The 72,089-nt window shown below is 40.0% G+C and overlaps 2 protein-coding genes and 1 pseudogene across 3 annotated transcripts; 1 reads left to right on the top strand and 2 right to left on the bottom strand.

Annotated features, from left to right (window-relative positions):
• Positions 1-12,989: 12,989 nt before the first annotated feature.
• Positions 12,990-26,379, bottom strand: tmem81 (transmembrane protein 81). 2 transcript variants are annotated; one of them, XM_088329863.1, is made up of 6 exons: positions 26,280-26,379; positions 18,868-19,099; positions 18,653-18,798; positions 15,876-15,991; positions 15,635-15,807; positions 12,990-13,277 (listed from the first exon to the last, which is right to left on the bottom strand). In XM_088329863.1, the coding sequence occupies exons 2-6, from the start codon at positions 19,081-19,083 to the stop codon at positions 13,149-13,151; spliced, it is 780 nt and encodes a 259-aa protein (XP_088185989.1). In that variant the 5' UTR covers positions 19,084-19,099; positions 26,280-26,379; the 3' UTR covers positions 12,990-13,148. The 2 variants fall into 2 exon arrangements, with proteins under 2 accessions (XP_088185989.1, XP_088185988.1); XM_088329862.1 differs by lacking the exon at positions 26,280-26,379 and adding an exon at positions 26,122-26,268.
• Positions 26,380-36,413: 10,034 nt separating this feature from the next.
• Positions 36,414-65,995, top strand: LOC148369006 (cryptochrome-1-like). The gene is made up of 15 exons (XM_088330931.1): positions 36,414-36,583; positions 38,023-38,186; positions 48,651-48,759; positions 48,850-48,992; positions 49,419-49,603; positions 53,761-53,849; positions 57,263-57,403; positions 59,942-60,253; positions 61,496-61,647; positions 63,217-63,419; positions 63,555-63,665; positions 63,756-63,863; positions 64,736-64,816; positions 65,061-65,182; positions 65,614-65,995. Exons 2-15 carry the CDS (start codon positions 38,029-38,031, stop codon positions 65,620-65,622), a joined length of 1,923 nt encoding a protein of 640 aa, XP_088187057.1. The 5' UTR covers positions 36,414-36,583; positions 38,023-38,028; the 3' UTR covers positions 65,623-65,995.
• On the bottom strand, positions 54,575-54,698 carry LOC148369007 (U2 spliceosomal RNA; annotated as a pseudogene).
• Positions 65,996-72,089: the final 6,094 nt, after the last annotated feature.

The following is a 72,089-nucleotide window of genomic DNA, read 5'->3' as shown; positions in this document are numbered from 1 at the left end:
TGTCAATTGTGTACTCCTAGAACCCTCTTAGGTCATTGTCAATGTGTCAATTTTTAGAACCAAACTGTAAAGTAATGGGTGATCCATACCCTGAGATTTCCCACACTCTTTAAGACGGATCTGCGTTCCTAACGTAGGATTTGTAATAAAAAGAGAGGGCTCAAGGCAGGACCTCTAGAACAGGTGGGAACTCCTTATCTGTAGGCCTCTCTCCCTCTCCTCTTGGCAAGTTCAAAATTCATTCATGTCTTTTCTTTTTTTTTGAGTGTCCCCTAAAGTTTTAACTTTTCGGCTTTAAGGTTCAAAAAATAAAGAGTACTGAGTGAGCGTTGATCTCTACAGTGGAACCTCGGTTCTCGACCATAATCCGTTCCAGAACCCTGTTCGAAAACCAAAAATCGTTTTCCCCATTAAAAGTAATGTAAAATCCTTTTAATCCGTTCCTACACCCTAAATGTTTACCATGACCGTAAACATGAAGCTAACCCAGGCTAATCGTACGTTCGCTTTAGCATAATCTTCCGTACGAAAGATTCCCCTAACATGAACGTGTAAAAATAAAAAAAAAACAGGTTGTTTACACGTCACTTAGCACCGGGGTCTCCACAACAAGTGGTGAGCGGTTAAAGGATAAAGAAAAGATTTATGAATAGGATTTCATACCTTTGTGGTGGTCTGCTGAAGCCATGCTCTATTCCCTCGAAAGAAGGGAAACTTGCACATCTTCTTCATATTTTGCTATTATCTCATTATCTCATCTCATTAGCTGCACCGCTTATCCTCAGTAGGGTCGCGGGGGTGCTGGAGCCCATCCCAGCAATCATCGGGCAGTGGGCAGGGGACACCCTGAACTGGTTGCCAGCCAATCGCAGGGCACACAGGGACAGACAACTCACTCGCTCATTCACACCTAGGGACAATTTGGACCGGCCAATTCACCTGAAATGCATGTTTTTGGAACGTGGGAGGAAACCGGAGTGCCCGGAGGAAACCGACGCAAGCACGGGGAGAACATACAAACTCCGCACAGGAAGTCTGGAGCTGGATTTGAACCCTCGACAGGTTCCCATGACATGAACTGTGCCGCACAAGCGCTAACCACTGCGCCGCCGTGCTGCCCTATTTTGCTATTATTTCTTTCTTAAATGCAATAGTTGTACGCACTACTCTTCTTTTTTCACCTGTAGCAACTTTGCTGCTTACACCGACCTTCTTCCGAGGCATAATTAGGGGTTAAAACACTCCGTTCACCGATATTAAAAACAAAAGCAAAAAGAAGTGCGCGGTCACGTGACAACAGTTCTTCACGAGGGGTGGGGCCAACTACACCCGTACGCCGCTCAGCATCGCCCCTAGCGTACCGGCGTTCGAATTTCGATTTTTTGAACGAAAAGCTAAGCAAGAATTTCTCGAAATTTTTGGTCGAGAACCGATTTGTTCGGACTGAGAGGCGTTCGAAAACCGAGGTTCCACTGTACAATCATGTGTGCTGAAGTTCTGTCTTAATTTGACACCGGAAAAAAAGATGCCATTTAGCCATTTGAAGTACAGTGGTACCTCCACTTACGGATTGAATTCATTCTGTGAGTAGCTTCATTACCTGAACATTTCCGAAATAGAGAAGTATTTTGTATGTTAATGTGTTAATCCGTTCCAGGCCCCGCAATAGCACAGTATGATTTTTTTTTTAATGAAGCATAAAAGAGCATCAGAACATGAAAAAAATACATGTTAAAATTAGATTACCACACACTTAACATTGAACGAAAGGCACATAACGTAAAAATAGAATAATAGAATAATGTTTTGAAAAAAGAAAAAATATAGATTAAAGTAAATAATAAAATATGTGTGCCTCTCATTAATGGAAAAACTGATCCAATTACGTCTGCTTTTTACACAATCTGTCAGAAATGTGCGAGGCAGGCATAGTGATAGCCCGACTTGTCAACACTTTTTCCGGTTGATTCCTATTCACAAATTCCAAGACTTAGTGGAATTTTGCAAAAAAGTCTCTGATTTGGCCTGATTGGATGATGGCTGCGTCCTCCCCCCCGCTATCTTCCCGGAACCACTCCTTTTTCTTGTCTCCGAAATCTGAACTGTGACAGTGACACGAAGAGCATGCTGGGAGCACGCATGCACACTGGGTTGCCAGGCAGATTTTAAGCGATAAGCTTGTTTGTTAACATTCAGGAATCCCTAGGAGTAGCTAATAGCAGCAGTACTGTACTGTATTTTTGCTTAGTAACTAGAGCATATCCTCATAATTAGAGGCAATATTTTGCTGTTCAGGTACTTTGTAACCTGAAACTTTTATATGTAGAGAAATTCAGAAACAGAGTTACCTCGGTATTATGTTGTTGTTTTTTTTTAACTTTTTTTGTTTAACTAACAAAAATAGAATAACCCTTAAAACAAGCATTACAGCCTAAAAAATAAATTAAATATGTAAAATGATCTGTTTACGGCAGATATTTATTTTCTTGTTTTAAAAACGATTTTTTTCTACTACATAGGCAGACAAAATTGGTTACTTTGAGGATTTTTTTCCTACTTTTTATTTCACCAAAAACAATTCTGGTCTTGCTGTTTTTAAGTAAAATCGTATTTCAGTAAAAGAAAAAATACTAAATAATAGATGCATTAGTAGAAAAATATACAACTGAAAATGGAAATATTGCTAATAAGTGAAAATAACAAAGAGTAAAATTTTAAAAAATAATAAGAAGAAAACCAACCAGTGGAGCTAGATTGTTGTATGCCGTTCGTGTCATCCTCCTATAGGCCTTACAGTACCTCCTTTAATACTGACAGGTACGGGTGCCTGTAAGGTACATTCACGTGACCGTGCTCACTACACAAAACATCCATCCGTCCATCCATTATCTGCAGCGCTTAGCCTCAGTAGGGTCACGGGGGTGCTGGAGCTCATCCCAACCATCTTCGGGCAGTGGGCCAGCCAATTGATTGCCAGCCAGTTGCAGGGCACACGGAGAGAGAAACCCACGCAAGCACTGGGAGAACATGAAAACTCCACACGGGAAGGTTTGATCTCATGACCTCAGAACTGTGTCGCTAACCACTTCTCTACCGTGCCGCCCAATAAACAAAACATTTGGTATATAAATTAAATACAAATATATAACACATTCCTTTCCCACTTTTTGATGTGCGTTAAAAGCATTTCATTTGTTATAAAATTGATTGCAGTGTGTGGACTGGAACATACACACCTCGTTGTTCAACAAAAATGCAAGGAGTAATAATTTTAGGACTTTTTTTACAAGATGTGTATATCTAGTAAACAAAACAACAACTAAATATGATGTTTTTAGTTCAAATAGTGGAACAATAATCCACCACAGCACGTGAGATGTATCAAGAGATTCAGATTCAGATTCAGATCTACTTTATTGTCATTCTAGTACACGTGTATACAGAACGAAATGTCGATGCATCTGACCCCCACAGTTTCCTTGAATGTACAGATATAAATAAAGTTGTATTGTATTTTGGCTACGTATAGTATTTTACCATAGTGCCGATAGTGCAAGAAGAGTAGCTAACCAGATGTGCAAAATGGGCAGTCAGGTTAACAAGTCAGGTACACAGTAACATTAACACTGTAACAATAACGCTGTAATTACCATAGTGCAGAGAGCAATGTGCAATGAGTGGCAAGCTATAAAAACTGCCAGTAGTGCAAAAAGTCAGATTAGCAGCCGTTTAGATTTAAGTTAACTATATGTTAGATTGACCATTTAACAGTCTAATGGCCAGGGGGACTAGACTATTGCGGAGCCTGGTGGTCCTGCACCGCACACTGCAGAACCTCTTCCCAGAGGCTAGCAGAGTGAACAGTCCATGATGGGGGTGAGAGGGGTCCCCGGTAATGTTCTTAGCATGGGATAGGCAGCGCTTCTGGCCAATGTCCTGAATGGAGGGAAGTGTAGTCCCGATTATTTTCTCTGCTGTCCTCGTTACCCTCCTCACACTACCCCAGTCGGTAGCGCTGCAGCCTCCACACCACACAGAGATACAGCTGGTCAGGATATCAAGAAAACTCAATCAGGTTTATATTTAATAATAGTCCTAATGCTCTATATTAGCATATGGCTTTCATTTTTAATGATATCCCAATTATCATCCCAAATAAAAAAGACATAATAGCACCGTACATTTTGGATTATTGAGCGCACCTAAATATAAGCCGCACCCACCACGTTTTAAGAGGAGAAACCGATTTTGTACTTACACAAGCCGCACCTGTTTATAAGCCGCATGCGCCCACATCAAAACATGTAACACAATCACAAATTCAGCCCAAACCCGACTTTGAGTCCCACAATTGTAACTGAATAAAGAGTACACAGTCCAAAAACCACAGCAGGCAAAATGAACAGAAAATGATACTAGTACTTAACGTTTGATGCAGACCTGCAGAGTCCGGGTACCCGTTGAAACTAATCCAAGGTAAAAAAGTCTATATTTCCAAAGGTAAGGGTGGGAAAAATATATATCCACTATTGTCCGCCGCGACAACAGGTCTCATTCACCTTTACCCTACTTCCCGTCAGCCCGCGTTTGCTCCGCCCCTCTTTTTTTAATTCGCAAAACAAATCAGAATAAGTGTCTCAAATAAATACATTACAAAAATATACAGGTGCAAATACATATTATACATAGGTTACACATATTTACAAAGAAAGACGGTACACCGAGAGAGTTTTTAAAGCTTTAATTATAATATTATAACTTTCATCCCAAACCGTGCCTGTGAAGGGTAGCAAAACGCTACTAGCAACACGCTCGCAATACAGTAAAAAAGGAAAAATAGAAAAATAGGGGAAATGAAAAATTAAAAGTAAAAAGAAAAAAGAAAGGAGAAATAAGGAAACATAACAAATCAATGAGACCATTACAGCCGTAATTGACCAAACAGTACATTAGCCCAATTGTAGCATTAGTATCTCATCTCATCTCATCTCATCTCATCTCATCTCATCTCATTAGCTGCACCGCTTATCCTCAGTAGGGTCGCGGGGGTGCTGGAGCCCATCCCAGCAATCATCAGGAAGTGGGCAGGGGACACCCTGAACTGGTTGCCAGCCAATCGCAGGGCACACAGGGACGGACAACTCGCTCGCTCATTCACACCTAGGGACAATTTGGACCGGCCAATCCACCTGAAATGCATGTCTTTGGAATGTGGGAGGAAACCGGAGTGCCCAGAGAAAAACCACGCAAGCACGGGGAGAACATACAAACTGCGCACAGGAAGTCCAGTAGCTGGATTTGAACCCACACAGGAGGTTCCCAAGACCTTAGAACTGTGCCGCACACGCGCTAACTATTGTGCTGCCGTGCTGCGTAGCATTAGTTTGTTTTCATTTATTTCCGCGACAAATATGTACAGGTAAGATAATGCCACTTTATAAGAATGAGTCGTCTGATCTATTAGCACGGGTGAAAAACAACACTAACCAGATGATGAAGGCGCTGTTTCTTAGTCAGATCGGGAGGCTTCTTGTGCTACCAGTAACCATGGAAACCAGTACTGTTTCATGTGGGCGAGCAAACCCCTAGCCAAGTACGCAACCCTGAGAGAGATGGGCACTGCCAGGCTGTACTTGCCAACCACAAGAATTAATGCCCCTAAAACCCAGATGGTTAAGGGGTCCTGAACAGTGAACCGTGAAATGATACATGATTACAAGAGGTCTTTGAGGAAACAATATGCACTTTAAGACACCTAAGGGCTTAATAAATAATTATAAAGCACTTCATTCAATAAGAAAATTATCTCATGGCCTAATAAATGAAAATGCAGCAGAATGGGACATTTTGATATGTGCTATATTAAACTCTAAAAGCTATTGAGTGTAGGGAGAGTCCTCGAGTGCCGAGGTAACAGATGTGATACTTAGAGATGTTCTCATGCAGGAGGCTGCAGGCCTCATGTGTTTATTTACGTGGGACAAAGAGAAGGACTTTGGCCAGCGTTTTGCGTCACCGTACGGAAGAATCGAGAGTGGCCAGGCAGCTGCTGCCTACACTCGTAGCTTGTATTAATTGTGGAAAAGTTGACATTTCGCTATGATTTATTTCAGGGGTTTAAACTCATTTTAGCTCAGGGGCCACAAGGTAGGAAAAAAACATCTTCACTTGGGCCGGAAGAGTAAATTCTATCTATCTATCTATCATATTCCTCAAGAGGTGTGAACGACAGCAAGACAAACACGTATACAAAAACAAAGAAAAGAAAAAAGGAAAAAGTAGCAAACATGGGCAACCCAAATGCCCAAACCCCCAAACTAGTTAAACACCTTGGCACCCAACTTGGTCATGCTTTCGTCCCTCTGGATGAAACAGGACACAAGAAAGTGGCCGTGTCACTCGGGTCAGGGTGACACAACACACTCTTCTCTTCAACAACAGAGCCCGACAGCTTTCACTGGTTTACCCCTGCCGCATCATAAAGATGCCCTGCCCATCCTTTGGAACACGTCTAAACATCCCACTACCCTTTTACAACACCTCTCCACTCATTCCTATCACCAAGAAGATCTCTAGCTTCCACTACATTTAGACCTCTTTTCTGCAGTGCATTCACAACACCATCCATCCACGTCAATCGCGGCCTTCGTCTTGGTCTCCTTCCATTTACTTCTGCTCTTTAGATCCTCTTCAACATTCGCTCCTCATCCATCCTCTCCATCTGTCCAAAGTAGTACTCTCTTATCCACTTGCTTGCTCAGTTCCGCTACTACTCCAGTTCTGGCTCTCATAATTTCATTTCTTAATCTATCCAATCTTGTCACTCCTAGCATACTCCTTAAACACTTCATCTAAAAATCATTTAATTTTTTTCTCTAACAGTACAAAATGAAATTAATGGCATTTAAACTGTGCCTTAGCTGGAGGGATGTGGCATTTTTGGAGGCTAACAATTAAATTATGACTCAAGGATGTAGGATTTAGTCTATAAAATAATTATTCAGGAGGGGGTATGCTCATTTATTTCCTTCACTAAGATTTACTCTCTTTTAGTGTTTATCAAGTGTACATTTGGGAAAGGAAAAAATTCGTTTCCACTACAGTTTATTTAACTCATGCAGACTGGAAAGTGACAAAAAATACCACACAGCTCTCAGGACCAGAACGGAGACAAGACCCACTTGCGTTACGTTTCTCTCAGTTTTATTGGGAAGAAAGGAAGGGATTGCACACACGATCCGGTGATCGCTAGTCGTGGGAAGCAGGTCGCTCTGAACGCAGAAGTGGCACTTCCGTGGCGAGCAATGGCGGTGTCGGGAACGGAAAAAATGCGTTAGTAGCCGGGACAGGAGAGCAAAAACGTGGTCAAGATCAAACAACGGGTCGAAGCCGGGAAACAGACGGGAGCAAAAACAGGAGTGAGTCAGGGTAAAAAAGCTTGCCTAGAGTCAACTGAGGTTCGCAGACGGACTGACCACAGGTGACAGAAAGGAGTGGGTTTGAATAGTGACAGAGAGCCAATCAGAGTCCGAGGCAGTTGGCGCAAAGGAGCGGGCACAGGTGCATCACATCAGTAATCATGACAACAGCACCAATTTTAATAATTAATTTAATTATTTAAACTATTTCTGTGTTCTCTCTTATTTTTTAAATGAAAATGTTTATGGGAACCTCGGTGTTAGATGTATCAGTTATAGAAAGTCAAGTCAAGTTAAGTAATTTTTATTTGTATAGCCCTTAATCACAAAGAGTCTCAAAGGGCTGCACAGGTTATTGCACAGACTATAATTTCAGACTATTATTACACCATCCCCTGATCTGGAAACAACATGAGGGCAAGGAAAAACTCAAAAACCTCAACATGAGGAAAATGAAGAAAGGAGCTCAAGTGTCTTTTGACTTTAGCAAAGATACTCAGGTGCTATTTTTTTTAACTTAGTATTTTTTGTATTGTCTTGAACAGCGCGTCCGTGACTTGTATTTTGGGTAAAATGATATTGGAATGGGATTTTTTTAATGTTTTCTGGGTGATTAACTGTATTCAGCAAATACAACTACAGTGGGTGCTTTGCAAGTAGTGTCTAACTTTGGCGACATCCGATGGACATGTTTAAACTACAAGTCCTTGTGTGACATGTTCTCCTTTTTTGCTTGTGGTTCTTTCAAAATTCAGGCGCATAAAATGATGTGGCGGGCCACATTTGGAAAACAACACACTATTGAGGCTGAAAACCCATGGAGGGAATGTGAGGTTTTGGATTGAATTCATATTTGGGGGAAAACTCTGTTCCGCGTCTGGTAGCACAATAACTTTAAAATTGCTAAATACGCTACGGTGTTGGCATCCATGAGAACTTCCGTTAACAATGACGTCACACCTTCTCTTCCACTCAAGCGGGCTATCATGAGAATCAAACAAGAGAGACTTAAGAGTCACTCTAGACGCATTGAGTTGGAAATGTGAACGATCTCACAGAAACATTGGATTTCATCCAGAAAATCAAAATTCAGCATTAAGCTCTGCAGTGTGGACGGCAGCTGCTTTACATGCATCATTGGACAATAGGGTGCGCCGCACAATTTGTAGAAAATCTATTGGGGTCCTCATGGTCACGAAAACACGTTAACAGCGGCTGGTTGGAAAAGTCAAGAGCAAATAAGCCTTATGCAAGCAGGAAACGGTTTTGTCTGCCACTTTCAGCCTTAAGGTAAGATCTAAAGCCCAAATCGATGGGCACGAAATGTCAATCATTTCGTTCTGGTCTGGCTGAGCTTCTGTCTCAACTTTTTTTATTTTTTTATTTTACCACAAGTCATTGTTCCTGTGTCTATACAGTCTTGTTTAACTTGGATTTTATTACAAAGGACAGGTTTTGGCGTTCGTTTCACCCGGCCTCCCACGATGCCTCGTCTCACGTCGTCGAGCCGGCAAGCGGACTGTGTGATTGTGTGAGAGCGGCGCTGTCAGAGACAGAGAACCAGGCCTGCGGTGACGGCCGGGGTCACTTCTACTCGAAACAGAGTCCTCACAAATAAACAAATAAACAAGAAAAGAGAGCCAGTTCGTTTGCGAACGATACACCACTAATTCAGACTGGAGTGAAGGCGTAGGTGTAAATTCCACGGCACGCCGACAGACTTACTTCACTTTAAGATACTTAAGGGCTTAAAAAATAAGAATAAAGCACTTCATTTTGATTGTAGCCACATGTAGTTTTGATACGCTTAACCAGGCCGGTTTTGGGGTGTGCTAAAGTACCCCAAAAATTCAACCCAAGCAACCCCAAAACTTAAAACATCATTAAAATATATTTTTTAGGACAGTGTAGTTTAAAATATGATCAAATGCAAGATTACAAAAAAGTAAAACCAAACTAAAATGTGGACAATGCATCGACCGAAATACTCCAATGCCTTGAAATGGTCAGTCCCCGTCTCCGCTCCTCTTTCGCTCAGCTAGTGTCACTTGCGGCACAGCGGCAGAGTCTGGGGAGGCACCAATGTATTACGTAGAGAGTATGTTATAAAGCTGAACCTCGGTTCTCGACCATAATCCGTTCCAGAACCCTGTTCGAAAACCGATTTGTTCATTCACCGAAATCGTTATTCCCATTAAAAGTAATGTAAAATCGTTTTAATCCGTTCCAACACCCTGAATGTTTACCATGAACGTAAACATGAAGCTAACCCAGGCTAGTCGTACGTTCGCGTTAGCGTAATCTTCCGTACGAAAGATTATGCTAACATGAATGTGTAAAAATTAAAAAATCAGGTTGTTTACATGTCATTTAGCACCCGGGTCCCCACAACAAGTGGCTAGCGCTTCATTGGAAAGGGAGCTCTGTTCCAACACCCTGAATGTTTTACGTAAACAAAGCTAACCCAGGCTAATCGTACGTTCGCGTTATCCTAATCTTCCGTACGAAAGATTACGCCAACATGAACGTGTAAAAAAAAAAAAAAGGATTATGAATAGGATTTCTTACCTTTGTGGTGGACAGTAGGGAGAGAAAAATCATCAAAAGTTTTTCAACCTCTTCCAGAACTTGCGGCAGTTGCTTGCTTATAGCGCTAACTTCCTTAGCCGCATCACTCGATTTCACAGCCTCCTTATTCTTTACTATCGTACTGACAGTAGATTTAGCCATGCTGTATTCAATAACAAGATCGAAAATTCGTACACCTCTTTCATATTTAGCTATTATGTCTTTCTTAAAGGCAATAGTTGAGGTCATGAGATCGAACCTCCTGTGCGGAGTTTGCATGTTCTCCCTATGCTTACGTGGGTTTCCTCTGGGCACTTCGGTTTCCTCCCACATTCCAAAAATATGCATGGCACGTTAATTGTCCCTAGGTATAAATAAGCGAACGAATTGTCTGTCTCTGTGTTCCCTGCAACCAGGGTTGGGTAGGGTTACTTTGACTTGATTACTTTCAATTACTTTTGGATTACACCAATACCAAATATGCTAATAAAAGACAAAAGAAATTAAATATGAATAAAATCACAAAATTTTGTGCAGGCTTGGGGAGTAACGGAATACATGGAACGGCAAAAATGATGTCGGCAAGCTGTTTGGATTTATTTTCATTTTGTTTCTGTCGCATTTTATGTTAGTTTTGCCGAAAATCAAAGAGATCAAAGCCAGGACAGAAAGTTTACCACGTGTTGTGAGTCAAAATTGTATTCATATTTAGTTTCTTTTGTCTTTTATTAGCATATTTGGTATTGGAGTAATCCAAAAGTAATTGAAAGTAATCCAGTTAAAGAAACCCTACCCAACCCTGTCTGCGACTGGCTGGCAAGCAGTTCAGGGTGTCCCCTGCCCACTGCCCGAAGATAACTGGGATGGGCTCCAGCACCCCTGCGACCCTACTGAGGATAAGCGGTGCAGATAATGGATGGATGGATTTATATCACCACCAATACCATGACTCTTCTCAAGAGATAATATTCCTCATTTCAGCTGCATTTAATTTAATGCAACCAACAATGATCATCTTAACTTAATTGAGTGTAAGCTATGAGTGTGGTCATCCTCCAAGCACCAGCATGGACATTTCTAATGTGAAAAAAAAGCGCCATATTCAGGTGAGAGTCCATTACACACACTTACGGAGAAGCAAAATAATAATAATAATAATAATAATTTCCTTGTATTGTCATTCTGTGTAACAATGTACACAGAACGAAATGTCGATTGCACCTGACCCGTTGTAGCGAGCCGAAAATATGATCAGTGGCTGAAGTTAACACATCCCATCGGGAATAAAAGGTAAAATGTATTCTGATCATTTTGGATATTCTCTTCAGGTGACGACATTATCATCACATTTCGATGGATTATCTTTATACTATTAAAAACAAGTCATGAATTGATCCTGAAATCTTGTCTTCTTGGTAATAAAACAGCTGGTTTGAGAACACAAAGGTAGGCATTAATTTATTATTTCATTATTTATTACTTATTTAAATGACTGAATTAATATGTTCAATGAGTGAAAGATTTTTGTATGTGGGTTGTTAGTGGAAGTGGGGATAAAGAAAAGGGAAAGGTCTAAGAACAGAAAAAGCCAGGTGAGAAAATGGACTGATCTGTGGACTTTATATTTAGCATCACATCCTCATTACATTGTCCTTATATTCCATTTCATTTTGTACTGTTAGAGAAGAGAGAGTGGCATTTGGAGAGAATCGGCCTGGTCATCAAGCCCAAGACTTAGGGCACAGGTGTCAAACGGGCGGCCCGCGGGCCACATCAGGCCCGCTAAGGGATTGAATCCCGCCCGCAAGACCACACTCAGAGAAGCGCAAGAGAAAAACAAGCTGCAGGTTGAAATATGTCAACTTGTGTTGCCAAAGCCAGGTGCCTCTCACAAAGACACTGTACTTGTATTTATTTCTCTCTCTCTCTCTTTCTTTTCCACCCCTTTTCTCCCACTCTGTCTCTGTCTCTTTCACTCTCTGTGTCTCTCTTTTTCTCTTGCTTTGTTGGTCTTTGTCTCTCTGTCTGTGTCTTTTAACCTTTTTTGCTCTAACTTCCTTTTTTCCTTTTCTTTTTCTTTTCTCTCTTCCTACCCTTCACGCTTTCTTGTGGGGCGGCAGTAGCTCAGGAGGTAGAGCGCTCGTCTTGGGATCAAAGGATCCCAGTTCGAATCCCGGCTTGTCCGTGTTACGGGTCGAAGTGTCCTTGGGTAAGACACTGAACCCCTAATACCTCCAATAAGCAGGTTAGCGTCTTACATGGCTGCAATACAAGGCTGCTATTGGGAAATGTAAAGCACACTGTAAAGCGCTTTGGGAAGTCATTGACTTGAAAAGCGCTATATAAATGCAGATCATTACATTTCTTTTCTCTTTTCTCTCCTTCTGTCTTTCTATTTCTCTTTGGATTTCTTTCTTCCTCTCCCTTTCTTTTCCCCCTCTCTCACGACTTTTTATCTTTTGTTTCTCACGCTCTCTCCCTCACCCTCTCTCTCTTTCTTTGTCCCGCCCTCTCTCCTTTCCTCTCCCTCTTTCTCTTATTTCTTTATCTCTTTTTCTTTCTCTTTAATCTACTAGTCCGGCCTCCGACAGAATGTTTGTTCTAGCATGTGGCCCGCGAGTCAAAATGAGTTTGACACCCCTGACTTAGGGGATATGAATACTAACCACAATGTGTAATGTGATGTTCACTAATGGAAAGTGACACTCCTGAACAGTGTTGAATGATCCTAAATCACTTTAAGTGAAATGAAATTTAGGAAAATATTAATAATCAGCCAGACACTCTGGGTGCTCAGAATCCCCAACGCTCTGAACATAAAATCGCCCCTGGTAGTAATATGTGTGTGACCTGATAACATTTGAGAGAACACTGCCACCTATTGGTTCTTTAATGGATGGAGGGAATGTTTTTCTTGCTGCTGTTAATGTTCAGTTCAGATTTATAATATGGGAGATTATAAGGCATAATCAGTCACAGTGTAAACAGTTGACAGCTCAGGTCTTAAGTGAAGTCAAGTGGAATTGATTTAATCTTTCCATTCAAAAGGAAAAAAGATTGAGATAGATCAGTACTATCTTGACACGTCAAAAGGTTTTGTCCATGTTTTTCGACAAAAACATGGTGTTACAATACATACAGTTCATTCATTAAAATGATCTTTCAAAGTTGACTCAGAGCTTCAGGGCTGTTTCCATCCTCATCGACTTTGTAGGTTCCTCTGCTCTTCATATATTTCACCGCCAGGTAGAGCAGTAGCCCCACGTTGAGCAAGGTCAGAAAAACCAGCGCCTGTGTTTCCACACAGAAGAAACAAAAAGTCACTCTGCCAAAACACTGAAAGCTTTGCTAAAATATCTGCACATACATTTCAGGCTTGCATGTTTCCAATAAAAGTTTGTAAAACACCCCATTGTGTTTTTAGATTGCTCCTAATTTTAAAAGAAGGCCCACACTCCATAAAGATGATTTAGGTTCAATGTTCCCTGTAATTTTCCACGGGTCTGAGCGTTCACACAAAGTCGGTGCGCAGGGCTTGAAACAACAGCGAGCAACCATAATCAATGCAAAATTATTTTTCTTCTTTTGAATGAATTGACTCATGTACTAATGCAAAGGTTGTACGGCCTACAAACGTCGTTTGTTCTTACAATTCTTTCACAAGATATCCATTTCTTTTTATTTCCTGATATATTTTGTCGCGTAATATTAACATTTTTGGGGGCTTATTTAATGTCGGTTGTAAGATACAGAACTGTACTTAATCACATTTTTTTAGTGGAAGTACAATGTTGGCAACAAGATTCACTTGATATAATTGGAAATTATTTGAATGCAACACAATCCAGCAACTTTTTCTTCTTTTTTCCATGTTTTTTTTCTACTTTTTTTTTAATTCCTTTAAAAAAAAAATCTCATTGTGTTTATTTTTTCCGAGCTGTTACTTTTTTCTTTTTGTCCTCTAATTACTTTTTTCCTACATTTATTTCTTCTCTTTTTTTCTGGCTTTTTTCTAAATTTTTCCTTCTTTTTTCTCTTCCTTTTGTTTCTTTTTTTTCTCAGCTTTTCACTACTTTTTCATTTTGGTATTTTTTTCTTTTTTGTTCTATTCCCCCCTTCCTTTAAGTCATTTTGTGCATAATTTTACATTATATTTGGTCATGTTGGGATTAAAGAAGCAAAAACAACCCGAAAAGCCGTTTAGGACCCGAAAGAGCCGGTTCCTTTTATTGAGCCGAGCCGAAGAAGCCAGTTCCCCGACAAACTCTACTAACTTTACTCAACTTCGTTCTCCTTCGACTCAACTTCAAAATACCGCATTCAGGACACAACGTCAGGGGAACCCGTGTATTTTTACCTTCATGCACTGTAACTTTGACTTGAGTCGCTTCTTAATTAGTAATTTTGAGCCCTCATTTTTGTGCGCTGGCTAGATTTTCTTGTGCGCTGAGAATGTGCGAGCAGTGCGCAATTGCGCACGCGTGCAGCTTAGAGGGAACACTGTTTAGGTTTTTGACACACTTTTAATCCTTTTGTCAGTAAAGTGTGGAAAAAGAACATTGTCTTAACACAACTGGATTGATCAATTTGTTCACAGGAAAGATAGTTTAGGGAGTAGCATACTTGCTAAGCTTTTGGCATTAAAACGCAGATTTAAACACAAAAGTTAAACACAATTTGTCTCAAGAACGTTAAAAGAAACAAACAACATATGCTTGTTTAAAATCGGAAGTGGCAAACCTCTAACATTCAACTATCGTCAGGTTGCAAATGGCCTGCCATGACCACCCATCCATCTATTATTATTCTTACTGTTTATTTATTTTAGAACTAGTACGTTTTAAATCAGAGGATGGTGGAATAAATAATCTGTGGTCTGTGCAGCCCTTTGAGACCTCTTGTGATTAAGTACTATACAAATAAACACGACTTCACTTGACTACTAACAAATTCAACGCCGACCTTGGGCCGTGAAAATATTGTCAGACATTATACTGGCCGTGGTACAGAAAGGGTTGGGTACCACAGAGTACAACCTTTGAGCTATAAAACTAAATTTATGTAAAAATAATTAAGAATCATACTAATAATGTCATGATGACTGATTAATTTCACCTGTAGCCAGCTGCTGCTATCTTCCTGATTGGTTCCCCGTCCTACTTACGCTCTGTCAGTTCACTCGCCTGTTGTCGGTCCGTCAGCGAACCCTGTTTCTACAAGGCAAGCATTTTGACTGACTCCCGTCGGTCCCGCTTTTTCACACGTTTTCCATCCGTCCGTTCCTGATTTCCCGGTTTGTCTGCGGCTACGACCTGTTTTTTGACCCCAACCACGTTTTGCTCTCCTGTCCCGGCTATCGACCCGTTTTTCCGTCTACTACACTTCAATCGCCCTCTCGGGGGGGGATCCACTTCCGCATACAGAACACATTTCGATTCTGTGAGCGGCTTGCTTCCCGCATCAAGCGAGCACCGGATCGCGGGCGCTGCCTTTTCTTTATATCTCAATAAACCTCTGGTTAACGTTACGCCTCTGGGTCCTAATTCAGTTCTGGTCGTGACAAATAGCACTAAAAATCGTAAATATAATAATAATGGGGTAAAATAATCAGTGTTCTTTCTTATCCTAAGTGCTGAATTAAACCTTACTATGTAAACCCAGAAGATGTGGTGAGGAAAGCTTGAGTCAATTTCTGTGTCCCACACATTCTGAGCGTGTTCATAGTCCATATTCATGAACCCTTTTGGTACCACTCGGACACCCCAGTAAACAATTTTCAACATTTCGTGACTGGCACTCTCCACTTCGCAGCGGTAAGATCCTGAAGGAAGTAAAAGCAACTTGTCAGCACTTCTGCACGGGTTCTCAATCACGAGGTGTGGGGATCACCTGCATCTTCCTCCCTGACGGGATCAAAAATGGCCTTGTCCTTCCAAGGATTGTGCCAGCGGGTGAAAAACTGGTCTTTATCTGTAATTATTCCTGAGGCACGGAACCATGACAACCTACAGTGGATAGAAAAAATATGAATCAAATATTTTAGTTTTTTTAAACATTTTTAACTCTTTTGACTATGTTACGAACAATTCCTGAGTACTCCTGTTGTGCTATCCAAACCGGCCCAATTCCATTTTCCCTCAATGTTTATGAAGGAATAAATTTGAACAGTTTAAAAGGCTATTTGTGTTAAAATTGTGTGTTTGGTAATTCCATACTCTATCGCTGTTTACTTATTGCGGTTTAGATAGATAGATAGATAGATAGATAGATACTTTATTCATCCCCTAAGGGAAATTCACATTTCCAGCAGCATCCCTGAGCTGAGAACAATACAATAATAAAGCCAAAAGAAAACAATATACAAATACCCAGTGTGACGTGCAAATGCCCACTTTAGCATGTTATATAGATTAACTAAAAAGTGCTACACAGAACACATAATGCAGTAAGATCCAATGTAGGTGGTGTGGTTTAATGTGGGCCTTTACTCTGCCGGGTGGAGTTAAAGAGCCTCATGGCATGAGGAAGAAAAGATCTCTTCAGTCTGTCCGTAGTACAAGACAGTGACAGCAGTCTGTCACTGAAACTGCTCTTCTGTCCGGAGATAATGCTGTGAAGCGGATGCGATGGATTGTCCATGATTGACCTCAGCTTTTTCAGTGCCTGTCTCTCAGCTGCTGTTGTTAGGCTGTCCAGCTCTTTGCCCACAACAGAGCTCGCTTTCCTAGCCAGTTTATTGAGACGAGAGGCATCCTTCTTCTTGACGCTGCCTCCCCAACACGCTGCCGCATAGAAGAGGGCGCTTGCCACTACTGTCTCATAGAATATTTTCAGGAGCTTTTTGCAGATGTTGAAGGAGGCCAGCCTTCTGAGGAAGTAAAGTCGGCTTTGCCCTTTCCTACATAGAGCTTCTGTGTTGGCAGTCCAGTCCAGTTTGTTGTCCAGCTGCACACCCAGGTATTTGTAGGTCTGGAGATTTTCATAGTTCACAAAAGCAGCAAAAGGCAGAGGAACATGTTTTCTATCGCCACCAAACATGGACCGGCTAAACTTGTCAGGAACCTATGGCTCATGAGCCATATATGGCTCTTTTCATGAGTCAATTTAAGCTCATGTCATTTGTCTTTGTGCCATCCTGATGACTGAATGCACAAAACAAATGTTAGTGCCTATAAAGCTGAAACTGCAATCAAACATAGGTGATTTGGTCCAGTATATACGGGGCATACACTTAACTACAACGTACAGTCAGTGTGTCACACCAACAATTTTGGCCGTACATCAATAAGGAATCCTTTAAATGAAAGCTAATTAAACATTGTATGTTTGCTGTGGGGCACCTTATGATGAAAACCCACCGAAAACACCCAAAACACCAGCAAAGCACCCAGAGCAATTTGAATGGGTGGGCAGTTGGATGGGCGAAGCTATGCATACACAGCTCACTCAAAGACAATAAAACCATTCAACTGTAATTATGTGTTGTGTGCTATTATTTGCAGATTTATAGTTGTTATGTTACAGTCGTATACTCTCGGTCGGTAATAGATTACTGTCCCCAAGAGGGGAAATTTGTTTTTACAGACTTACCAGGTAAACATAAAACAAGGACAAATATGAAAAATACACAGGACATCACACATGCAGACGACTGGAAAAGATTATTACAGACAGTGAAGTGCAGCAGTAGCAGAAGGGACGCAGCTTTTACTGAAGTGTAGCAACGTCATATCAAGGTAAGTTTGCCATTTTGGGGCTTTTATACAAGTGTGACGATACTTTGTGGATTTTTACTTTTCGGGGGTAGTTCTGAACCCCATTAACCGCGGAAATTGAGAGTATAATGACAATGAAAACTTTTAATTCATCTGCAATTCTGTGTTCTTGTCAGACACAGGACCCAATAGCGCTCATTTTCTCAGTTTTTATTAACAAAGAGGGAGAGCAGGGCTTGCTTCCACGATCCGATGGTTGACGGACAAGGGGGGCAGGAGTGGCACTTCCGTGTCTAGCGAGGGGGGTCAAAGACAGGCAGGAATTACAAGTCGTTAGCCGGGACTGGAGAGCAAGGGCGGTGTCAAATTCGGAAACGATGTCGGCTACAGGAGGCAGGCAGGTAGCGGGGCAAAACAAATCGGATAACGGGCAGGCAGAACGGGGCAGAGTCACGTCCAGGAAACAGGTTGGCAACGAGGATCATGCAGAGAAAAACAGGGCAGGAACAGAGTCTGACGTAAGAGCTTGCCGAGCTGGGAGCAACGGTTCGCATAACGATCTGACAGGGATCTCTTGGAAGTCGGGGGTTTAAAAGAAGTACATCAGCCAATCAGCTGTCCTGGCTGTTGGTGGCAATTAAGCAGTCGCAGGTGCTCTGAATCGGCAATCATGACAGTTCTGTCTTTTTATTTTTAGATATATAGTTGTTAGTGTTACAGTCATATACTCTTGGTCGGAATGGAGGTCATCCCTAGATAACTCTGGGATTTTATGACGGGACGTCGCTACTTCACGTATTTAAACATGCCGCAGGTGGTTCTGGACACCATTAAATGCAATAAAAAAGGGATAACTGCTTTTCTCATTGTATGCCATAAATCAATTCAGGAGCTGGATGGTAAATTTCCCCATCAATTACAAAAATGTTTTAGCCTGTTTTCACTGCTCACCCGAATGACTTCTTTTTCAGATGCTTCGTCACTTCCTCGAAACAGTCCAATTCCAACCTTTGACCTGAGATCTTTGTGAAGGTCTTGATTTCACATTCTGTCGACATTTCACACTTGACTTCCACTTCATGGCAATCTTCCACATCCTAAAATGTAAAACAGATAATTATTCCCTGCAAACTCGCATTGTAATCTGACGTGCCGTGGTGCAGTACCAGGTCTTCTCCAGAAATTGCTGTTTTTACTTCTGTCAAGGCTTTTTGGTTATCTTTGACCAAGCAAACTGTTTCCAACTTGAATCCCATCCCACAGGTGACACTGCAGGGATTACTCTTGGTGACCACCCGCACATGCATGCCCTGATATGCTTTGTAAGCGGAGTTAAAGTGGAGACTGAGGATGACAAAGAGGAAAAGCAGCATTCCGTCCATTTTGCTGAGGCATCTCCTAAAATGACATTTAAATTGCATCAATTGGAGCAGTTTTGTATTTAGATATCGGTGGAATATACCCAGGGTTTGGTAGAGTAACTTTTACTTGATTATTTTCAATTACTTTTAGATTACTCCAATACCAAATATGCTAATAAAAGACAAAAGAAACTAAATATGAATACAATTACTAAATTTTGTGCAGGCTCATTGTTTCTGTCGCATTTTATGTTAGTTTTTTTATCAAAGAGATCAAAGCCAGGAGAGAAAGCTTACCACGTGTTGTGAGTCATAATTTTATTCATATTTAGTTTCTTTTGTCTTTTATTAGCATGTTGGTATTGGAGTAATCCAAAAGTAATTGAAAGTAATTAAGTTAAAGTAACCCTACCCAACCCTGAATATACCTGTCAACCAATAGTTTTATTGTATTTTGTAGAAGGAAGGTAATTTGCATTGATTGAAAACAATGATGGATATATTGGTGTCAAAAATAGTTGACATAGCTGAATGATCAGAGATTATTTCGTCGCGAGTTTGAATAAATGTATGCCCAGAGCACCAACAAAAAGGCAGCTTGTGCAATTATTTTGTTACCTTGGGGAGTGTTTGAAAACATTGCTTCTCTTTTGTAAACTCATCTTCTCGAGCAGAGAGAGAGGGTGGGAAAGGTAGCTGGATTGCCCCATGGCAGCCCTGCCTCGGGTTACATTTTTTTCCTTGTCCAGGGGCAAAGGCCAGCCATAGTGCTCCAATTTAGCTCGAACCCCCCTTAGGCTCCCAGTCCCAGAAGAAAAGAGTGAGCACGCTCATTTTAAACTCCCATTGATGTCATAGACCACCAAGGGGTGTCGTGTGACACCTGTTATGGATGTCCCTGTTAAGGGTTAGAGGTTTTACCAAAATAAAGTTAGCAAGATGCCCAATTGATTGATTAATTGAATAATAGGCAATTTCATTGGGACAAGCAATTAAATACCGTAAATTCCGGACTATAAGCCGCTACTTTTTTACCTAACTTTCAACCCTGCGGCTTATTCAGTGATGCGGACAATTTATGTAATTTTTCTAACGGCCGCTAGCAGCGCTCAAGTGTTGCTACCGTTAACTGCCCTGTCAAAGCTATATTATTATTATTAAAGCTGGGGGGGCGGCAGTAGCTCAGGAGGTAGAGCGCTCGTCTTGGGATCAAGGGATCCCAGTTTGAATCCCCGCTTGTCCGTGTTACATGTCGAAGTGTCCTTGGGTAAGACACTGAACCCCCAATACCCCCAATAAGCAGGTTAGCGCCTGACATGGCTGCACAGATCACAGCCGCTATTGGGAAATGTGAAGCACACTGTAAAGCGCTTTGGGAAGTCACTGACTTGAAAAGCGCTATATAAATGCAGATCATTTCATTTCATTTCATGTATAATATTTATTTGCAACTGTATATTTTTTTAATGTATTTATTTGTATTTATTTTAGACACTTATTCTGATATGTTTTGCACGGGTGAACGAAAAATGAGGGGCGAAACAAACACGGGGTGCCGAGTTTAAATGGGGACCGCTAAAGGTGAGGGACAGACAAGGAAAGAAGAGGGGGTAAAAATTTGGTTAAAGAAAAAGGAGCTGCGTGAGTAAATGTGTTCATCTGATATTTTTTTTCCCACCCTTACCTTTGGAAATATACACTTTTTTCCTTGGATTACTTTCAATGGGACTTGGACTCTGCAGGTGTGCATCAAACCTTAAGTACCGGTATCATTTTCTGTTCATTTTGCCGGCTGTGATTTTTGGACTGTGGACTTTAATGAAGGACATTTGGTTTCAATCGCGGGACTTGAAGTCGGGTTTGGGTTAATTTTGTGTTTGTGTTACATGTCTAAATGTGGGCGCATGCGGCTTATATACAGGTCCGGCTTGTGTATTTACAAAATCGTTTTTCCTCTTAAAATGTGGTGGGTGCGGCTTATAATCAGGTGCGCTCCACAAATATACGGTAGATATCTAGCATTGAAACTACTATACTATTGTAGTCTGATCACTTCCTGTAAACGAAAAAAAAACGTCATTCTCTGTGGGGACACTGGCAGTTCAGTTTAGCAGGCAGTGTAGATAATCCACTATTCCAAGAAGAAACAGAAATAAGAAAATGGAAAAGAAAAGGTCTTGTGTGATGAGTTTGTGGCTGGAAAATGGCCGGGGGATTGTATTTGTAGCAAGAGGTTCCCCTTAACAATTTTGTACAATTGTTTGCTAAAATATTTCCATAAGATCACATTTTGAAACAAAAATATTACTGAAGTGAAAACTATTATTTTTCATTTAAAGCCATGCATCCCGATCTTTTCATGCTATCCTTCCTTTTGTTTAAAGCGTTCTTTTTCAGTTGCTCTACACCAGGGGTCTCCAACCGTTTTCAAGCTGAGAGGTACTTTTTGTTATTAATTAGAGCAAAGAGCACCCAGTTGGATATCCATTTCTAAAATAACAAATGGTCATGTTATTATTATGTTGTTACTATGCCATTACCAGGTTAATTGTTGGAATTTAAAGTTAAATTGACCTGAAATAAATTATTTTACTAGAAAATCACAATCACCCAGCACAAGTCCACGGGCACATTACAAGTCCTTGGGGGCACCACTTTAGAGACCCCTACTCTGTCACGGTTGCCTTGGCGCCCAATTGGCGCCGCCCGTGTTTCACCAGCTGCGGATCATTATCAGATTGGCTTTCCGTCTTTTTAAGCTCAGTGCGCTCTCTCTTACATTGTCCGTCCATCAACGAACCTCTGCCCAGCAAGACATGGGTTTCGAATCGGTCCTGTTCCTGTTGGTATTTCCTGTCCGGTATTGTTCCTGTTTATTTTGTCCTGTTTAGTTTCGGTTTCCAGTTTTGTTTCTGTCTAATTTGTCCTGTTTATTGTTTTCTCTAGTTTTTGTTCCCGTCTAGTTTCACCTGTTTATTTTTGATATCCTGATTCATTATCTGTCCTGTCTGTCCCGTTCTGTCCGGTATCGACCCCATCTGTCTGTTATTAACTCGGGCAATTGGAATCGATCTTGTCGGTCTCTGGCTTCCTGTCTTTCCACGCCAGACCGCTGCCTACCGTGCATGACTCCCCATTTCCCGTAAAATAAAAGTTTTGTGTGAGAACGTCACACGTTTGGGTCCTGGTCCCCTTCTGTTTCCTGGCATACTATACACAATACAAAAACATATAGTGGTCAAATATGACACCCTGTCCCTTTAAAGATAACACCTTTTTTTCTACACTTTTGTGTAAAAATAAAACATGTAAAAAATACAGTTTTGGAGAAGAACATGTTCTAGCTTGACCTATACTGTCACTTCAAATACGTGTCCCTACATAAGTCCAATGAGCTTGCAAAAGTAAGACAAATGCGTGCTAATGTGAAATGATTACAATCTTGATGTTGAAAAATCCTGAAAGTATTCCAATCCTGGAAAATATTTTTTTTTGTGGGATACAAAAGAAGTGGCCAATTCCATCTGTTACTGATTTTCAGAGGGACAAGAGTGGCTGTTATTTTTCTCGCTGTCAACTGTCAACTGAAATGAATTCCAGTTGCCCAGGAAACGGTCACAATAGTCACAAGTACAGGCTTGAAAGGTTTTTTTTCTAGAGTGTTTTACAATATTCATATAAAATATAAAGGCCAGGTGTTTTCCCTACAATGAAAATTCCTTCCTTCCTTGGACAATTGGAAATATCAGTAACCAGAGTGGCAAACTACCCTGACCAGGAATCCAACAAGAATGTGATTCATCATAGAGCTCCACATCAAGGTGGCGGTAGGAATTGGATTATTCCTTTGTCTTGACTGAGGATTGCTGAACTTTGAGGACCAGCGTGTGCTTATAGCTTGTACCCTAAGATTCTGGATTCCATGAACTGGAGAATCAATGTTGTGTGTCTTTCCTATTTTGATGAATGCTCTTGTCTTCTATTTGAATTGTCATTGAAATTTGGAGTGAACTGTTGTATGGCTTTCAACTCAACGAAAATAGATTAAGGTTAGTTCTAAGATCCCATCGGCACGTTTAAAAGTAAATTTTTCGAATAATAATAGGTCCATTAATCGAAATTAGAGTAGTCATCGAACTGAAATCGAAATAAAACAGGGTTTGTAAACAATGTTCCCTCTAATTTTCCACGGGTCTGAGCGTTCACACAAAGTCGGCCTACAAACGTCGTTTGTTCTTACAATTCTCTCACAAGATCTCCATTTCTTTTTATTTCCTGATATATTTTGTCGCATAATATTAACATTTTGGGGGGCTTATTTAGTCGGTTGTAAGATACAGAACTGTACTTAATCACAGTTTTTAGTGGAAGTACAATGTTGGCAACAAGATTCACTTGATATAATTGGAAATTATTTAAATGCAACACAAACTTTTTCATCGTTTTTCTGTGTTTTTTTCTACTTTTTTTTAAAATTATTTTAAAAAAATCACATTGTGTTTATTTTTTCCGAGCTGTTACTTTTTTCTTTTTGTTCTCTATTTACTTTTTTCCTGCATTTATTTCCTTTCTTTTTTTTCTGGCTTTTTTATAAATTTTTGCTTCTTTTTTTCTCTTCCTTTTTGTTTCTTTTTTTCTCAGCTTTTCACTACTTTTTCATTTTGGTATTTTTTTCTTTTTTGTTCCATCCCCCCCTTCCTTTAAGTCATTTTGTGCATACTTTTATATAATATTTGGTCATGTTGGGATGAAAGAAGCAAAAACAACCCGAAGAACCGTTTAGGACCCGAAAGAGCCGGTTCCTTTTAGTGAGCCGAGCCGAAGAAGCCTGTTCTCGACATACTCTACTAACTTTACTCAACTTCGTTCGACTTCAAAATACCGCATTTAGGACACAACGTCAGGGGAACCCGTGTATTTTTACCTTCACGCACTGTAACTTTGACTTAAGTCGCTTCTTAATATGTAATTTTGAGCCCTCATTTTTGTGCGCTGGCTAGATTTTCTTGTGCTCTGAGAATGTGCGAGCAGTGCGCAATTGCGCACGCGCGCAGTTTAGAGGGAACACTGTTTGTAAACCAAGATTAACCAAATTATGGATTTCTCATCGAGCACCTTAAACCAAAAAAGAGTGTCCTTTTAATGTAATTGATGTTAAGTGTTGACTATTGCCTTATCCATTCTTCATTAAATTTGAAGTTGTTGTCCTACATGCCGTCATTTCTTTGTGTAAATATTGTGTAAATTATAGGTACTACCTTATCCTCCTTGTTTTATAACCTTATGTTCTCTGTTCCTTATCTTGCTGGTTTCTTTACCTCACTGTGAATGTGTGAAACTGGAGTGTGCCCAATTTCATTGTCACAATATGTTAACCCATTTTGTAACAATGACAATAAAGGTATATTCTATTCTATTCTATTTTATTCTAAAAGTTTATTGGGATATTGAGAAAGTCAGGTGCGGGGAGACAAATGCCAGCGATCTGGTGCTCGCTGGATAGAAGGACCCAGCAGCTCTCTGGATCGTAGCGTGATCGGAATGTGGAAGTCAGGGGAGTTGTTGGGACAGGAAATCGGAGCGTGGTCAATAGGCAAAAGGGGTTAATAGCCGGAGCAGGAGATCAGAGCGTGATCGGTGGGCAACAACGGGTCAATAGCCAGAGCGGGAGATCAGAGCATGTCGAGGGAAGGAAAAATCAGGGAGCCAGAGACGATCAGGAAATCAGGAGTAGACGGGCAGGATACGGATGAGGATGGGACAGACGGGAGCCAGAGTCAAAGTGCTTGCCTTGCGTATGCGAAGGTTCTTCGACAGACTGACAAGAGTACTGAGTTTAAATAGGAGGGGAATCAATCAGGCAACGAGCACCAGCTGGCACCAAACGAGCGGGCACTGGTGAGGGCAATGAGTAATCATGACAAAATCATCATTTTTCTTCAATATTTTACCCAGCCTTTCTTAAATAAAGGCAAAAAATGGGAAAATATGTATTTCTAAAAGGAATAAAAAACAGGTAAGAAGAAATAAGAAAAAGAAGCAAAAAATAAACAGCAATTAAAAGAAAAAAGAGGGAATGAAAATTGGGGAAAATGGAGAATAACAAAGCAAAAGGAAAGAAAGGAATTAAAGAGAAAACCACAAAAACAAAATGAATGCCTTTTCCTCTTCTTCTTTCTCTTTTTATTTTGTTTTCCTTTGTTTCCTTGATATTTAATTTTTTTCCTGTTTTTTTAATTATCTTTTTTATTTTTTTCTATTTTGTCCTTTTAATTTGATTTTTTTAGTCATTTTTTCCTTTTTTTAATTGTCTTATTTATCTTTTTTTCAAGCGTTTGTCATGATAACTGATGTGAAGCACCTGTGCCCACTCCTTTGGCGCCTACTGCCTTGGACTCTGATTGGCTCCCGGTCACTATTCAAACCCTCTCTTTCTGTCACCTGTTTTCAGTCCGTCTGCGAACCTCAGTTTACTCTACGCAAGCTTTTTTTGACCCTGACTCACAGACCCTGACTCACACCTGTTTTTGCCCCCGTCTGTTCCCCGGCTTCGACCCGTTTTTGATCCTGACCACGTCTACTCTCCTCTCCTGGCTTTCGACTCGTTTCTGATCCCGACCACGTTTTTTGCTCTCCTGTCCTGGCTACTAACGCGTTTTTTCCGTTCCGACACCGCCATCGCTCGCCACGGAAGTCCCACTTCTGCGTTCACAGTGACCAGCGATCACCGGATCGTGGGTGCAACCCTCTCCTTTCTTCCAATAAAACTGAGAGAAAGGTAACACGAGTGGGTCCTGTCTCCGTTCTGGTCCTGACACTTGTTTTCGGTGGCACGACAGAATACAGCGACATCTAATGAATAATGAATACACAGTGTCCCTTTAACTTTCATATAAAGGCGGAGGCACTAAACTCTCATCCCAGGGGCCGCATTTGGATTGAGACCCCTGGCCTGGAGCAGTATATCGTATCTTATTACCTATAAAAAATAATACAAGTACAAAAAAATGCATCTGCACAACCATGGCATCACTGTAAGAGTTAATTTTCCATAGTTACCTTATCTTCATCGACACACGTTAATTACTATAACGCAAAATCAAGGCAAACTTTCTCTAACAGACAGATCGACTTTTTACCGAACCCCGTCTTCTTGAAAGCGTGACATCATTAGCAGAGATTTGTAAAAACGTACATTTTAACTGCTTTTAACTTACTTGTGTCAAATACGTCGTTGCCCTTTGAAAGTTCCTGCGCACCCGTTGTAGGCACGCAGGTTGCAACACAAAATTGATGCATGTGATGCTCACCTTTATATTTGCTGGACAATAATCGTGTCACTAAAGAGATGCGAGAATCGGAAACGTCATAATAGACGTCATAAACCATTGGTTTATGCCAAGAACTTGTTTTTTGACGCACTTACATGCCTGATAATGTGTAATCAGGGTTGGATATGGTTACTTTAACTTGATTTCTTTCAATTACTTTTGGATTACTCCTATTGACACTAACAAAGATGTTATATAATGAAATTGTGAATATGCTTGATTACTATTAAGTTTTTCGAGAAGGGTTGTTCAAACCTCACATTGTGTTTGCTGTTAAAAACGTCATATTGGAATATAATATTGTGAATGTGCTTAATTGCTGTTGAGATTGTCATGATTGTTTTCTGTTATTAGTGTCAATAAATTTGTTCAAACCAAACTTTTGGATTACTCCAATACCAAATATGCTAATAAAAGACAAAAGAAACTAAATATGAATAAAATTATGACTCACAACACGTGGTAGGCTTTCTCTCCTGGCGTTGATCTCTTTGATTTGATTGAAATATAAAATGCGACAAAAACAAAATGAAAATAAATCCAAACAGCTTGCCAACATCATTTTTGCCGTTCCATGTATTCTGTTACTCCCCAAGCCTGCACAAAATTGAGTAGTTTTATTCATATTTAGTTTCTTTTGTCTTTTATTAGCATATTTGGTATTGGAGTTATCCAAAAGTAATTGAAAGTAATCAAGTTAAAGTAACCCTACCCAACCCTGGTCGTGTAACATTGAACAAACTTCACATTGCAAGATTCTTCTTCAAAGACATTTTCATATTTTGTATTTTAAGTCAATACTTTACGCGTAGGTTAACTAATTGTGTTTAGTTACAGTACTCAGCGTGCAGTTCTTTGTTTGTCCAGACGGTGTCAGACAAACGCAAGAAAAGAACTTGCTGTTAAACGTGTTGATAAAAACTCATATTGTTGGGATATGATATAATGAAATTGTGTCAAAAATGTCGGAAAAAAATATTAAAACGTCATATTGTCAGATATAACGAAATTGTGAATATGCTTAAGTGCTGTTAAAATTGTTGAGAAAAAATGTTCAAACCTCACATTGTTTGCTGGTAATAGTGTCAATAAAATTGTTCAAACCAAAAAAAGAGAAGAACTCGCAGTCGTTGCATTATTGTATAAACACAATGGCTCAAGTGATATTAGCAGTGAAGTGCGGTGAAGTTTGTGTCCGGTGAGGCACGGTCGGATTTAAGGAATAAAATAACTTAAATTTGACTCATCATTTGATTGGCAGAGCAAAATAACATTCTATAAATTGTATCAACGTTGTATTGTATTAAGTCTATGCACTGCTCCTTTTGAATAAAACCATGCCACGAGGCGTGCCTCCAGGGCCGTAGCCCCGCAAACGCACTGCGTAGGGCACATGTGTCAAACTCCCGGCCCGCGGGCCACATACTGCCCGGCGTGTAATCAAATCCAGCCAGCAAGACCATTTTACATTATTATTAATGGCCCGCCAATATGAACAACGCTGTCTCATCCCTAGACATCATATTCTGACGTTTTAGTCACTGTACCTATTCCTTCATATATGACGTATACTATACTATATACCAGGGGTCGGAAACCTATGGCTCCCGAGCCAGATATGGCACTTTCTATGAGTACCTATGGCTCAGAGACAAATTTAATTGCATGCAAATTTTCTCAATCTCGTTCAAAACCTGAGCCATTGATCCTGTTCAGTTACACGCAAAGCCAAACCGAAGCAGAATTATTGAGCAGTACTTTTCAGAATATATAGGGCACGTTTTCATTACGATTTACAGTCAAGGTTTCACACAAAAAAAAACTCGTTTTGGCTGTACAACGCTAAAAAATCCTTTATAATAATAATAATAATAATAATTTCCTTGTATTGTCATTCTGTGTAACAATGTACACAGAACGAAATGTCGATTGCACCTGACCCGTTGTAGCGAGCCAATGCAGCCGCAGCCAACAGAGGGCGCCGCCGACCATTTTTTAAGTCTTAGGAATGACTCGGCCGGGCCGTGAACCAGCTCACTATATAATCTGCGTTCAGTGTTCAGATACTTTTTGATGAATCCACGGAACAAATTGTAAATACGCCAAAACACCGGAAGAGAACTTATTTGATTGGGTGAGTGGGAGCACTCGCTCCCATCTCTCGCCCTACTATATATATATATATATATATATATATATATATATATATATATATATATATATATATATATATATATATATATATATCTCATCTCATCAGCTGCACCGCTTATCCTCAGTAGGGTCGCTGGGGTGCTGAAGCCCATCCCAGCAATCATCGGGCAGTGGGCAGGGGACACACACGTGCTAACCACTGCGCCGCCGTGCTGCCCATATATATATATATATATATATATATATATATATATATATATATATATATATATATATATATATATATATATATATATATATACAGTATATATATATATATATATATATATATAAAATATGGGTATTTGTACATTTAAATATGTGTATGTTAATATCTATGCACGTATATATTTATCCAAGTGAAATTATACATATGGGATAGTATCAGTTTTTACACATGTAGGATTGTATACGTTTATATGCATGTATGTGTCAGGACCAGAACGGAAACAGAACCCAATTGCGTTACGTCTCTCAAATTTTTTCTTAAAGGAAAGAGGACGGGCTGCGCCCACGATCCAGTTTTCGCTAGGCACGGGAAGCAGGACGCTCTGAACGCAGATATTCCGTGGCAAGTGATGGCGCTGTCGGGGACGGAAAAACGGGTCAGTAGCCGGGACAGGAGAGCAAAAACGTGGTCGGAAGCGACCACGGGGACAAAAACGGGTCAAAGCCGAGGGACAGACGGGAGCAAAAAACAGGTGGGAATCAGGGTCGAAAAAAGTCTCGCCTAGTGTTAACTGAGGTTCGTAGATGGACTGACAACAAGAGACAGATAGGAGTGGGTTTGAATAGGGACATAGAGCCAATCAGAGTCCGAAGGAGCGGGCACAGTTGAAGCATATCGGTAATCATGACAGTGTGTCAGTATATATATATGCACTTATATTTCTATTTGTTTTGTTTTTGTGAAGGGATTAGAGCTAAAAAGCTATCCTTCTTCTCACTTTCTGAATATGTCTTTTGTTTCTATTACTTTGTTTTGTGGTTTATGCAGCTTCCTCATTTTTCTTTTCTTCCATTTTTACATAGTTTCATTCCCCGAACATTTTTGACCATGATCAGGAAGCCCTGCACTGCTTGTGATGCATATTCGGAATAAATAAATGACAACAACAACGACAATAATACTCATTAATTGTGTTTAGGACTAATATCTACTATTGAGTAGGTGATGGCTTACAGACTGTTGGAGATACTTCCTGAGGCAAAGGCATTAAAAAAAGGTGCGTAGCCACAAATCTGAAACGGATATTTCCCATTTGAGGATCTTTGAAATCCAATTCCATGCTTAAATGTATCTCTAATGTGTCAGATCAGACACATCCGTGTGTCTGTGCGTTTTTTCTAAGAATGATAGTGTCAGAACGTGGCATGGAGCATGCACATTGCTGTCAACAGCTCGCTTCCTGCGCATATGTCAGTCAGACGTGCTGCAGCCCCGTGCTTGCAATCAGTTACAGATCAGTGCACGTGGATTTGCAGGCGGCTTTCAAGAAAAACCCGCCACTATGCCTGTCCTTTGTCAACATTATGCCATAACGCTATGAGACAAATTACTCTCGACATTTTCGTGATTTCCACATGAAAGCACTACTGCTGCTAATTTAATCAGTAATCCGGTTAGATCAGGGGTCTCAAACTCAATTTACTTGGACTGCTGGAGCTATGATCCAGGTAAAGTGGGGCAGCAGTAAATAATAATAGTAGGAAACATAGGACTTGGGAAAACAAATAAGATACAGGAAGTGAGGAGGAAAAGAGGATTAGTCAGAAGTACATCCTGGTCCATCTCTCACACTACTATACTCTCTCTCTCTCTCTCTCTCTCTCTCTCTCTCTCTCTCTCTCTCTCTCTCTCTCTCTCTCTCTCTCTCTCTCTCTCTCTCTCTCTCTCTCTCTCTCTCTCTCTCTGTCTTAACCTTTCAATGGGAACACCAGTCTAGTGCACTGACTTTCAAATACCATGTTTACCATACCATAAAATACCATAACACTGGTGTTATGTGGCGGGCAGCATGGCTGCGCAGTGGTTAGCCCGTGTGCAGCACAATTCTGAGGTCATGAGTTCAAACCTCCTTTGTGGAGTTTGCATGTTCTCCCCATGCTTGTTTCAGTTGAATAACAATAGTTTACTCGTAACACGTTACAGCACTCATTACCGAAAAAACTAATTGTATTCTGGGAACGCGTTACAAAGGAACACGTAAGTCCAAACATTGCACACTACAGACGTAAGTCATGTTTTGCAGGCTAATGTGTTTTATTTTTCATCCCGCATGTGCTGTAATTGTTAAGTGCATTTCAGAGTGTATAGTTCCCAATTTTGAGACCTGCCTAGCAAATAAGCATGGAGGTAGCATTCAAATCAAACTCGCAAGGACTGTACCGACATTAAACTTTCATATTAAGGCGAGACCTCAAATTATAGTCATACAGGCCGCAAATGGCCCGCAGGCCGCAACTTGAGTAACCCTGATTCATACTATTAAAGCAAAAAAGAGTATGTTTTTGACTGGTGTATTGCCTATTTATTCATTTATTAGTCTCCCTACTTAGTTGTAAGGAAACTAGATGCTGCTTATGTAGCAAATATAATCGATAAGCAGTTTGAATGGCACATCACTGAAGTTTCAGGTTGACAAGCAAACACAAAAGTATTGAAACCGTTCTTTAACATATTTTATCACAATACCAAAAATGACGTTGGACCACATGGATGTCTTGTCCCTTAGTGTAACGCTGTTTAGTTCTCCAATGATCCTAACTGGTATGAAAAACAAATACGACCTCGCGTCAAACTAGCTGAGGGCCTTGAGAAAAGACGTCAGCAAGTGGATTGACGCAACCTTCACATAAAACCCTATCACTGGCAACACTTGTGCTTGTTGAAGGATGACAAAGTCTTCAACGTGTCAATCTGTGATTGTTTTCAAGTGTGGAATTGCTGTTATTAAAAATTAGAGATGATTATGGATTAAAACCCCTATGCAATCATGTAATAACACAAAAGATATAATTATTGGATGGTATCAGTTTATAGTATATAGTATCAGATTGTTATCAGTTTACATATCTGTCTACCTCAGCCAACTCTTGGCCTTACTAATGATTGCAATTCCTCATAGTAAGTGATAATGTCTGTTTAGAGCCCTCTACTGTTCTCCTTGTATACCTCAGACTGTTCACCAACCCGTCACGCGTACACGTTGTGAAATTTGCTGACAACACCACCTTGTTTGAACTTGTCTCAATCAAAGAGATTTTCTTAAGCGTAAATTTGGACTTGTGAACTGTTGGAATTTCTTGTTAAATCAACACAAACTTCAATTAATCATCTGACTCCAATTTGTGACCTTTCCCAATCACCACTCATCCAAACAATTTGCGCGCTCTTTTCTGCATAGAGAGTTCTCAGAAGCCGTCATTGTCACTCACAAGTGGATTTATTTCTAACACACAAATCAATACAGCTCTGCACGCCTCTCCTTCCAAAAGCCGACTTTTCTCCTTCTTCCGAGTTGCTCAGCAAAGCATCTCCTCCGCCACTTGGCTGGGTCCAATTGGTCTCCCGTTCCCGGAAAAATGGCGCGTCAACTCCGCCTGGTCGCGACGCAGCCCGCTCCCGTTGGTCTCCCGTTCCCGGAAGAATGGCGCATCGACTCCGCCTCGGCCCCTAGATAGCTGGTCACCTCCCACTGCCTGAGAGCTGCCCCACGTGATCTCCTCCACAAAACTTTTGCACAAAACACAGAGAGTCTAACAGACATAACCCAAATTCAAACTTTCATATTCCTTTAGAACGTAGAATGGATAATAGTATTCACAATGAATGTTACTTTTAGCTTTGTTTCCGAGTCAAATATTCAATGTACAGTATGTTTCCAAAAGATTCTGAACCCATTGTCAAACGTATCAGCGCAGGAGGCACAGGGACCACTAGAGAGCAGTTTTCAGCTAAGCTGCAGGACAGGCAGTATGACTGCCATTTTAGGGTTTTAGTCAAGTCGGGCGGGAAGAACTTGCTTAGCAGAGCAGTATCCACCAAGTTAGGCCTGATCAAACGCCTGAACATAGTAAGTGTCTTTGGTAAAATGGGAACATTGAAGAGAGATCCTGTTAAAATGGTGATGAAAGAAAGAGCCAAGCCCTTCAGTGTACCTTGGAGTGTCTTCATCCCGCTTCTGCCTTAAGTGGAGAAAAAACTGAGACAAATAGAATCACTTAATATCATTGAAAAAGTGACAAAGCCAACACAATGGTGTGCATTCATGGTGCCAGTTATCAAGAAGAATAACAAACCCAGAAAATGTGTCAACAAAGTGAGGCTGCAATGCAAATTAAAGAGGAACTCAAAAAGTTCATATTGCCCACGATGGATGCCCTTCTCCCCAAGCTAGCAGGGAGCAAGGTCTCCCCAGCCTGGACGCTGCCAGTGGCTTCTGGCAAATCCAACTAGAAGAGGACAGTGCCCTATTAAACACATTCCTCACCGTACTAGGTAGATACTGCTTTTAAAGGCTGCTTTTCGTCATCACGTCGGCACCCAGAAATATTCAAGGGAAAGATGACTGAGCTGCTTCAGAGACATGAAGGTGTGGTCATTTACATGGACGACATCCTAGTTTTTGTAGAAACCCTACAGGTGCACAAAAAGAGGCTCAGTCGGGTTAAGGAGACCAAAGAAGAAATATTCCTCAACCTCAACAAAAATAAATCCAACCTATCTCAATCGCAGTTAGACCTTTTATGCCAGGTAGTAAGCAAAGACGGCATTAAGCCCAACCTAGCAAGAGTTGCTGCTATCAGATAGATAAGTTTACCCACAAACGTCACAGAACTCAACATGGTTTGGGGAATGGTAACCTACATAGGCCGCTACCTGACAAACCTGTCCACTTGTCTCCAGCCATAGAATGACCTGCTAGAAGTAGGACAGGGAGTGGGTCTGTGGTCCTCAACAAAACCAAGCATCTGCTGACGTTATATACACGGATCTCATCGGCTACAGCTTTGGCCTACTTCGATCCCCAGAGCAAAACCGTCATCAGTGCGGATGCAAGCAGTTATGGCCTGGGAGGACTACTGATGCTGGAGCATGATGGGATACTGAAGCCAGTGAAATTCTGTTCTCCTACCCTCACTAATGCTGAAAAGTGATATGCACAGATCGATAAGGAATGCCTGAAAGTGTGTGGGCAACAGGACCTTTCTACCAGTACGTATGTGGCCTAGAGTAATACCTGCTCCAAACGTACCAATATCCATTGATCTTATTGATAAACTCTACAATGCTGTCTGGTGTCCAGGGATAGGAACTCATTTAAAATAACTCATATAGTCATTTCGTCACTGCAACATCAACGTACACAGCCAGTGACAAAAAACATTTTTCACCACACCAGAACTACCTTGGCAGACGTTGCTTCTGACTTCTGCGAGTACAAAGACTACCTTGTGATAATCGACTTCTGCTCCAGGTGGTTGGAGATTCTGCCAAAGTAGAACTGCAAAACAGTCATTTCAAGGATTAAAAGAACCTTCAGTTGCTGAGGAGTTCCTTCAGAGGTCAGAATGAACAATGAGCCCTAGTTCTCTGAGGACCAGTTCTAGAAGTTTGCTGCAGAGTTGGGTTTTCAACATTTCACACTCTGACTGTTCCATCCCAGTCCAACAGAATGTCAGAGAGAGAGATTCAATTGGCCAAAGCCATTCTCAGGAACTAAAACCCACTGTTGGAACCTCTGTGTTATCGGTGGACAACAACTGTGCCGAAAAAAAAAAGCCCCGCCAAGGTCATGATGGACCCAAACATGCGTGCGACTTTGCCAACCCTCAGAGAAAACCTAAAACCCGCCTGGTTTGACTTGGAGAACATAGGGACAATTGACCAACATGCCAAGCAAAACTTTGAGAAGTACTACAACCACAGGCACCCAGTGAGGCCTCTTCCACGTCTCACCAGTGGGGATCAAGTTCGTCTCAAGATCGACGGAGAGAAGTCGTGGGCTACAATGGCTTTAGTAAAGCATGACAAAGCAGCACCCGGGTCGTACACAGATTTGACTGGCCGAGGTGGAATGCCCAGACAGAACTGGAGGAATATCTTGCTAGTCAATAAAGAGACCTCAGCAGAGCTGCCAGCAGGGCCGCCAGCGTAGCGCAGCCGCCAAAACCAGCGCACCCTGGTCCGGTGTTCGCAAAACCAACTACTGAAGAGCTGCTCAGCAGCAACCAAACAGCCGGGCCTGTTGTCACCAAATTTGGAAGAGTAGCAAAGCCTATTAAACGCTATTTTAGTTAGATATTAGGGATGGATGGCTTTGGAGGGCAGAATACTCCCTGCCTCCTCTCTCAAGCGGTTGGGGTAGTCTACACACTCCCCTTTGTCAGCTTTTACACTGTTTAATGTTGTTTACAGCTGCTATAATGCATGTTTTATTTTTGTGTTATTGCATTTGTGGTATTGATTTCCAAGTTCAAGAAAGATACTGTTGAAATGCATATGGTTAATTGGACTTGGAATGTTGAACAATGCAGAAGTTATTGATTAAACTTTATTTGACCTATTACCAGGGTTGGGTAGGGTTACTTTAACTTGATTACTTTCAATTACTTTTGGATTACTCCAATACCAAATATGCTAATAAAATACAAAAGAAACTAAATATGAATAAAATGATGACTCACAACACGTGGTAAGCGTTCTCTCCTGGCTTTCATCTCTTTGATCTCCGGCAAAACTAAAATAAAATGCGACAGAAACAAAATGAAAATAAATCCAAACAGCTTGCCAACATCATTTTTGCCGTTCCATGTATTCCGTTACTCCCCAAGCCTGCACAAAATTTAGTCATTTTATTCATATTTAGTTTCTTTTGTCTTTTATTAGCATATTTGGTATTGGAGTCATCCAAAAGTAATTGAAAGTAATGAAGTTAAAGTAACCCTACCCAACCCTGCCTATTACTATCAAAGTAAGTAAGTACTAGTTTTGGATGTATTTTTCGGGTTTTTGCATATTTAAAAAAATGGAGGTTGGGTTTTCCTTGCCCAATGGAAAGGAATGTTTCCTTCTCAGCGCCTTGTTTGATCTGCGCATGCGCGCGCCTGTTGGGTATATCAAAAGGTAAACAAACTAGTTACGATCCGAGAAAATTGCGTTTTTATGTGCATCTAAAATCAGTCCAATGTTTATGAAAACACCACAGAAGAATAAATTGAAATAGCCATCAAAGAAGAAGACCTGGGCGTTATATAGTCACGGTGTTTCCGGATTCCCATGCTAAACAAATGTGTCTCAGTGAGTGACGAAAATCGGCAAACTGACCAATAGAAAGGGATAATTATGAATTGTTGCTGCCTTCGCCATTGGGATTATTTTGTGATGCATTCAAAGGTGTCAAGTCAAGTCAAGTCATTTTTATTTGTATAGCCCTAAATCACGAAGAGTCTCAAAGGGCTTCACAGATTGTTACACTGTATTACACAAACTATTTTCAAGCGACAAGAGGAGTAGGTTATTCGTATGCAATGGAGTAGAAGTGAGGTGTCGAAAATGATTATATCGCATTCCGAAAGCAAGTATCTTTCTGCAAATTCTTGATTACACTGTAACACTTTGTAGTTTCAAGCTTTCTTATTGACCAATGTACAGCTTTATCCAACGTCCATCACGAACGTTTTGACAGGCTTGCAATTTTCTAATGCCATTGTGATCGTAATTTAACAATTGAGCATTGTTTTTCAGGTTGTCAAAAGGGGGGACAGGCACTTGAACGCCTCAAGAAATGAGGCTGCACGGAGTCGGCGCATGCGCACTAAGCCCAGCTGTTATGAAACCAAGCAAGTAGTTCGGGCAGTTTAATCGGTGGCCAGCGATCGCGCTTGTATACCTTCACACACCAAGCGGCTGACTGAACTTCCACCTACGGGTGGGAAGAATGCGCCTATCTTCGGGGCTGACTTAAATATTATATTCAGGGCACTACTCGAAGGTAAGGCGGATGTTTTTCCGGATGAATGTAATTTCTTTTCAGCAGCAAATGCCTTCTACTTTTAGAAACAGCGCCACTGCTTATGTAAGGTGCGCTCCCCTGACCCGGTTTCTTGTATTGGTGCGGATACGTCAAATTGAGTTTATATTATTGTTGATTTATTTTATATTTTAGAAAACGAACCATTGGGCCTTGTATTGACTTCATGACATTCGTTTGTGGTGTAAATTGTGAATGAAATCTGGGCCAGGTTCAAATGCCAAGACGCATGACCTAGTTTCGAGCTGAGGGACATTTCATATGTATGCGTTTACAGTACAGTTCTTTACATAAAATCACGGGGTATGTTCAAAATATATACAAAATATGCCATTGTCAATTTCATATTTACAACCCACTTTGTAATGATCTCTAGATTTTGAGCCATTAATGCTATAACCTAATAAACAACAACTTCAAGGTCCAATTTCTTGCACATCGTTGAAAAGCCATTCTATTCTGTCATTCAAAAAGGTACTAATTTATGGAATGATTTAGATACTTACCTTAATAATGTCCCTGATTTGCATCAATTAAAATAATTATGCACTTTTCTTATCAATATACTAAGGAAGTTTGAGATATCAATAGTTTATTCGGGTATTATATGTTATAGGAGTCACTAGTGATACAATTATAAGTTTCAAATGTCCTTTCCTTGTTTTGTATTTTGTTGTTTTGATTCTGAACATGTTTTCCCTGCTATGACTAAAATTGAATAGGGGTACGCACTTAAAAGCTTTGTTTTCAGCCTACTCTCCTTGGGCACAGTTTTATTAATGTGTTATTGTATTGTACAGCTTTATTTGTGCAAATAGTTTATAGTTTCCTTTTTTTAATTCATGATTGATGTTAAATTTTGTTGTGCCTAAATTAAAAAGTGTCAAACAACAGCTAAAGAAGGTTTATGATGCTTTGAAAAGCTGTACAATCGATAATTGTGTCGCGTCTCAGGCTTCATTCATTAAAATGCTGCACGCCGAGAAACACGTGAAAGAAACAGTATTCGGATGCTGAGGCATTGGTGTTATTTTGCACCTCAACAGACTGTTGCGGTATCAGGTTTCATGCCAAATGATGGGTGAAAACATGAAAAACACCCCTGTAAAAAATAGCCCAAGGGTTGGCATCCCTGAGAAATCCGGCAATGAAAATCAGCATCCCGGAGGAAGTGTGATTAAGATTTTTATTTTATATTTGCCACTTTTATCAAAGAGATGAATAAAACATATCATCAAAAAAATAAAAATCTCTCAAAATACTTACCTAGCCTGTTGCCTACATCGTCTATTTTCTGTTGGGTGGTTTTGTTTTCCTCGTAATAATGACAACTCCTTAAGGCTAGTTACATTACATATGTCAAAAACAATCAAGTAATCTTTTTCTCATTCCCCTTTCAGACAGAAATGGCCCCCAATTCTATCCATTGGTTTCGAAAGGGTCTCCGTCTTCATGACAATCCAGCTCTCAGGGAGGCAGTCCAGGGAGCGGGCACGGTTCGCTGCATCTACTTCTTGGACCCTTGGTTTGCAGGATCCTCTAATGTCGGGGTCAACAGGTGGAGGTAAGCCTTGGTTTCTGTTGTAGAATTAATGCATCCTTGGTACACCATCCAGATGACCCCATAGTCATGTCTGGGAACCAGCAGTAGCACCATGTGTGTTTGATATAACACAATGTCTTGCTGGATACAGGAACATATTGTAGTGTCTTGTATAGTTGACAGAAGAATTGGTCTACAATCACATGTTTGTTAAACGCTAATCATGTTTTGGATGCCTGTGTTGACATCGAAGGGAGTCAAAACCACTGCCAGTGTTGCGTCCATTAACTCAACAACCAAATCTAGTGAAAGCTCATGAAACATTCGTTCGCAAGCACTACACTTGAACAGAAAATTGAGTTGGTTACAATAGACTGGGCATTTTATAAATGCTAATTCAAAAAATATAGGGTTCATTTTTTTCCATGTTATGATCATCTGGCTACTTTTACAAGGGATGCTTATCAATATCTCATCTCATTAGCTGCACCGCTTATCCTCAGTAGGGTCGCGGGGGTGCTGGAGCCCATCCCAGCAATCATCAGGCAGTGGGCAGGGGACACCCTGAACTGGTTGCCAGCCAATCGCAGGCTTATCAATATTGATTGCCTAAATTAAATGAGGACTAGGTCACTTCAATTTAGGTTTTCTTTTCAATTCGATGAAGTTCCGACAATCCGATAGGAATCAATATACATATATTCAAAATAAAAAGTCATACTCGATTACAGTTCTTTTAGGATTTTCTTATTAATTTAGCAAATTTATTACATATCTTCTGTTATGCGACACACAAACAAATGGAGGTGTGATTGATTCCACAAGATGAGACCTCCAACATCCGCCACCTCATCCGAGATGTTACTCGGGTGTTCCGCACGTTATGTATACACAATCTGTGACCTGATGATGTTGCACTGATAGCAAGTCAAATAATTGGCCCCTAAGCAGGAAGTGCACAGGGGTGGTGCTTGTATGTTATAGATGGCATAATTGTGTTTTAGGAAGCAGTAGGGGAAATCAAATAAAGAAGATAAATCATGATACTGAAGGCACTTTAGGGGAAGATTATTTTTTCTTCATGGGGGTCCCTACCAGATTCAGATTCAGATTCAGATTCAGATTCAGATCTACTTTATTGTCATTCTAGTACACGTGTATACAGAACGAAATGTCGATGCATCTGGCCCCCACAGTTTCCTTGAATGTACAGGTATAAATAATGTTGAATTGTATTTTGGCTACGTATAGTATTTTACCATAGTGCCGATGGTACCAGTGTTCCCTCTGAGCTGCGCGCGTGCACAATTGCGCACTGCCCACACATTCTCAGAGCACAAGAAAATCTAGCCAGCGCACAAAAATGAGGCCTCAAAATTACTAATTAAGAAGCGACTTAAGTCAAAGTTACAGTGCATGAAGGTAAAAATACACGGGTTCCCTTGACGTTGTGTCCTAAATGCGGTATTTTGAAGTCGAGTCGAAGTGGAACGAAGTTGAGTAAAGTTAGTAGAGAACTGGCTTCTTCGGCTCAGCTCACTCAAAGGACCTGGCTCTTTCGGGTCCTAAACGGCTCTTCAGGTTGTTTTTGCTTCTTTAATCCCAACATGACCAAATATTATGTAAAATTATGCACAACATGACTTAAAGGAAGGGGGGAATAGAACAAAAAAGAAAAAAATACTAAAATGAAAAAGTAGTGAAAAGCTGAGAAAAAATAAACAAATGGAAGAGAAAAAAAGAAGCCAGAAAAAAAGAAAAGGAAGAAATATAGGACAAAAGTAAATAGAGAACAAAAAGAAAAAAGTTGAAAAAAACACGGAAAAAATAAGAAAAAGTTTGTGTTGCATTCAAATAATTTCCAATTATATCAAGTGAATCTTGTTCCCAACATTGTACTTCCACTAAAAAATGTGATTAAGTACAGTTTTGTATCTTAAAACCGACTAAATAAGCCCCCCAAAATGTTAATATTATGCGACAAAATATATCAGGAAATAAAAAGAAATGGATATCTTGTGAAAGAATTGTAAGAAGAAACGACGTTTGTAGGCCGTACAACCTTTGCAATAGTACATGTGTCAATTCATTCAAAAGAGAAAAATAATTTTGCATTGCCGGAAACTCGGCAAAATGTAACTTGATGTCAAGTTTTGGGCATGTTTGATAATTAATTATCTTGGGATTGCTGTTGCTCACTGTTGTTTCAAGCGTTGCTCACCGACTATGTGTGAACGCTCAGACCCGTGGAAAATTAGAGGGAACGTTGGTCCCTACACACTTTCCACGTGGGGTACGTAGTTCGAGGTGTCCTTCAAATGAAATGAAATGAAATTAAAATGAAATGAAATGATCTGCATTTATATAGCGCTTATCAAGTCAATGACTTCCCAAAGCGCTTTACAATGTGCTCCACATTTCCCAATAGTGGCCTTGCAGCCATGTAAGGCGCTAACCTGCTTATTGGGGGGTATTAGGAGTTCAGTGTCTTACCCAAGGACACTTCGACATGTAACACGGACGAGCCGGGATTCGAACTGGGATCCCTTGATCCCAAGACGAGCACTCTACCTCCTGAGCTACTGCCGCCCCAAACTTTGAAAGTAAATATTTGTATATGTTAACAATGCCCAGCTGAGTTCAAAGAGCCTTCATATATATTTTTTCACCACACCTGACTGCTTTTATCCCACTTTTATCATCGGTGTTCCGGCCACGGAACGCATTATGCTGGAAGAAATGAGACCTGGCGAGGTGGGTGGGAGAAGTGTTATTTCATGCGCGTGCCCAAAGTTTGCTGTTTTTCTAAGATAAAAATGGGGAAAGTAAGAAAATGACTGTTTCTAATACAAACCAAATGTCTACCCAAACCCCCCAAAAGATGAAAAAGAACAATTTACTCGATCGCATCTTTGAGAGACTCATGCACCATACAAGCAGTTTGACAGATGCTGTAATTGTGATTTCAGCCAGAAGATGGCCTCAGCAAGTAAAATATTTTAGAGTAACAGACACTAGCTTTAACTATCTCATGACATGCCAGGTGGCACTATCAAACAACATATGAGATCCTTAACCTCCTTTTAGCTATGGAAGATTCCACATAAATTTCATTTGAGCACAGCTTTTGTAGTCACCCTCAAGCTTTCAACTTGTTCCAACAGTTTTTGCAAGCATTACAAAACTTTTGATTCTTACGTTTTGATAAATGCTAAATTTTACGGATGGTTCCATTAACCACTAGGGTTGTAGGGGCACCGTTTTCTTTGGTGTGCCTTTCTTGTGTCCCGTTTCATCTGGAGGGATGAAAGCATGACCAACTTGGGTTCCCAGGTGCTTAACCTGTTTGGGTGTTTGGGCATTTGTGTTGGCCAACCTAATTTTTTTTGTGATTTTTGCTACTTCTTTTTTATTTTATTTTGTTTTTGTGTATGTGATTGTCTTGCTGTCGGTCACCCCTCTTGAGGGATATGACCAGGGTAGATAGTATATAGATAGTGCCTTTGGCAAGTACAGCCTGGTGGCTCCCATCCCGCTCCCAGTTAATAGATATGTATTTAAAAAATATCAGCCACTTTTAGCTTTATAATTGATGTTCAAAAAGTCAAATCAAAATTATTTGTATAGCCCTTAATCACAAAAAGTGTCAAAGGGCTGGACAGACCACTATTACATTAGGGTTAGTGACACACATTTGAATTCTTAGTTTCAATGTCGTCATGTGATATGTCAATTGCTGGGTTTAACAATTGATTGCTTGTTACGTTCTTCTGTGAAAACACATGTGTTTTATAAGACACATTGTAATCCGTGTTCTAATTAGAACACAACACATTATATTACAATGTCAAATTTGGTTTCAAACAATGTGCTGTTGCTCAGCTTGCTTTATCATTACTACCCATAGCCCGCAGTGCAATGATCCTAAATAATCATCAACTATTTTTATATTCTATGAATTATTTACTTTACTTTGGAATTAGAAATTCTGTTCATTTCAATGCCTCCACACATTTAAAAATTTTGATCCACCTCCTATATAGTAGACCGATTGTTTTGAGTCAAAATACCGGTACTTATTTTTATATTTGAATGAAACAAGTATGCATTTAATGTTTTTATTTAACTTATATATATATATACATATTGTATAGTACTGTATACATTTGTTGATGTTTTTTTTTACCTGCTATTAAAGAATCTTAAGTATGAAGATGCAAAGTTCATAGTTGGAAATTATTAGTTTTATACTTTTGGGGTCAACACACTAAATCCAAACTCAATTTGTGTTTTCTACAATATCTACAAAAATAATTCCCATAAAACAAGCTAAAATCTTATCGTTTCACAGGTATGTGTCCATTTCACAAAGACTGACAAGTACCAACAATGATAGAGAACAGCATGAGGATCCTTTCATTTTCATTCATTTTCCCATTTCTTCTCACACATTTGTAACTTTTCAACAATTCTTCCTCAATTGTACAACTACATATACCAAATTTTCAGATAGCCTTAATTAAATCCATCCCATGTCCAAGTATGTGTGTATTTTTTTTAAATTTGGATATAACCTACTAATACTGCAGTAACATGACAGAATGCAGAAGCAACAGATCATTATAAGATATTTACTTTTCGTCTCTCGTATGAGTGAGTAAACAGATGTAGGTTTGTGTGCCAGGCAGTGGTGCTCAACTTGAGAGCGGTTACATGATCGTGACCTACTTGTGGCGAGTCGCTCTCTATGCTAACTGGAAAACGCTGCTGGCGGAAGTGTGCTCGCTCAACTCTCTCTGTTATCCGCCGAAATATGCCGTGTGTGAATTCATTTACAGGTAACTGCTACTGTTTTCCCGGCAGTGAATTCCTTTGAGTCTTCACAATGTATCATATGGATTTAAAAAACATGTTTAGATGTGAAATATAATATAACTTTGTTATTTAATGTATTAATGTAAGTTATGTGTCAATGTTGTGAAGAGTAAGGTGATGAAGTGTTCACGTGATGGAGTGGGCATGGCGTTTTGGGTGATCTGATGAGAGTGATGAACAACAAGAGTATGAGTATGGATGTTAAGAGGGGACTGTATGAGAGTGTGATTGTGCCGACTGTGTTGTATGGTGCAGAGACTTGGAGCCTGAATGCAGATTTAAGAAGGAAATTGAATGTTTTTGAGATGAAGTGTTTGAGGAGTATGTTAGGAGTGACAAGATTGGATAGATTGAGAAATGAAACTGTGAGAGACAAAACTAGAGTAGTAGTGGAACTGAGCAAGCAAGTGGATAAGAGAGTACTCGGTTGGTTTGGACACATGGAGAGGATGGATGAGGAGCGAATGTTAAAGAGGATCTACAGAGCAGAAGTCAATGGAAGGAGACCAAGAAGAAGGCCGCGATTGACGTGGATGGATGGTGTAATAAGTACACTGCAGGAAAGAGGTCTAAATATAATGGAAGCTAGAGCTCTTGTTGGTGATAGGAAGGAGTGGAGAGGTGTTGTGAAAGGATAGAGGGATTGTGGACGCGTTCTTAAAGATGGGCTGGGCACCCGTATGATGCGGCAAGGGTAAACCAGTGAAAGCTGTCGGGGCCTGCTGTTGAACAAAAGAGTGTGTTGTGTCACCCTGACCCGAGTGACATGGCCGCTTTCTGGTGTCCCATTTCATCTGGAGGGACGAAAGCATGACCAACTTAGGTGCCGAGGTGCCTAACTTGTTTGGGTGTTTGGGCATTTGGGTTGGCCATGGTCCAAAAAGTTTTGTGTGTGTTTTTTTTTCTTTTTTTTTTTCCCTTTTATTTTCTTTGTTATTGTATGTGTTTGTCTTTCTGTCGGTCACCCCTCTTGAGGGATATGACCAAGGTAGATGGTTAGATAGGTTTAATGTATTTAGATGAACTGCAATGTTCTATAAGAGTAGTAGTTTAGTGTAGTACTGGAAAAAAGCACTGTGCTCTCAAAGATCAGATACTGATATAGAACTGAATCAATTTCTTGCATTTCTCTGTTGTTGTTTTGTTGCAAAACAGTCTCAATCTATTAAAAAAAACAATCACTCCCATGCACCCAATTGTGGTAACATTCGATTTATTATACAGTTTTTAGGAAACAAAATTTATAACAGAACAAAATCAGGAGCTTGAGAATATCGACTAAAGCGGGATTCAGAAACCAGTGACTGGAGTCGGATGTGGCTCTTTGGCTCTTCTCCATCCGGGCACCGGTGCTGTGGAATGCTCTTCCCCCTGAGATCCGATCTGCAACCTCAGTGGAAATGTTTAAATCTAAACTTAAAACTCACTTCTACTCCATAGCATATGAATAACCTACTCTTCTCGTCGGCTGAAAAATAGTCTGTGTAATATAGTGTAATAATCTGTGAAGCCCTTTGAGACTCTTCGTGATTTAGGGCTATACAAATAAAAATGACTTGACTTGACTCTTTGACGCTCCCTAGTATGTTTGATAATAGAAAATGATATTGTTTCGGTGGGAGGGCACACATGACACAAAACGTCTTAACATTTTTCCAATGAAATGGGTTATTGATGGCTTCCGACCCAAACCATCCACCTTAAAATAAGTCAATTTAAATGAGACCCCTATAACAACATGATATTTGAAAATAATGTTTGGAACAATGTGTTGGTTGACTAAATCTAAGCATTCTTGGAGAGTATCAATTTAACAATTTAGTAAAAAATGACCTTTAATAGACAATACCTACCAGTTCATTTGATAATAGGTTTACAAGTTGTTGTACCTCTAAAGATGACGAGCGGCTTGTCATCCAAACCTCGCTAAGATGTTACCAACTTGTCCCCCAGCTTGTTAATGATGTTTTAAGGCAAAGTATTTCAGTTTTGAAATTGTATGTGTGTGTGTGGATTCAACAAGAATGAGGTTACTAGGTTAGAGGATCATTTTTCGGTCTGATGGAAATAGGGTACTGTATTTGCACCAGCAGATGTAGGACAGAACAGTTATATAAGGTCTGAGTTTAGGTGATGCGGTTAAAATACTCACAGAGGTGTGTGGGCACGTGTACTCACACACAAACGCACAAATAATAAAAACGTGTGGGGAGTTTCTCTTATGGCACAATGCATTAGAGATTTTTCTGGAGAATTCCCCAGCAAGATTTGTGACTTTCACAATCACAAAATCCCGAGTGGTCGCTCCCACAGGCAGGACACACGCATAGTCTAATGCGATGATGCAATTTGTTTGCTTTGTTATTTTATTGTTTGCCGTTGAAATGCTCTCAAAAGATTTGGCGGACTAGTTTGAGTGAATTGCTAGTTAGAATAGTCGCCACCAAGCCTGAGCTACTTTGTTAAAAAATATTTTAAAGAATAATGTTGTAAAGGTATTCGTCTGGAATCTCTGGTTCATGATAGACATTTAAAACCCTTTGATTTGGACTTGAGTTCAGAAAACAGTGTGACAACCCTAATGTCAAGTGTTTGGGAGGAAGGATTGTCAGGGGGACGTGTCAACAATGTCTGGTTAACTACAAAACCACTCAATTTAACCTATGTCCATTTAAGCTTTGCTAATAATATCATCAGTTTTTCTCGTTTGTTATTTATAAGCAGGGTTTGAAATGAGCACCTGATTCACCACTGACAACTCAGGCTCTGTCAATTGTTGTTGTCAATAAGTTAAGTTGTAATCTGTAAATTGGATGCTAAACAAAATAATGAAAAAATAAATACATAATTTGTGTTAAAACTTTATCTCTTACCTGTTGCTACCGCAATCGCAGGTCTTGCACAGCTAATTCTAATGCCTCTATAGTTCAATAATGAGGTTGTTGGTGTTGGTGCTATAGTTGCTAAAGCCAGATGCTAGTATCACTAATCCAACTGTTAGTATCAATGTTGTAGTCACTGATAATACCAGTCATTGCCTGTGTCGCAGCTGCTAGAATTAGAAGGCTCATTCCTAATGGTAGAGCAAAATACCGTTTGATTCAACTCGAACTTCGTTAGGCAGCATTTTACTATTGTTTCGTAATAAAGGTAGTGAATCATTAAAATAAATTAATAACATAAGTAGCAAATAATTACAGATATTGTTAAATACATTCATAAAAGTCTAAAACAATACTGAGTAATATTAAATATACAGATAGTTGATGTGTATTTAAAAGGGGTCAGGGACAAGCTGACGGACATTGAGAAAATGCCCTGCGAGGCAACTGCTTGATCCTCATGCAGCTCAGACACAGTCTAGACAAGTGGTGCTTAGTTGTTTATGTTTGTAGGTCAAACATGCTGTTGTAACTGTGTACAGAACCAATTTCAACAACTTGTCTTTTATTATAATCAAGCGCTTAAGTCATGCTGTCCAACAATTTACCTGTAGTCATATTTTCGAGTTGTAGAAACCTGAGGTGTCAGATCACCACATCATTGTAAATACCATCCTGACACAGTGTATGGTAATAATCTTTTATTTTATAACCCCTTCAATGCCATAACATATTAAAACGTTTTCAGAAGCATTGTCCCTGAGTGCCAAAACATAAAAAATATGTATTCTGTTTTATTTAAAAGAATGTATAGACGGTTAGGCGCAGCTCATCAGTAAGTACCAAGCCTCTGGGAATGATTTCAGTACGATAAATAAGCATTAGATGACAGGAGTGACTTTGATCAGATCTTTGTCCACATATTGAGGTAAGCCCACTTCCAAAAGTGTAGCTTCCTTTATCCAGTGATTGATAGTGTGTGGGTGGCACGATATTCTAAGTGTAGGTATAATAGTGAAGCAGTGTGGTTGGAGCAGCAAATATATTGATCAGTAAACAGTTAACACTTTAAGCTTTTTTTCTTCCTTAAAAAGATGACTAAGTCCCTTTCTCATCGTTGGAGAGCCCATCCCAGCTATTGTCAGGCAGTGAGTAGGGGACACATTGAACTGGTTCCCAGCCAGTCGCAGAGCACACAGTCACATACAACTCACTTACATTCACACCTTGGGACAATTTGGACCAGCCAATTAACCTGAAATGCATGTTTTTGGAATGTGGGAAATAACTGGAGTGCCCGGAGGAAACCCACACAAGCACGAGAAGAACATGCAATCCCGCACAGGAAGGCTGGTAGCTGGATTGAACCCATGACCACAGGGTTGCCTGGTAGAACTCTGGGAACGGCGAACGGCAGCTTGTACTGTACTGTATGTTTGACTCTGTATCCTGAAACGTCTTGGTAACTTGACGCAATTTAATTCCGTTCAGGTACTATGTAACCTGAAACATTTGTATGTAGAGAATTTTTAAGTAGAGGTACCACTGTATTATGGTTCGTTCTAAACCAGCCCAACAGATTTAATTGATCAACATCATGTGAAACAATGTCCACTAGATGCCAGGCGCCATTTCCTGGGAAAACTACCTAATGCAGCCGAGTATGGGTAAAGGAGCTGTTTCAATTGAAACAATGTAGTTTGGCTGGTTGAGTGTCAAAGTCCATGGGGTGGCACGACTAGTGTGTCTGAAGCATGAAGAGACCTGGACCATCCATTATCTGCAGAGCTTATCCTAAGTAGGGTCGCGGTGGTGCTGGAGCCCATCCCAGCTATCTTCGGGCAGTGGGCAGGGGACACCCTGAACTGGTTGCCAGCCAATCGCAGGGCACACAGAGACAGACAACCATTCCCTCGCTCATTCACACCAAGGGACAATTTGGACCGGCCACTTAACCTGACATGCATGTTTTTTGGAATGTGGGAAGAAACCAGAGTGCCTGGAGGAAACCCACGCAAGCACGGGGAGAACATGCAAACTCCACACAGGAGGTACGATCTCACAAACTCAGAACTGTGCCGAACACACGTGCTAACCAATGCGCCGTGTGCTACCGCAGACTTGGACCAATAAACTTTTTTTTGCATGTGTGTATGCCACAGAAAACCAACTATTTGCCACAGAAAATTGCGATTGCCACCCAACCGCATCACAATACACAAACGCATGGGTGTATGACAAAAAAAGTGTAGCAATGGACGGACTGATCATTAAGGTTTGTGGACATTTGAAGTTGCATGCCACAGAGAGTCCTGTGCACTGACACAAAGTAAATATAAAAAGTACACAAATACAATAAAATATCGTATAAATCAAAAAAATGCTTCACGTTTGTTTGTTTTTTTGGAGAACATATTAACATGAATTGCATCATGAAAGTCTGTTCAGACAAGAAGGCATACTTAAGTGCTTGCAGAGAGAGATTTTGAAAATGTGATAATGGTGATACTTTTTTTAGTTTGTCTCTTTGTTCTATTTGACTCAATCTCATGAAAGTGTTCAAAAATGTGAAACTTATAATTTAATGTTTGTAATTTTACTTTGAAAAAATGTTCTGTAACAAACATTTTAGATTTTAGATGAACATTGAGCTGTGATTATAATTTGACAATTTCCCCGTTGGATCAGGATTACGTGCAACCCGTTCAATTTTGTCCTCGTCCATCAGGTTTCTTCTTCAGTGCTTGGAGGATCTGGATGCCAACCTTCGAAAACTCAACTCTCGCCTTTTTGTCATAAGGGGCCAACCTGCCAATGTATTCCCGCGACTCTTCAAGGTCAGCTTTTGCTCAATTTATCCCTCCTGGAGTCTTAAATTTTATTTGACTACCTTCAAGCAGTTTATATGATTTATGTTTCTGCATCAGGAGTGGAAGATCTCTCGGTTGACCTTTGAGTACGACTCTGAGCCTTTTGGAAAGGAAAGAGATGCTGCCATCAAGAAGCTTGCTATGGAGGCAGGGGTGGAGGTCATAGTCAAGATCTCACACACTCTGTATGACTTGGACAAGTAAGTCTGTCTACTTGGAACTAGTAGACCATAATTTAAATTTAAGTGCCATTGGTAACAGTATCTGTGCCATTCGAGCTACATTCAATTTAAAATGCTCAGCACTTCATGTTCTATTTTTATGACATGCAGGCATGTGGCGCTGTTCCACTGAATGTTAATTGGAGCATTAGAAGCAGGAACATTGGAAAAAAGGGATATTTGTGCCACTGTGTGGCGTTCAAGACTCAGTCTGAGTAGTATAAATGTTCAGTGGTGGGCAGTGAAGCCAGGTTTCGGTCAGTATAGCCCCCAAAGGTAGTTGTGGATCCATACCTTAAGTAGTTTACCCTATACCATGGTATTGTATCCATTGTATAGCATATTTAATATAACAATGAAATACAAACACATTGTATAACAGTCTTCAACTCTCTCAACCACCAGGATCATTGAACTCAACAGTGGCCAACCCCCTCTGACGTACAAACGCTTCCAGACGCTGATCAGTCGCCTGGATCCTCCTGAAATGCCTGTTGAAACCCTGTCGAGCAACTTGATGGGCAACTGCATCACCCCCATCATGGAGGACCACGGAGACAAGTACGGAGTCCCATCCCTGGAGGAGCTCGGTAAGAAACGTCAAAGAAATCACTTATGTAGCATCTACTTTCAATGAGCAAATCTTAACACACAGGAAATTCCGTAGCAATTGTAGTTCAGATGATACTGTGTAGCGTGTATCACAGTTCACTGATCCCTGGCTGGGTCGTTGAGGACCACTTCCTCGGTGTGTCTTGGGCAAAAACAGCCTGGTACCCATCCCTCTCCAGGCTGTTCTTTTAAGGGGAAATTAATACTCAAAATAATATATTCTTCCGGAACCCCAAGAATTGTTTTGGCTAGTTTTAGACTATTTCAAATATTCTCATCTTTAAAGCTGCTCAGTGAAGGAAGAAGTTTGAACCACAACGTCCTGCTGTACTTTGAAAGGCTTCAGCACACAATGCATTAGCAATGATGTTGGACATTCTCAATTAAATTGAAATACAGTGGAGCTTCAGGTTTTTATTTGCTAGGACTGGTTTTTTATCTAAATCTTGCGCGGTTTTTAATGCTTCAAATTGTTGCGATATGATTATTTTAAATCAAGTAGTTATACAACTGCTATCCACCTAGAAAAATCAAAGCACGCGAAAACCATTTCACCTGTGACCAATGTTCCCGCTAAGTTGCGTGTGAGCACAATTGCGCACTACCCAGAGCTTTTCCGCGCACAACAAAATCTAGCCAGCTCACAAAAATGAGGGCTTGAAATTGCTAATTAAAAAGCGAATTAAGTCAAAGTTACAGTGCATGAAGGTAAAAATACATGGGTTCCCCTGACGCTGTGTTCTAAATGCGGTATTTTGAAGTCGAGTCGAAGTAGAACGAAGTTGAGTAAAGTCAGTAGAGTTTTTCGAGAACCGGCTTCTTCGGCTCGGCTCACTAAAAAGAAGCGGCTCTTTCGTGCCCCAAAAGGCTCTTCAGGTTTTTTTTGCTTCTTTAATCTCTACACTACCAAATATTATGTAAAATTGTGCACAAAATTATTTAAAGGAAGGGGGGAAATAGAACAAAAAGAAAAAAATACCAAAATGAAAAAGTAGTGAAAAGCTTGGAAAAAAAACGAAACAAAAGGAGAGAAAAATAGAAAAAAAGAGCATGAAAAATTCTGAAAAAAAAGCCAGAAGAAAAGAAAGAAGCAAATAAAGGGAAAAAGGTAATAGAGAACAAAAAAGCAAGAAAAAAGTAGCACAATGAGAGATTTAAAAAAAAAAAATTAAAAAAGGAGAAAAAAAACAGGGAAAAAGAGGAAAAGGTGTTGCATTCAAATAATTTCCAATTATATCAAGTTAGTCTTGTTGCCAACATTGTACTTCCACTATAAAATGTAAATAAATACAGTTCTGTATCGTGCAACCGACAAAATAAGCCCCCAAAAATGTTAGTGTTATGCGACAAAAGATACCAGGAATAAAAGAAATGGAAATCTTGTGAAAGAATTGTAAAAACAAATGACGTTTGTAGGCCCTGCAACCTTTGCAATCGTACATTAGTCAATTCATTCAAAAGTGAAAAATAATTTTGCATTGCCGGAAACTCAGCAACATGTGGTGTCAAGTTTTGGACATGTTTGATAATGATTTAGTTGCCACACTTGGGATTGCTGTTGCTCACTGACTTAGTGTGAACGCTCAGACCCGTGGAAAATTAGAGGGAACATTGCCTGTGACCATAAACTGGATCATCAGGAGAAGATAGATGGATGGATGTTTCCTTGTGGGAATTTAGTCCTATTAAGTCCATCTGCCATCCCACATTTTTGTATTTAAAGACCTCACTGGTCTAAATCAGACTATTGGATTAATGGTGTTTCAGCTCATCTTCCACTTAGCTTCCATCCAGATGTCTCCTTTCCATTCACAGATGGTTTGGCTATATTGAGAGCAAAGACTTGCAGCCTTCTGCTGCCTCCACCTGAGTCATTCTCTCAGTCTTCGTGTAAGATGTCAGTGAAGTATTTTAAGCCTTCTAATGCCTCGCGAGCTGGTCAGGCTGTTTGTCACCTGAAATAGCTTTGAACATAATCATGCTGAGAGCTTCGATCACACCACGTTGACACTTGGAAACCATCTGCTGCTTCCACCTAAATAATTCACAAACTGTACCCAGGATAGTACTGAGGCCTCATCATCATTTACAAACATCTTTGTCCACATCACCTTTAGAGACCATTGAAAATTTCGGTCCAAAATTTGAGTGCGGTTGGATTGCTTCTATTGACGAGAGTTGCACTACACCTATACAGAATTCACTTGTTTACACTGTTGTCCCATCAGAAGATAATATCCAATACAGTGGAACCTAAATTCTCGACCATAATCCGTTCCAGAACCCTGTTCGAAAACCGATTTGTTCCATCACCGAAATCATTTTTCCCATTAAAAATAATGTAAATCGTTTTAATCCATTCCAACGCCCTGAACGTTTACCTTGAATGTTTAACGTAAACATAAAGCTAACCCAGGCTAATCGTACGTTCGCGTTATCGTAATCTTCCGTACGAAAGATTACGCTAACATGAACGTGTAAAAATAAAAAAATCAGGTCGTCTACAAGTCATTTAGCACCCGGGTTTCCACAACAAGTGGTGAGCGGTTCATTGGAAAGGGGGCAACGTTCCAACACCCTGAAAGTTGGGCTCCGTTCCAACACCCTGAATGTTTACCTCGAATGTTCAACGTAAACAAAGCTAACCCAGGCTAACCGTACGTTCGCGTTATCGTAATCTTCTGTACGAAAGATTACGCTAACATGAACGTGTAAAAATTTTAAAAAAAGGATAAAGAAAAGAATTATGAATAGGATTTCTTACCTTTGTGGTGGTCAGCACATTATTTATTTCTTAAATGCAATAGTTGTACGCTCTACTTTTCGTTTTTCACCTGTAGCATCTTTGCCGCTTGCGCTGACTTTCTTCAGAGGCATAATAAGGGGCTAAAACACCCATACACCGCTCAGCATCGCACCCTATCCTACGCACTCACACATTACCGGCGTTTGAACACCAATTTTTTGACCAAACAGCGAAGCAAAAATTTCTCGAAATTTTGGGTCGGACTCCGATTTGTTCAAACTGAGAGGCATTCGGAAACCGAGGTTCCACTGTATATCAATCCATCCATTATCCTCAGTAGGGTAGCAGGTGTTGCCCATCCAAGCTATCTTTGGCTAGTAGGCAGGGGACACCCTGAACTTGTTGCCAGCCAATATAGTTTGCAAGAAATAAGTGTCTTGTCTATGGAGAATGTTTGTTCTTGAATATTATTAGCAAAGAAATATCAGTGAAAGGATTCAAGCAGAGTGGTCCACACAGCCTCATTCCAATACATAATCCTTTACAGTAACCCAGTTGGTAAGGGCCTAAGCCAATTTAAATCAATATTGCTGTATGGTGCCCGGGTAATTAGGGACCCCTAACATTATCATTAACAATGTGAAGTAATATAGGTTAATTCCCCCCCTAAAATGTGTTTTTATGTTTTAAGGAGATTGATTTTAGACTTAAATCCATTTTGAAACATTCTAGTGGGGTAACCTGATTTCGGGTATTTGGAGCCATTAAGAATGTTCAGATTATTTCCAGGATTTATACATGCCTGTTTTACAATATTCCCAAATTGACCCTCAAATTTTGTGGGGTTTTTTTTCTTTGAAAGAGCCATTATTTATAGAGGGAGAAAATGTTTCCAAAGCTAACTGAAATAATAGAATAGGATTAGCATATACCTTTATTATCATTGTTACAAAATGGGTTGAACATATTGTGACAGCGAAATTAGACGTGGCACTCCAGTTTCACATTTTACTGAGAGAATAAAAAAAGAACAAAAAGATAATTTACACAGTATTTACACAAGAAAGTGTGGGCATGTAGAGGCAGAAGATATTTACATTGGGTGTTTACATACAGTTTTGGGATCGTATTAGTTGTATATGCGGTAGTGCAAAATAGGCAACATTGTGCAAATTAAGGCATGAATACAATTTTACATCTGTATGAGGTAGTGTGTTTGCAAAAGTTTCCGTTTTTTTGTGCAGTGTGTGTTAAGGGTGGTGATGGCTTTGGGGAAGAAACTGTGTAAAATATTGTGTATACATAAGAGTTCCACTGTATGGAATCATTTGGCATTTACCTTCTTAGTGTGTATTAAATTGCTGGATTACCTGTTATTTGTGTTTTTAGGCTTTGATACTGACGGCCTACTGACAGCAGTGTGGCCAGGAGGAGAGACTGAAGCTCTAACCAGAATAGAACGCCATTTAGAAAGAAAAGTAAGTATTGCTATTCTATTATTGATCTATTTTTGTTTGTTTTTGTGAGGTGACAGACTTCTCTGAGCATCCAAAACCAATTATAACACTGCATTCCAGAAAACGGAAATGGAATGTAACCCGTTTGGAAGTCTTTCGATCCAAACTTACCTAAAGAACTTGCAGTGTTAGGAATAGCGCCTTTACGTGACCTTGTTATTTTTTTTAGTAAACGGGGTAGTCGAATTTATTACTTTTTCTGCCGTTACAACGCAGTTATCATTACTGACGGTCAAAATCATTGCGTTACTTTGGCTGCAGAACGCCAACGTTGGCGTGTCCCCCTTTTACGTTGATCAGATTATGTCACCATTCAAAATAGCGACTATCGTATAATCAGGTAGCAAATACAAATACAGTACCGTAAAATCCGGACTATAGAGCGCACCTGATTAAAGGCCGCACCTACCACATTTTAGGAGGATAACCGCTTTTGTATTTACACAAGCCCGGCTGTATATAAGCCGCGTGCGCCCACGTTAAAACTCGTAACACAATCACAAAATTAACCCACACCCTACTTTGAGTTCCGCGATTTTAACTGAGGGGTGGGATTTTGTAGAGGTTTATTGTTCTATATTCTTTATCAATTATCGGTCAAATCATAATACACTAAGGAGCCAAGAGGCCGAGACACTTGCTCCCAGCCAAGAGGCTGAGTCAAGGTCCTAGCCACAGGGCCAAGCTGCGAATGCACTGTTCCCGGAGGTACTGCAATACCGGGCCGATGCGTGGAGTGGACAGAGCAAGCTCTTATTCCATCTCCCAGTTGCAAAAATCAACTGAACATACTGTGCCACAGTCAGCAAATTAAACGAAAAATGATACCGGTAGTTGATGCAGAGTCCAGGTCCTGTTAAAAGTAATTAAAAGAAAAAAAGTGTATATTTCCAAAGGTAAGGGTGGGAAAAATATATATCCACTTTTGTCTGCCGTGTCCACGAACAATCACCTTTACCGGTCCCCACTTCCCCCCATGCCCCGCGTCTGTTACGCCCCTTCTTTTTAATTGGTCAGTGCAAGACTTATCAGAATAAGTGTCCAAAATAAATACAAATGAATACATTACAAAAATATACAGTTGCAAATACATATTATACATGGTTACACCTATTTACAAAGAAAGATGGTACACCGAGAGAGTTTTTAAAGCTTTAATAATAATATAACTTTCATCCCAAACCGTTTCTGTGAAGGGTAGCAAAACGCTACTAAGCACACGCTTGCAATACAGTTAACAGATCTGTCAAAAAAACATACCGTATATGTAGAAGTCACGGTAAACAGTTCTCATATTCCTCCCTATAACTGCCGTCATCAAAGTTGTCCCCCATTAGTATGGGAAAGAGACTTTGTCATATAGACGTCGACCCACGCTCCCTTATTCAAAAACATGCTAGAAACACACACTAGAAACACACTCGCAAGGTAAAGTGCGTGCAGTAGCTATGTTTCCTTCTTTATCGGGCTGCTCGATTGCGTTTAGCTTGTAAGCTGCGTCATGTGCCTTGAACTCGAGCGCTGCTGGCGGCTGTTAGAAAAATTACATAAATTGGCCGCATCACTGAATAAGCCGCGGGGTTGAACATTTGGGAAAAAAGTAGCGGCTAATAGTCCGGAATTTACGGTATTTACTAAAGCGCCGAAAGAAAAGGCAAACAGGGACTGAGTTTTGACGGCACCCGGCCCGTGTCATTCTTGGAAGTGAACCAAGGGATCTGGCTACCCACCAATCAACAGCTGGTTCCGTCCGAGGGACCTTTTTCTCCTATGATTGGTCAAAATTCATTTTGGGGGATTGTATGTTGTTGTTTTTACATTTGTTGAGCATAAAAAGGTTAAATGGTTTTGCCTTTTCTTTTTTGGTAGATTTATAAGTATTTTAGTTATATTTCCAGTGTTTTTCACTGTTGATGTGTTCATATAAAAACGTAAAATTTATTCTTTTTTCTTATTTTATCTTATTGTATTTTCCCTTTCGTTTCTTTTTCTATTTTTTTCTTAGTTTTTCCTTGCTTTCCCCCTTTTTTAAGTTATTCCGTGCATAATGTTACATAATAATGGGTGTGCGGGGATTAAAACAACGAAAACGAACTAGAGAGCCGTTTGTGACGTGAAAGAGCCGGCTATTTTTGGTTAGCCAAGCCCCAAAAAAACTGTTCTCTAAAAATAGTCAGAATTCCAATCCCTTCAAGTAAACTCCAAAGACGTCACCCCGGTGTTTTGTATTTGCTCAGAAAATTTAAAGTTATTTGACTTTTTAAATTTAAGGGAATAGTTACTTTACCTGATAAATAGTTACTTTTACTAGAGAGTAATTCAGATAATAAATCAGTTACTTTTTGGAAGAAAACGTGGGTAACTATAGCTAATTACTTATTTAATGTAACGCGTCAAACACTGCTTGTAAGTGTTATTTTTCTGATTAGTGTAGTAGTACTTTGATATGTTTAATACACTAGTAAATAATGATTAAGTAATTCTTTCAACTTTAAATGGTAATTTGTTGTTATCTAAGGTTTGTTAAAGTGATGTAGTTGAACTTTTTGCATGCACTTTGAGCAGTAACAGTACATTTTATGTATTTGTTTTCTTAACTTGACAAACATTTCCATTGATGTATCATTTTTCATTATTTCAAGGACCTTTTGTTGGTTCTACCCATTTTCTGGAATGCTGTGTCATGCCATGTCCACAAAAACACGGGTTTATTTTGAAACAGAAATAGTTTAAAAAATGTTTTGTACCAAAGTCAAATTTCAGTTCATTAAATAACTAGAAAACATTTGATAACTTTGGCCTGATTAAAATGCCTATCGAGTGGCAAGACAGCCTTGTGCAGTTGTAGAATATGAGATAAGAAGCAATGTACACCTGTTTTTATTCATTTCTCGGGGAGGCCATTTTGAGATTGGCTGCCAAGTGAAGATGACATCCCATTTGCTCTTTCAGCTAATGACAAATCGTGGCTCGGTTTCAGAAAATGACTGAGAAGTGATTTGTGGTTATCTGATCCTGGGGAAACTTCGGTGTCATAAAAATGGCCACTCTTTGAGGATGGATAAAAATTGGTGGATTTTGCCTCTGAACATGTATTCCAGATTTCAAATTACTCAAAATTCCGCGTTTAGTCTACCGACATAATCTTATTGTCCGGCACGGTTCCTTTATTATGACCTTTGTGACCATCAAGATCGACCTGCCATTGATATACATTTTAATTTTAAGACAGAAGTTTGTTTTGCCAACCCCAAGGTGGACAAACAAAATTTGAAAAAGAAAAATACCCATGAACATGTGGACATTGCCTTACCTTTGGTTGCTGTGGGATGCTCTGCACCTCCCCTCCCTTGGTCTCTCGTCTCACCTTCCAGGCATGGGTGGCCAATTTTGAACGTCCGAGGATGAACGCCAACTCGTTGCTGGCCAGCCCGACAGGCCTCAGCCCTTACCTGCGCTTCGGCTGCCTCTCCTGTCGCCTTTTCTACTTCAAGCTCACAGACCTCTACCGCAAGGTGGGCATTCGTCATGTAGCCTGTTTTTTTTTGTTGTTTTTTTTTTAATCATCTTGTCTCTTAAATGATTGTTAGTAATTCTTCGTTTATTGTGGGGGTTTGTTCTATAAAGGTCCTGCAATAGTCAAAACATGCAAAGAAGAACGCTTATATATATATATATATATATATATATATATATATATATATATATATATATATATACCGTATTTTCTGCACTATAAGGCGCACCAGGTGATAGGACGCACCCCGAAAAAATTGTTTTTGGTCCTATATTTGACATATATAAGACGCACCGGATTATAAGGTGCTACAATGGGAACGTCGACAAAACAGTCAGATAGTTCAGTCAAACTTCTTACCCCCTTAACATTCCCAAAGCTTGCAAAGACGCAAATACGTGTCGAGAACACGTGCGGATGCGGTGTCCGTACGATGTCACTAAAATGCATCGTTCCATCATTCGGAAGGTTAAAGTCTGGGATTCAAGAAATGCCAACCATTCCTTAGTTTCTATTTTCGCTCGCAACTTTACTGTGCATATGACAATAAACACTTGGAATTGAGTTTAATTTAAAAATAGACACTCCATTCCATCCATTATCTGCACCGCTTATCACAGAAACATCGAGTTCAGTCTGAAACAAGATACAGGGAAAATATAAAGCCGAAGTAGCTCACCGAAGTCGTTGTGTTCAATAATAATGTGCAGCCATGGTCCTCTTATATCCGTGAGTTTAGTAAATCCAGGAGAATAAAATATTTACAAATACAGAATAGTAAAAAAAATGCTTTCCGTATGCCGTCAACGATGTGCTATACGCATTCTTCTTTTTCGGCCAATTGGAGGCTTTGTTTTGCCGCTTCAGCCAATGCCAGCCTGTAAATGTTAAAAAGGATCTGCCTCTTGACCTCCGAATAACTTTAGCCAATAGTGATCGAGTCAACTGATGATTGACACATCTTTTTCGGCCTTTTGCATGCTTTGTTTTACAGCTTAAGCCTATGCCAGCCTGTAAATGATAAAAAAAAATCCGCCCCTTGACCTCCGAATAACTTTAGCCAATAGTGATCGATTCAAATGATGATTGACACATTGGTTAGCCAATGAAACGCCTGTAAATAAATTCCAGCATACACCGCGGACTACTTGGCGTTCGGGGGCAAATCTAGTCGGCGGCTGCAAGTTAGTTGGAAGACTTTGCGATTTAATATTGATCCATAAATAAGGCGCACTGTATTATAAGGCGCATGGTCAGCTTTTGAAAAAAAATAAGACTTTTAGGTGCGCCTTATAGTGCGGAAAATATGGTGTATAAATATATATATATATATATATATATATCCCCGCGACCCTAATGAGGATAAGCGGTACGGCTAATGAGATGAGAGATGAGATATATATATATATATATATATATATATATATTAAAACCACAGAAGAAACCCACTAAACAGGCGCAAGTATTTGTTTAACAAATGGAAGTTTTATTTTTACAAATAACTTCTCTACCGTCAAACTATAGATTAAAAAAAATATTGCCTCTTTACTGCACAACTACTTATAACTGCATCCACTTTACTTCACATTATACTTTGTTGCCGTCATGTGGACGTTATGAAAAACGGCATTAACTTTCTAGTCAGCAACGCCAAATGTTGAAAGACCTGTATTCGACTAATATATATATATATATATATATATATATATATATATATATATATATATATATATATATATATATGTGTATATATATATATATATATATATATATATGTATATATATATATATGTATATATTGTATTATATATTTATATATATATGTATGTAATGTAAATCAGGGGTTCATTTTAACCCAGGGACCACACGATAGAACAAACATTCTGTCGGGGGCTGGACTAGTAGATAAAGAGAAAGAAAAACAGAGATAAATAAAAGAAAAAGAGGGAAGGAAAAGGAGAGAGGGCGGGAAAAAAAAAGAAAAAGAGAGAGAGGGAGAGAGCGTGAGAAACAAGAGATAAAAAGTCGTGAGAGAGAGGGGTAAGAAAGGGAGAGGAAGAAAGAAATTTAATGAGAAAAGACAGAAGAAGAGAAAAGAAAGCGCGAAGGGTAGGAAGAGAGAAAGAGAACAGAGAGAAAAGGATAAAGGTAAGTTAGAGCAAATGAAGTTAAAAAGACACAGAGAGAAAGAGACAAAGAGCAACAAAAGAAGAGAAAAAGAGAGACACAGAGAGTGGGAGAAAATGGGTGGAAAAGAGAGAGAGAGAGAGAGAGAGACAGAGAGAAATACAAGTAGAGTGTCTTTGTTCGAGGCACCTGGCTTTAGCAACATCAAGTTGACATATTTCAACCTGCAGCTTGTTTTTCTCCCCCCACTGAGGATAAGCGGTGCAGATAATGGATGGATGGATGGATGGCATTGCTGTTAAGGGCTATACGAATAAATGTGACTTGATTTGACAAAACCACAATAAGTTAACTGCATTACAGCAAGGGATTATTATATTTGAATTGTACTTCCAATCTTTTTTTACAGGTAAAAAAAAACAGTTCCCCTCCGCTCTCGCTTTACGGCCAGTTACTGTGGCGAGAATTCTTCTACACGGCGGCCACCAACAACCCGCGTTTTGACAAGATGGAGGGGAACCCCATCTGTGTCCGCATCCCCTGGGACAAAAATCCGGAGGCGCTGGCGAAATGGGCTGAGGCCAAGACAGGCTTCCCTTGGATAGATGCTATCATGACTCAGCTCAGGCAGGAAGGCTGGATTCATCACTTGGCTCGCCATGCTGTGGCATGCTTCCTCACCCGAGGGGACTTGTGGATCAGCTGGGAGGAAGGCATGAAGGTCAGCTGTGATTGGATGTTCGCATCCTCTATTAATTGGATTTATAGGATTTTTACTGGGTGGTAAAAATATCCTAAATGTTGTAAACCAGTTCAGCAACGATTATTTTATTAGTCGACTATTTACCGACTATTTACCGACTATTGAAAGGATAAGTCGAATAATCGGATGATAACTTTTTTCTTACATTTAGCATCATCATAACAAACACAAGTAAAATGGGTGGAATTAAAAAATACATCTTTTGTTGAACATACTGCAGACTTTTTTTCAAATTAAAAAATCTTAACCAATTAGGCTCAGTGCTTGGCCAGTAAAGACATAGAGCCATAAATAAACCTCTGTCCATTTTTTAGGGACATGCAAATATAAAATACCTTAAAATCAGGTAAACATTTTTTTAATCCCTGTGAACAAAGTACAGGCTCATAAGCAGCAGTACAACAGTAAGGAAAATCAATCTCGTGCATTTTGTGAAGTACATTCAGTGGTCCACTGCAACTCAACGATTTTCAACAGTTGTAAATTAAACTGTTTTTTAATAACTGACGTTCAAATACGTTTGTCAGGCAGAGTCTGGCATAACGCTCATAATCTCTTTTTGTGAAATATATGCGTAATGTACAATCATGTCATCAAAACTGTATTAGCTTCAACAGTTACTCAAATTATATTGAGGTGAGTCAGCCTCTGTTTTGTTGAACTGTATGATGTGCTTTTTAAATGTTTGTGTGTCCCTGAGCTACTGCCATGATCCACCAGCTCTGCTTTTCATTTTTTGTCTGTAGTCTTATTTTCAATTTATCCAGGTTAAAATGCTCCCAAACTTTAGAAGTTTTGCTACGCGCACTTGATGTGTTCGCCACCTTCTGTATGTTTGTTACCGCTCAAGACGGAGACACTAATACACATCTGAGACCCTCTGCAGAGATTATATTCATGTTGAGATGCCTTAGTGTGTCGGAAAAACATGTCTGGTGACAATAGTCGATAAGGAATTCCGTTATCGACTACACCTGTTATCGATTTTTCTAAACAACGTCGACTAATCGTTGCAGTCCTAGTTGGAATAAGACCGGTCTTTTTTTGTTTTGTTTTTTGTAACTGAACTATTGCATCAATTCATTTTACATCTTGATCTTCATGCAAGCAATCATTTTATATTTTGTAGCAGGTAACTACAAATATGTTGACCTAATGAAATTCAGCCAGTTTTGCTCACATGGGTTTGTGGTACCGTAGGTGTTCGAAGAGCTGCTTCTCGACGCCGACTGGAGTGTGAACGCTGGCAGTTGGATGTGGCTGTCCTGTAGTTCTTTCTTCCAGCAATTTTTCCACTGCTACTGCCCCGTGGGCTTCGGCCGCCGCACTGACCCGAATGGTGACTTCATAAGGTGGGTTGCCGTACTGGAACCTGATTTAATCGAGGATGTGTTTTTTTCAATTTTATTTTGAACATTTAAACATAAGGACACACAGTAAAAAATATGCGTAGAACTTATTTGGGGTACCAAAATCATTAATAGAATGTCAATACAGTCATTCTAATCAAGTACATACATATTCAAAAGGGAGGAAGATAAGTATAAACAGTGTCTGAAACTCATGACAAAAAGTTACCGGACACCAGGGCAGACAACTCTGAAAAGTTGGCTGCCCAGCCATAAAGTTGCCTGCCCCATTTTTCCCAACTTGAAACACAATAAGACGACTAATCGCAAAAAAAAAAATAAACATTGTTGCAAAGTATTAAAGTTTGATAATCAGAATATATAACAGAACAACACTTTCAAATTAAGTTTATTATAAATCTACTTATAACATTCATTGCATGTATATTAAATTGCTGTTTTCCATCTGCCATCAGTATGTACCTGTATATAGTCATCTTCATTCATGCAATGTTTGCGCTGCTTCGTCTGCTAAAAGCCACGTGAACTCCTCTTTCCGCGATGTTTTTAATGTACGTTTACGTTTTGTAGCGTCATACATTTTGTTTGCTTCTTTTGAATATTTCTTCTGGGATTTAGGTTTTGGCCTGATTCCTAACCACTTATCCATTTTTCTTGTGATCTCTGTGTCTACTTTGGAAAATGATATGCAAATGCACAACCTTATAACGCTCGGGAAAGTCCGGAAGCAGGAAGTTATTCGATGCAGGCTGCTGATTGGCTGCCGAGTATGCAAATTGCTAAACGAACCGAAATTAAAATGTTGTATGTTTATTGTGAAATATATTATTTTTGCAACAACAATAGTTTGCTACATGCATAATCTTGAAAAATATATACACTGATGTTTGCTAGGAATGCACTGAAATTAAAATTTATGGCCGAAAACCAAATACGTTTAACAATAAATACTGAAACACCAAAATACATTTTTGATGAGTCCAACTAATCGGTCATGACCCAATGTTAGTATAACCGCCAAGGATTTTCATCCCTGTCTCAGGGAAGACCTTCTGCTATTAGTCCACTGACTTCCTTAATTTAGATCTTAATTTTTTTAAATAATGTTCAAGAGATTTAAGAGGCCATCCATATTCTGACAGGTTTTCTCCTCGGGTAATTAATCAGAAGGTTTTTGCCCATTGCATTAGCTCAAAATGTGTCGTAAACTTAGAGAAAAGCCGTTTTGGATTTTATCTATTGTTTTATTTTTTGGGGTCCAGGTGGTGGAAGTGCATAAGTTATCTTCTAAACTGCGGAAAATGTTGCATTGGGTTTTTGGAATTACAAACGATTTTGGCTTGTGATATATTACTTGATCAGAGGTTGCAAAAATGTGCATGTCACACGCAACGCCACTGAATCCAACTTACAGATATTTATCATAAGTTAAGAGTAAGTACCATTTTACTTCTTAACAGCGTTCCCATTTGTACACAAATGTGAGGGTGGTTATGTATCTGCATCCTTTTGACATACACCAGCGTATATAATATCTCCCTGTGCTCGCAGACGTTACATACCTGTCCTACGAGCTTTCCCGGCCAAGTTCATATATGACCCATGGAACGCACCCGAGTCGGTGCAAGTGGCCTCCAAGTGTGTCATTGGCGTCCACTACCCAAAACCAATGGTGCACCACGCCGAAGCAAGCAGACTCAACATCGAGAGGATGAAGCAGATTTACCAGCAGTTGAGCCGATACAGAGGACTTGGTGAGGACGTCTGTGTGTTATCATTTGTATACTTGTATAGCGAGCAAGATTTTTGTAAATAAAACCCGTACACAAAATTCTTGTGTTTGGAGGTGCTCGTGTAAAGATGTACCACTATGTTTGTGTCTCTTTCAGGTCTACTGGCATCGGTTCCGTCCACCAACGGCAACGGAAACGGCGGGATGATGGCCTATTCACCTGGAGAACAGCAACAGGGGACCAACAGCAACAACAATGCACCTCACAGTAAGTCAACGGGAGCAAATTTGTGGCAGCACACAAACAAAATCTGGCCAAACAACCCCACAGCTTCCATTTTTCTTTGCACCGTCGTAGATTCTGGCGTGTCAGGCGGCTCGGTCGCCGCTGGTAACGGGAGTGGAAGCATTCTCCTCAACTTTGACAGTGAAGAACAGTCGCGACAGCCGATCGTGCAGCAGCACGGTGGGTCATAAGACTAGCTGAGTTTTGATAGAGGAATAAAAGGATCATTATGAAAACAAAATGGACGCATAGGCAATGCTGTCTGTTAAATGCTAGGTGGTGTGTTGGGGCTGCAGGATGCTAATGTGGCCTTGTCAGAGGAAATGGGTATTGAATCTCAGCCGGCAACTGCCAGTAAATTTAAATTATTACTCACACCTAAACTAGCATGACTACGCTGCAAAAAGTCCGCTTAGTGAATTTCAGAGGGGCAAATGAGGAAAACTAGTAAATGACTCATTTTTATGATTTGATGATTTTTTTACTCGTTTGGAATCATTTCCTCACAAATTAAAAAGTATTTTGAGAGACATTTCTCTCAAATGGGAACTATCTATCTATCTCCTATCTACCCTGGTCATATCCCTTGTGAGGGATGCACGGCATCAAGACAAAAACATACAAAAACAAATAAAATAAAATTAAAGATAAATAAAAGAGGGGAAAAGTAGCAAAAACACAAAAATTTTGGAGCGATGGCCAACACAAATGCCCAAACACCCAAACAAGTTAATCACCTCGACACCCAAGTTGGTCATGCTTTCGTCCCTCCAGATGAAACGAGACACAAGAAAGTGGCCGTGTCACTCGGGTCAGAGTGACACAACACACTCTTCTGTTCAACGGCAGGGCCCGACAGCTTTCGCTGGTTTACCCCTGCCGCATCATACGGGTGCCCTGCCCATCCCTTAGAGCATGTCCAAACATCACACTATCCTTTAACAACACCCCTCCACTCATTCCTATCACCAAATTAAGTAATTTAAGTGCTGCTTACCATAAAATATTGACGATTGTAAGAAACATTAGTGACTTTTCATGTTGTTCTGCAGGTTACCATACAGTGCCAGAAAACAACACCACGGTCACTAATAGCCGACTATATCATCAGTTTGCTGTGCCTCAGCATCCAGGTAGGAAGGTGACAAATGAAAATGTTTCAATATGATTAGCTTTTTCTTACCTTCTTCAATGATCGCCCTATGTTTACAATCACTGGCCATATTTCTGTATTGGCAAAATAAGCCTATAGCTTAACATCATACACAGTTTTGGTGACAATACTCTTTGCGGCTCCATCGTAGGATTTGGGATCACTTTTTTAATCACGTTCCTAATGACCTCTTTTGCTCTCTCCCCCCTAATTGATTTCTGTAGGACTTACTCACATAAGAGGCGGAATCACAGGAAAACGCGAGCGGGAGTCGGAACGTGAAGGTTCAGCAGAGGAAGACCAGTCGTCCTGCTCAGGCCACAAAATGCAGAGGCAGACTGCCGAGGTCAGTTGTGGAGTGCTGGACTGTGCCAAGGCTTTGGCCAAAATTTCTGAGAGACAGGAAGGATATAGAGAGAGGCTACTTCATTCACATTTACCAAAAAAACTAGATGAGAATTCATATAAATAAACAAGATGAATGGATTACAAAAATACAAGCGCACCTCAATAGAGTCTTTAGCACCCTTCCTGTTTGATATATTGAGCGTTGTGATGCTGAACTAAAGATCGGATGACTCCTAATAAGCGATGGAGGAACAGTAAGACAATCGAAGGCATTATAATTCTTGATCTACTTTTACAAAGTAGCAAAGTAATACACCATGTTGTAACAACAGTTGAGGCACATAATTAGTTGTATCTGTTTCAATGACTGGAGTATACTCTTTATGTTTGAGTCATATGTCTTTTCTTGTCCTGCTTTGTGTTGTGCAGACCACCTAAAGGACACGTCGGCTGTGAAGAAATAGACTCTGGTTCCTTGTACCACACATGCATTCTCAGTCAGAAACTCTCAGGGTGAACAAAGAGGTGGATATGTGATTCAAGGCCCAGATTCACCATTGGTGTCTTGCAACCTCAGACCTCAGTAGTTTGTAGACCTGCCAAAAAACCTCGACTAAAACACCTATTTATTTCTAACAGAGCAAAACAAACAAAGCAAATTGATTCGTATAAGTCTTCATTTGTGGTCTTCAAAAGTAGATACCTGTATTATTTTATGTGCACAAAACCTGAGGGACCATACATTTTTCTATGGTTTTATCATCCAAGTAACCCTGAACAAAAACATAATCGTAAATGATTTGACACACTGCGTTAACATGTTTTTAATAGAGAAAATTGTATTTGGCATTATCTTAAATAACTTGTGTTTGGTTAAATTGCATAATGTTATTTGTTGGCAGCTAAGAAAAATACAAAGGAATAGGGATATCCTGAGACGATCAGATGGATGTCGACTTGATCTAGTTTCTCCCGATCAGGTCTCAAATTACTTATTAGGTCATTTTTCAGCATTTCCGGGGCAAAGACCTCTGTTTTATTTGCAAAATGGATGTGGAGCGCTGTAAATAAGGAAATAAATAAATAATAGATAAGGGATGTATCTGTTTTAATTCGCATAATTTAAAGTATGAGGTGGAGAATCCGTATCGGTTCCTTTGGTACATTAAAAAAACAACAGAAAATGGGTTTTGCTTTAATTTGATAAGTTGTGCTTTAATGTCTAGATTTGGACGTTAATTTAGGTAGCTACAATTGCAAATGCTACGTATTTTCACTATATTTAGTGACTTTTATGACTTTACCTAATTTCCCCAAAAAGAAATTGGCAGGTAATAAGTTTACGTGTTAACTGTGTATGATTTGTCATCCGTTGATAATATAAAATTCCCACTTAGCAAATGCAGGCTGGTAATTGTTTCATGATTGTAATAGGCAATATTAATTTATTTTTAGAATATGCGTTTCTTTAATATGGGTCCGTGCAACACTTACACACGTAGCGATTTATTGAAACAATACAATGCTATTTTATCATGATAGTTGGACAAAATTGAGGTTAGCATCATTTGCTTGTCCAATAAAAATGTATTAACTATATTTTGCCACCTCATGCTGATGTTGTTTTTGAGTACGCATGGCCATTTTGTTGATCTTTGCCATATCACATTTCCACTTCATTGGTTCCCCTGATGTTGTTGCAAAACCGTTCTGAAGACCGGTGACACTCGAGCCTCTGCAAGATTTTCCACTACTCGAAGAGGTTTGCGATCCTTTCTGCCCGCTCGGAGGTTTTCGAAGACGAGGATCAATCCGCCGGCCCTTTTTTCTTTTTCTACTGTTTCATATAAAACTTAAACAAAAAAGAGAGAGAAAAACAAAAGACGATGTTTGTTTTTGATAAAAAACATTCCTCACAGCCGAATTTAACCTCCCTATAAGAACGTAGACAGCTTCTGCTGTTACTGTCCTCTTAGCGTGTTGAAATGGTGCCCAAATTCGACTGTTGTCCGTGTTAAATATTTGCTGCCAATTGGTACTTGCACGGTATTTGAATACAACAAAAAGATCAATGCTAGAGTGCAGAAGCAACAGCAAGCATTTACATATGTTCCTGAATAAGAGGCAAGATGGTGTCATATACAGTAATCCCTCGTTTAATTGGGACCAGAACCCTTCTTTGAAAAGGACATCCTTACCAACAAAAAGTATATGTCTGTAACCAAATAACAACTATAGGTCTACAAATAAAAACACAGATCACAGAATTGCAGTTTTACAGAAGTAAGACAGCGATTTAGAGAGCGGCTGGGTAGCGGCATACTATGAAATGAAATGATCTGCATTTATAGCGCTTTTCAAGTCAATGACTTTCCAAAGCGCTTTACAGTGTGCTCCACATTTCCCAATAGCGGCCTTGTATTGCAGCCAACCTGCTTATTGGGGGTATTAAGGGTTCAGTGTCTTAGCCAAGGACACTTCGACATGTAACACGGACGTGCCGGGATTCGAACTGGGATCCCTTGATCCCAAGACGAGCGCTCTACCTCCTGAGCTACTGCCGCCCCCATCAGGTATCCTCGAATTTAACCACATCTCCGCGATGATTAAAATACAACCGTCCCGAATGTAGCAGTTTTCCATTAGTTGTAACTCCAGGTGATTCGTTTCATGGGTAATGGAACTGGCGTTGGTGAAATACGAGCGAGGCAGGGGTGGCTTGTGAGTGTTTTTTCGAAGCTTAGCTGTAGCAGTGGGCCGGACCTGCAGCCTCGCTATTGCCTTCTCTCCCAACGCCGCCTCAGTCTTTCCCCAACCTACTGGTGATCACAATGTATTTGCACTCTTCAGACTTTTTCTTCAGAGTGTGATTTAATTATTCAATTTATTTTCAATGTAACAAGCTGCTCAAAGCTAGCTGTCGCCGTTCTTGGCAGTTTGTTTTGGGGGACGGACACATTGATTCGTGCAGCCACCCTGCTGTTTGAATGAAAGCATACACCAACCTATCACAGTCACGCCTACCCAACACACAAAGCCCTCCTTACCTGCCCCTGTGATAGCATTCGCTGTGTGCTGTCTGCACAGATCACAATGCATGATATGTTTATCAATAACAATAAGACAATTCAATTGAAAATCGCGTAGCGCTGAACCAGCCATAACATAAACGCGAAGTAGAGAGGGATTACTGTACTGCACAAAACATGCCTCTTGATGATTGAACGGGACATTTCAACAGGTCAGCTTGGAGCCCCAATCTGCAGTGGTTGTCGTTGAAGAGGGGTAGCATTTCGTTCATAGGCCAGGCCTGCTATGACCGCAAGTGTTAGTCTCACACTTACAGTGTACAGAGGAACCTCGGTTTTCGAACGCCTCTCAGTTCGAACAAATCGGTGTCTGACCAAAAATTTCGAGAAATTCTTGCTTCGGATTTCGAACGCCAGTAATCCGTGAGTGCGTACGCTAGGGTGCGATGCTGAGCGGCATGCGGGTGTTTTAGCCCCTTATCAGTGCAAGCAGCAAAGTTGCTACAGGTGTACAACTATTGCATTTAAGAAAGAAATAATAGCCAAATACGAAGGAGGTGTGCGAGCGCCTTCTGCTGACCACCACAAAAGTAAGAAATCCTATTCATAAGATTACGATAACGCGAACGTAACGATTATCCTGGGTTAGTTTTAAGTTTACGTTAAACATTCAGGGTGTTGGAACGGAGCCCAACATTGAGGGTGTTGGAAGGGAGCCCCCTTTCCAATGAACCGCTCACCACTTGTTGTGGAGACCCAGGTGCTAAATGACTTGTAAACAACCTGATTTTTTTATTTTTACACGTTCATGTTAGCGTAATCTTTCGTACGGAAGATTACGAAAACGCGGACGTACGATTAGCCTGGGTTAGCTTTATGTTTACGTTAAACATTCAAGCTAAACATTCAGGGTGTTGGAACGGATTAAAACGATTTACATAATTTTTAATGGGAAAAATGATTTCGATGATCGAACAAATCGGTTTTCGAACAGGGTTCTGGAACGGATTATGGTCGAGAACCGAGGTTCCACTGTACCTGTTAACAGTACTCCAGAGACCAAGAGTCAAACATGGGCCAATTGTTATTGGTAGCTTTTTGCTTCGTCACATATATACTGTATATAAACTACTTCCAAAAAGTTTGGGGTCGCTTGGAAATGTTCTATTTATAATTATATTTCTAAATATATTGTATAATATATATACACACCCAAAATAATGCTACATAAAACATGTATTGTATTTGTAGCAATACAAATACTCAACACTGAATATTAGCCCCTCATCATCCTTAAACCATTTTTGATATCTGGTATGTTTCAGTTTTTATTCCAAAGATGCAGATTGGGGCAGCAGCTCACATGGCGACTACTTGGAGTTTTTGATAGGGTTGAAGACAAAATCTTTTGGGGGAGGGTAGGAGGTTGGTTGTATCTGTATAATATTTTTTGTGCTCACTCCAGCATTCAAACATCTTTTGTAGCTCGGATTTCATGGTGAGAGGAAGTCAATGTTTTAGTTTTCGTTTTGTCCTTCCCAGGATCAGAGAACAACTGAGAAATTAAGACTGATATACTCGCTGATCTCATTTCACTGCTGAAATGAGTTTAAGAGTGGCATGAAATTCCTTCGCCGATGCCATCAATTGTGTCTGTTAACTGGGGCTTGTTGTCTGTCCTGCCTTGTGCAATGTAAGGCCTTTTTTTGTGATTTTTTTGTTGTCATAACAAATAAAATGTTTTCGGATTTAAGTTTTTCTTTGGGGATTTTGGTTTATGTTCTCACCACTTCATGACAAACTACATGTATTGGTTGGTAACTAAACTGTATATAGAATAATGTATATTGTTTGAAGGGATGAATATTACATACTGGTTCTTTAAAAATGTATTTCAGTGATTTTATATTTATGTATTTATATTTTTTTTTTTTTTTTTGATGTAATGCTTCCGCAGCACAGTCAGGATGCTCACAGTTGTGAGTCTAATCTGGTCAGTTTTCATTGTTACACAACCATTTTGAAGCTGAGAGCTGCTTTTTGTTACTGATTGGCATGAAGGGCGACCATTTGGATACACGCTCACCAGCATTTCTGCTTTTTCCCCTTTAAAACACCTACTGATTTAAAAAAACATTTTTTCTTCCAAATTTAAACAAAACAAATCTTCACAGGAGACAAATATTTTAGTCTTCAGCTGCTTCATTTTGAAATGAGAGTAAGACTCAACACGCTCCAATCATCGCATTAGATGTCCACTTTGACAAAAGTTGGCCATTTCCGGTTTTAAACGAGCACATGTTGGGTTTTTTATTGTTTTTTTTTTAGTTTTTCGAATTTTCTGGGAAGAAGGCTGGGGCAGTTTACACGAAAGGCCCCGCGCAATGCGAATGAGCACCACGTGAACCCTGAACTTTGTGACAAAATATAAATTAGACAAGTCATGTAAAGAGAGGCAATGAATAATGACTGGTTGATAAGACAGAGAACCTCCACCGGATCCGAACTTAATGACTTACAGTTTAGGCTCTATCGGCCTGAAAATCAGATGGGGTCGGGCCCATACCTCTAGGCTGAAAGTGGTGGAAAAAACCTTTTCCCGCTTGCCCGACCTTTCGCTATTACATCAACACAATAGTATTATTTCCTTCTTTAATGGCTGTTGGCGAGATTTGGTGGATTACCGCCCCCTATCCAATCATAGTTTGTGAAACCAATGACAATTCTCTACGCCAGCAATCTTCCAATCATACAACAGCTTTCTACAAATCATATTTTACAAGCCAGAAACTGCATATCTCATTCTGAAGGCCTTCAATCTCAGCCTAAAAACAACCGAACAACTGAAGTGTGTGATTGGTTAGATTTTTTGCAAACAGAACCTTTACTTACTTTACATACAAGGGTTGGAATGCATACATTAACTGCGTGATTACCATATTCAACAAACAACAAGCTAAAAGCTACCACAGTAAGAAATTGCAATTAGCTTTGTGCGCATGTGTACCAGGCATTGGTAGGATGTCTCAGCTAGATAGCACTGGTAATAAATATTTAAAACTAAATAATAATAGGAAGAGAGATATAAAAAATTAAAAGGAGTAAAAGGGAAAGATGAAACAAATGAGAATTAAGGACAAAACGTTTGTCATTTTGGTTTTCCGTAGCAGCAGGAAAGCAAACAAACACATCAGCTCCCTCGGTGAGCCTCATATTCCATCCATCCATCCATTTTCTGCTTATCCTCAGTACGGTCCCGGGAGTGCTGGAGCCTATCCCAGGTATCTTCGGGCAGTGGGCAAGGGACACCCTGAACTGGTTGCCAGGGCACACAGAGACAATCAACTCACTCGCTCATTCACACCGAGGGACGATTTGGACTGGCCAATTAACCTGATATGCATGTTTTTGGGAACCTGGGAGCGAATCGGAGTCCCCGAGGAGAAGATGCAAACCCTGGATGGGGAGGCTGCATTTGCTGGAATCAAATCCTGGACCTCCGCACCATGTGGCTGCACGCTAACCACCCAGCCGCTGTGCCACTAAGCCTCATAATACGCGAAATAAATAAAACGACTTTTTTTTTTTTTTTTTTAAAGCACTATAAAATCAATTTTTGCTCCTTATCCAAATCAAAATCGTTTTCTTACAAATCATTTTTCTAACCAAAAGGAGATGCGAAATAATACACACTATCTATCCCTTTAAAGGCAACAAGGTCACATCTATGCCCACGGCACTCTAGTGAGTCTAAGCTCCAACTTCCCGTTTTTTACATGTCGTAAATTCATGAGGGAAGACCAGTGACTCCCTCATGGAATCCCTGACACACTCTAATACACACACTACATGCACATGGAAATAAGAGCCATGTTC

The sequence above is a fragment of the Urocampus carinirostris genome, chromosome 3, assembly GCF_059441175.1.
Source record: "Urocampus carinirostris isolate Australia breed hairy pipefish chromosome 3, RoL_Ucar_1.0, whole genome shotgun sequence".
NCBI lineage: Eukaryota > Metazoa > Chordata > Actinopteri > Syngnathiformes > Syngnathidae > Urocampus > Urocampus carinirostris.
The sequence above is the reverse complement of the archived record's forward strand: the minus strand, read 5'-3'. Positions and strand labels throughout refer to the sequence as shown.

What these genes read in the sequence shown, in the direction of transcription:
- tmem81 (XM_088329862.1), bottom strand. An exon ending in CGTCAGGGAGGAAGATGCAG is followed by an intron (nt 15,808 to 15,875) that starts GTGATCCCCACA and finishes TACTTCCTTCAG; the next exon opens with GATCTTACCGCTGCGAAGTG. An exon ending in ACATCTTCTGGGTTTACATA is followed by an intron (nt 13,278 to 15,634) that starts GTAAGGTTTAAT and finishes GTGGAAACACAG; the next exon opens with GCGCTGGTTTTTCTGACCTT.
- LOC148369006 (XM_088330931.1), top strand. Translation starts at nt 38,029, where the DNA reads ATGGCCCCCAATTCTATCCATTGGTTTCGAAAGGGTCTCCGTCTTCAT. An exon ending in ACTCTGTATGACTTGGACAA is followed by an intron (nt 48,993 to 49,418) that starts GTAAGTCTGTCT and finishes CTCAACCACCAG; the next exon opens with GATCATTGAACTCAACAGTG. An exon ending in CCCATCCCTGGAGGAGCTCG is followed by an intron (nt 49,604 to 53,760) that starts GTAAGAAACGTC and finishes TTGTGTTTTTAG; the next exon opens with GCTTTGATACTGACGGCCTA.